This window comes from Saccoglossus kowalevskii, unplaced genomic scaffold, assembly GCF_978046115.1.
Source record: "Saccoglossus kowalevskii unplaced genomic scaffold, keSacKowa6.1 SCAFFOLD_139, whole genome shotgun sequence".
NCBI lineage: Eukaryota > Metazoa > Hemichordata > Enteropneusta > Harrimaniidae > Saccoglossus > Saccoglossus kowalevskii.
In genome coordinates, this window is record NW_028188652.1 from 89,634 (window position 1) to 142,693 (window position 53,060).

The 53,060-nt window shown below is 35.8% G+C and overlaps 2 protein-coding genes across 2 annotated transcripts; one reads left to right on the plus strand and one right to left on the minus strand.

Moving 5' to 3' along the window:
• Positions 1-3,534: 3,534 nt before the first annotated feature.
• LOC102808636 (uncharacterized) lies at positions 3,535-26,992 on the minus strand. The gene is made up of 39 exons (XM_085496324.1): positions 26,978-26,992; positions 21,017-21,096; positions 20,655-20,682; positions 20,074-20,229; positions 18,696-18,818; positions 18,416-18,491; positions 18,226-18,269; positions 17,474-17,635; positions 17,292-17,370; positions 16,456-16,502; positions 15,807-15,971; positions 15,345-15,417; positions 15,129-15,181; positions 14,724-14,900; positions 14,445-14,517; positions 14,188-14,234; positions 13,917-14,090; positions 13,657-13,815; positions 13,403-13,472; positions 13,249-13,298; positions 13,000-13,113; positions 12,479-12,601; positions 12,157-12,324; positions 11,860-12,018; positions 11,584-11,739; positions 10,757-10,826; positions 10,303-10,349; positions 10,042-10,194; positions 9,764-9,830; positions 9,065-9,111; positions 8,668-8,814; positions 8,310-8,582; positions 8,063-8,209; positions 7,667-7,939; positions 7,079-7,348; positions 6,626-6,913; positions 6,071-6,299; positions 4,037-4,092; positions 3,535-3,751 (listed from the first exon to the last, which is right to left on the minus strand). The coding sequence occupies exons 2-39, from the start codon at positions 21,083-21,085 to the stop codon at positions 3,699-3,701; spliced, it is 4,665 nt and encodes a 1,554-aa protein (XP_085352450.1). The 5' UTR covers positions 21,086-21,096; positions 26,978-26,992; the 3' UTR covers positions 3,535-3,698.
• A 9,373-nt stretch (positions 26,993-36,365) lies between these two features.
• On the plus strand, positions 36,366-38,759 carry LOC102808747 (agrin-like). The gene is made up of 6 exons (XM_085496322.1): positions 36,366-36,444; positions 36,714-36,879; positions 37,150-37,269; positions 37,501-37,695; positions 37,991-38,203; positions 38,418-38,759. Exons 1-6 carry the CDS (start codon positions 36,373-36,375, stop codon positions 38,588-38,590), a joined length of 939 nt encoding a protein of 312 aa, XP_085352448.1. The 5' UTR covers positions 36,366-36,372; the 3' UTR covers positions 38,591-38,759.
• Positions 38,760-53,060: the final 14,301 nt, after the last annotated feature.

Genomic DNA, 53,060 nt, shown 5'->3' on the forward strand with positions numbered 1-53,060 from the left:
GCTGACTATGACGTCACTGGGTAATTTATCACGGGTAAATATAATATTTGCAGCAATATAGTTGTCAGGAGTCAAGCTTTAAACGATATTGAGACACATTGTCCCAATTTTATATTGCATATAAATGTAACATAAATACAAAGCTTAAATGGTAGGTTTATGAACTAAGCGACCACATGGCAGACAGAGTTAATACCGAATATTTAAAATTGTGTATAGAAAAATGTGTTACCGTTACTTCTAATAAAATGTTTATGAGAAACGAATAAAAGTAAAATGTGTACTTTCAAAGCAGTCTGGTTAAGTTTTAGTAATTTACAATGAATAAGGTCGTATATTGCTTGTAAACATGTGTCTAATATATTGCGTAGCTGCATGTACATTTACCATGTCTTGATAGAAAGTCTTTTAAATTATTGTGAAAACTGGTTTTAATATCATAGAATCACAAGAAATGGATCACAACGTGGACCTGAAATAAACAGAATTGGTTCACAATGTTTCAGTCTCGACAACCTATAGTAAACGTGCAAGACTGTCAAATAACCGGAAGTGTCAAATTGACAGGTAAAGTAAACGTACGCCAAATTAGCGTATGCAAACCATGGAAATACAGTGACATTTGAATTCATTTGATCGAGGGTCTAGTTATGCTGCATGGGTCAATAAGATGGACATTAGGAATGGAATACAAAACAAATCACTGTCAAGGCGTTAATTAATAAAATATATATTCATTTACAGTCAGCTGTTTTTTTATTTATCTGAATTGAAAAGAATGTTTTGTTGTACATGGATGTGTATGGCAATTCCTGGCAACTGGAAACGTGTTCTAAGTTGAATTTTTCAGATGCGTGAAAGACGGTGGTTATCGCGCTGCTCATGTGCGACATTTGTGTGGTAAACATGTATTTTCCCACAATCCAATGCGTGCTTCTAATGAAAATCACGAGTACCTGGGTACAACGTGCACTAATTACAGCCGGTAACTCCTTCAATACTCTCCAATCACCTTGGAAATACATAGTTAAACTCGGTAAAGTCTCATTTTGTACTCGTTGGTCGGCACAACAGGCAGTCTTGGCTAGGTAGTATTAACATTTCGAAGCTTTGTCAATGTTGGAACGTACTAAAAAATCGATTTTAAAATATAGGAAACCGAGGCACGCGTATGTGATGAAAAGTCCTGAAAGTTTGTTTATGTTGCTTTTGATGTTTTATGCAAGTGAGTTGCTGCCCTCAGTTTGTGACTTCCTGTCCTGGCTCGCTGATTTACCTCAAACGAGATCAACAACAAAACAAGCTGAAAAGACGTAGACGCTTCCAGTATGAAAGCGGAATAAAAAAACATACAGTTGTAAATGATAAGTAAACTTGTTCACCTTTATCTCGCAACATGCTAGCATGTACCGGTAGCAATGTTGCAAAGTAGGTTGTACGGCCGTGCCCGGAGACCTCTGGTACTATGGCACTCTATGAATGAGGTATGGGAAGTACTATAATGAAAACAGGGATGACTGCAATTGCCAAAGTCTTCGGCAGTGCCAATTACGTAATATTGGTCAGAGCACGGCGTAGACTTGCTACAGTCGGGGGTCATTTTTGCCTGTCTCAGGTGCCCCAACTATTTCCGCGACATACCCCTCTCGTCGCGAAATCCCCAATCACCACGAAATCCACCCGACTGGTTGTGTCTGCTGTATTCATATATGCATTTTTAATTAGATTATGCAGTCCACGTGCACATTCTGTCCAATAAGTTCAACAGTCGTGTTAAAGGTCATACACAAAAATGGCGCAACTTCTCGCGATTGTTTCTCATCGCGGCTGGAAATATTTTGCCTCTAGTTATATGCAAGACGTGATAATATTTCGGGAACTATATATTCAACGATCTCTTCGTCTGCTTGTAGTATAGATGGATGGAGGGCTACTTGCTTCTTACGCTACACTACCGCAAATCATACCGCCCTCTGATAGGTTAAAAGAAAACTACTCACTACCGTACTAGCATTAACAGTACACGCTAAAAAACACAGTTTTTTATGATTCTGATAGAGAGCGGACACCATCAGTCACTTCGAGTGGATAAAATATTTTTTTCAATTGAAAATCCCACAATGTTTAAAAAAATCATCCCGACTGGAACCAGTTTAAGTACGGTGTGGCGGGAAACATGTACACATTGAAGAGTACATTTAACACGGCAAGAGATAACAATTATTTGTAAATGTTTCCACAATTCATGATGACCTAAAACAAGAAATAAGGCAGAAGGTACCATATGAGTTATCTAACATAAAAATATTAAAAAATACAAAGTTGGAGGGAGGTTGTTGGTACAATAAATGTCATTCTCGCTCCCAATATAGCGGGCGTCGTTTCAAAGGTGACCTGTACATATTACAGGAAAGTTAATAATAAACCAGCTGTTGTTTTAGTTGGTGTAGTGATGTGATGAAGTCAGAGAGGGGCAGTAGAATGTTCGTAGGATGTAGGCAGAGTATGGATGAATTGATGGATATGTTGGTTGACAGCGGATTATGATAGTACGGTTGCCTTTGAATTTTATGATGGCAATCCAGCGCCAGTATGGACACAGACCTGTTGTATGAAGAGCTTGGACTACGACCAGACACTTCGGTTGGAGCGCTAACGAGCAAGTAACTCCGTTTATTTCTTAACGGGAAAACAGAACCAACATGGCGGGGAAAACACAACGAGAGAACAGAGCATGCGTAGCAAAATGTAAAGCGAACACAAGAGGGCGTTAACATGATCGTAAAATCAATAAACACACATAGTGGCGCAGAATATTGTCACCTATATTGCCTCTCATCAATACAAATGGGTCTAGCTAACTCATACTGAATTCGGTTGTCGAAAAGTGTGTATGCTATATTAACCACATTTTTTTTCATCTAAACAATTAAACCAAGGTTTTACCAGAGAAAGACTAACCTTAACATTGAAAAGTTGTTTTTGCAGATATAATTGGCGTGTAGTCAAATATGAATTTCAGATAACATCAAGTGTCTTCTTAACAAGGCAATTATTACCCAGAATGACACGTGCTCAATGTTTTCGTATCACCTTTTTGTTGTATACTATAATGTTATTGTACCCTGTTGTGTGTTGAATAGTCTACAATTGGGTATGTTTTAACTTTACTTCAATGGTGGTCATATTGTTGTCGTCCGAAAAGTGATATACATAAGCTCAGACAAGTGATTGACTACCAAGCGTGATCACAATCACGTCACAATTAGCATGTATTGTCCATATTATAAATACGTCATCTAATGTATTCTGTTTCCTGTAACACGCGCACGTGCTGAGATCTGGGATGACATGTCGATAAAGATAGATACTAATAGATAAAGGGAAGACAATTTATTGTAGGCGAAGTAGAAATATATACCAATTAAGCTGTCATCGTGGTTAACAAAAGTAAGATGTACAATAGCATCAGTGGCACTATCATCATCAGCAGCAACAACAACAACAACAAGAAGAAGAACAACAACAACAACATTATTTACAGGCCGAGTTTATTTGAATAAATTCAAAGGAACGATTATTGAATATTAATTAGCTGTCGTAACCAGCCATAGTTATTGATCGTATAGTTTATTTGCGAAGAAGGGGTTTGCCGATTAAAGGATGACTTAAATAGATGAATTCAATCAAGTGTTAGCTCAGCCTATTGTCAGTCTTTCAGCGGTAGCCTCGAGCTCGACTGCCTCGATAACTGTAAAAAGAAATGAAATAAATTATTTTAATTTTATAATATTTTATGGATGTAATAATCACCTTTATTGTCAATAACATCCATATACATGGTATATTTTATGTTTCACATGACTTGTTTTTACAGTAGTTTCCAAGTTTAACTTAAGGCAATTCAAATTTCCCATCAGCTTTCTGAGATACGTAGTTGTATTAAATGTAGAAGATTGTAACTCGGGCAATTTTGTCATTTGCTTTGGTCCGAATATCTAGAACATAACAATATACGTTGTTAAATAAAACGTACCTGTATCCCCACACAGAATCTTTGTGCACACCCAGGTTCCATCGCTCGTACAGTAACTGTCAAAGGATATAATCATTGTCATTAGACTGATGTAATTTCAGTAGTTGGTTTACATGTGTTATTATAATAGTTCAACTGGCCACTATAGAATCATTATACACACAGACTGTTGACTGCTTGGATTGGCACTTCAGAAACGTTGATTTGACATAAGGCTGAAACGGATCATTAAGCACGAAGCCGAATTTGGTGGATACGTTTTGGTAACGAAATAGGAAAGACAAGGTAGCATTCATTATTTTGTGTCGACTGCGATTTGACATTATCAATCAAACTAAGAATGTTATAATTATAGCAATCGCTTTAGAACTTTTTGCAAATTTATTATTTCTTCATTTCTTTCTTAATTCCCTTGACATTGCATAGGGTCCTATTATCATCCAGAATGGATTTCTCATAAGATCGTATAGAAACATTGAAATGACCATCTGTCAGCGCCCTCGTGATCCAACCTGGAAAATGTAGCGTTTTAACGTTTATAAGTACTTGGTTGTTAAACGTACTGTAAAACATGTCGAAAAAGCGGCATGCAATTTTAGCAAATTGTGGTAAAATGTTGATTTAGCGAATCTCTCTTGTCATTGTTGATTTCTCTGTTTGGCGGCCATTTTGAATTTATAATAAAGTCATTAGCGACATCTTGAATTAGCGAATGAGTTCTCTCGCTAAATTCGCGAAAAAGACATGCTCGCGAAAAAAGACATGTTTTACAGTATGTATTCAAAAGCTATAATAGTGATGATGCAACAATATGACTCAGAACCTGGTTAATAAGAAATCATGCAGTGTTGTAGTTGCAAAAAACAGTGTCGGCCGGCACAACTGCCACATTACTGTAAATTACTCAATTGTTTGAATTCAACAATATATATATGTAATGCAGCTAAGAATAGAAAATTGAGAGACGTGACACCAAATGCACCAAATATGTGTATAGCAGCGAGATTTAGGTTCCGGTTACGGATTATGAAACTTATAATACGACCGGTGCCAACAGTCACGGCTATTCGATAGCTCTGAGTACAGTCCTGTAGGTTGGCCTTCTTCCAATGATCATTCAGCACAGTCCGTAGAAGTGGCATTTTTCGGCCACAAAAAAGGTATTTGTGATCTCTAGATTTGTCGATAGATGTTTTAGCTGGTTACAATCATGAAAACTGCAGAACGGTTCTCCGCCATAAATTTGTAGGCGGGTGTCGAATCCTCTGTCTATGCGACTTCTCAGTACTGTGGGGGCCGAATGATCAGCGGAAGGAGGCCAACCTACAGGACTGTACTCGGGGCTAGGCTATTCGACTACATGACATCGGAGCATTGCTGGCTTTGTTTTATTTGGAAAATTGTTTATTTTATTTGGAAAATTGTTTTACAAAGGGTAAAATGTGGGAATTACCATGCAACCAATTATTGATCTTTTTCGCAGTTCAATAACATGTTATGAATGTAATGATAGTAACCAAACATTTGAAAATAGTTTAATTGAATAAACTGCCATATTAAGTACAAATATTTGGACAGAAAGATTAAAAATAATAAGCCCTAGACAGGGTGTATCATAACTTGTAGAGCTGTTTGACACTCGCTCATTTCTGTCAATGTCACTAAATATTTTTGTAATACTAACACAGTTTGTTTACTCCTAGTGGCTTCATCCGCTCTTTTGAAGTTGCTTTCGCTTACATGCTTACTGGTTGCATGTACGTTTTTTCAATTTACAGATGCGTTATGAATTGAAATGTCCCAAACGATTGGCATGTCAATATTGGGTTCAACGCCCACACTATAACTGAATCCATCAAGCAATGCAACAAAATTAAACAAGAATATATAATATATGTTTGAAAATAAGCGACTTCGAACCCAGGTGTTAGCATAATGAAATATAGCTTTTTGAATAAGAATTAATAATAAACGTATCTAGTTCATCTTTAGTATTACGTAACGAAATGTCCACTGCATTCACTAATAACCTACCAGGTATTGCAGTCTTCTTTCCTTTCATCGCCCTCCTGGTAAATCACGCCCTCATGGAAACATGGGAACACAGGATCCATACAAATGGTGCCACATATTCCAGAAGCACAGCATTTTTTCTTCCCCTGGCAATCGGTATCATCTTGACATTCATAGTAGCAGTAACCCTTTGGACGGACAGCGTCGATAGATGGTACCATTGGGCATTGTCCGGGTTTATCAGGTTGTTCTGGAAGGAATCATTGTGGCGTTCAGAGAAATTAATTTTGCATATCTAAAATAACAACCTCATGGCAACTCTCAGGTGTTCAGGTACGAGTGCAGCAATCCCAAATGTGTCTGTGTAATTGAATGAAAAGTTTGTAGGTAATAGTCGAAGCGGGGGAGTCGTCACCTGCGCATGCTTCAGATGGCCATAGCGTGTCATTGTTTACAAACAAGCGTCTACCCATGAGTCGTTATTAGCGTGTGTTGTTATCGTTGCCTGGGAATTCCCGCGCGTGCGCAGGTGACGACCCTCCAGCTTTAACATAATTAATGTATATAAATACTTACCATCACAACAGTATCGAACTTTGTAATCATGACATTGGTCACCAGCTGGCTGATCTTTGTCAAGACAAACAAATCCAGGATCGACATCGTGATGTAGGAATACCTGCCCCGTGCTTGATGAAGGTTGTTCAGTGGCGGCGACAACAACTTGGATGAATAACGGATTTATACACATTTCATTTGGATATTCATCTTGGATTACGGCAGTGATTTCACGATCTGCATCTGAACCTTCACATGGTTCATCGGTGTTAAACCATTTTGTCCACTTGTCACAATCTGGCTGTTCTGTATAGTGATATTACATAAATTAACATGGTTAATGAGACGAGACAGTTTTTCGCTTATAATAAGTATTCAATTCAAAGTAATACTCAAATTCAAATATTCAACGAAAATAACGTAAAAACATATAACATATTATTTGTTGTGAATATTTGAATATTGATTTACCAGGACAACAGAATCTGACTTTATAATCTTCACATTTCTCATCGTCCTGTTCTTCATTCAAACAAGCAAATCCATTAATGATATCATTGCTGAGGAGCACATCGCCTGTTAATTCAGCTGGTATGCCATCAATAGTCTGGGCTTGAATTGCGCTGGGTCGTTCACACGTCTTTTCACATAGTGTTGCTAGCGTTTCTAAATCGCCAATCCCTTCTTCTGGACTGTCTTCGTCGAACCATTGTGACCATTCACCATCACATGGGGGATTAGCTGTTTGAACCAAAATTACACATATAATACTGCATATTACACAATCAACGTTATCGGACATACCACAACGAGGAATCAATGTTTTTAAACACGGGACAACATCTCAACAATATTTTTTTAATACGAGAAGAATATTTGTTACATACATATGTGTCACCTCTGCAGAACCTTCCACATGTTGACTTAATCTACGACTATAACCTCACTGTATCCTATAATGTTGTACTTCTGATGTACACATTTGTGAGGAGCTACACTACACACTGTCAATATTCCTGAGATGTTATTAATATTCAGTTAGTGTGTGTGTTATATTACCTGGGCAGCAGAATCTAACTTCATAATCAAGACATGTGTTATCTGGTTGATCTGCCATCTGACAAACAAATCCCACTTCAGGTGAATAGTGCGAAAATATTTCACCAGTATCCGCAGCAGGAATGCCATCTAAGGTCTGCACTTGTATCGCCGATGGATTGGAACACATTAGATCTCCGAATTGCTTTATTAGATCTTGAGTCGTTTCCCAGTCCCCGGTAGTTCCTGGGTTATCTCTATCGAACCAGATAGTCCATTCCCCGTCTTCACATTCTACAAGTGAAATTAAAAATTGTTTTGTTTTTGTTCACAGACTTTTGACTAATACGTGATTAAAATCATCGATCATTGCATAACACCAACTTCATGATGAGACTTGGATAAGGTTGGATTCACCTGTATTTGGGCAACATACAGCAAAAGCATCAGCAGGATGGATAACACAATGGTAACCAAATGGACACTCAACTCCACCGCGACCACAGTACACTTCAGACCCATCCTCACCAATTAATGGAAATCCCGCGGAACACGGTGACACAACTATTTTAAAAGAAATTGTTGATTAACTTGTGACTCAGAAAACATAACATGTGAATGTATACCGGTTTTCCTGTAATATACAATATAATAAATGTGTTACCTGGACAGCAGTATCTCACTTGATAGTCAAAGCAAGTGTTATCTGGCTGATCTGCCATCCGACACACAAAACCAATGTCTGGTGAATAATGCAAGAATATTTCACCAGTATCTTCTGCAGGAATACCGTCAAGGGTCTGCACTTGTATCGCCGATGGATCGGTACACATGTTATCACCATACAACTCGATGGCAAGTGATGTCGTTTCCCAATCTCCGGTAGTCCCTGGGTCATCTCTATCGAACCAGACAGTCCATGCACCATCCACACATTCTGCAAGTATATTGCAGGCATATATTATTCATGAAATTTTAACGATTCGCGAATTTCATGAACTAAATGATTAGTGTGCACTCACCTGTATTTGGACAGCACACTGATGTCAAGTCAGTTGGATGGGTGTAACAATGGTAGCCAAATGGACACTGCTTATCAAAAGAATCACAACTAACGGGACTCCCATCAGCACCAATTAAAGGAATTCCCATAGGGCAAGGTGGTTGAACTGTAAGATCACAAACACCCACGCAGTAATTATTAGTGAGCTGCAGAATATGTATTACACACATATACAGGTGTGATATTAGAACATTAGGTAGCCAAGGTGCAGTTAAATTAAATGTTATATAAACTGTACTGCACCTTACCCGTTTACCTAAGCTTATCTATGCAAATTAAAATTATGGAAATATTTGTACATAGTGACAGCCAATCATGTTTCAGTTTCAGTAGCACTTCTTGAAAAGTTAACTTACCACAATCTGGGTCCGGTTTGCAGTACCACTTGCCGTTTCTACATTCGCTAAATAGATTTAAACAAACGCAGTTTCTATTAACTGTTCCAGGAATAATGTAATACATACTACAAGGTACAAATTGTTATCTGCTATCGTTGATGTAATTTTGATTAGGCAAATGTCTAATCTATGACCACTGATGGCCAATCTAATGGTAATACGGGCACAATACTGAAAGCATATTCGAAATTACTACACAAATGCCCCCGGATAATGTCGCGTCAATGTTTATGTCTTGTCATAAACGGTGGTTACAGTTAGTGTAAAGTAATAATATTATTATTGTTTTTTTTCCCGATAAGCAGTGCCCGATGTTTACAGCAGTGCAAACATGTTGAAATTTGTTTCGTGTGATGTTATACAAAGTCACTGGTGTCATTCACTAGGAGAGAACCAGGTTTGCCAGAACGTTATTTTCAGCCAAGCTGATTCACCATCATGGGTTTTGTTTTCCACTGATTCTGCATGAGATTACAGTGCCAGTTGTAGATAATGTTGGCGCTAATAAATGTTTAGTTCGAACACATGTTTTATACATGAAACATTGTTGCACTTTTTGTAAAACATTGCAATCCGGGAAGCAATTACGATATTGTTACATTACACTCACTGCGGGGAATACATGTGTAGTGTGGAGTAGACGTTTTTGCTGCTTACCATATTTCACAGTTTTCTACATATGTTTCAAATGGTTTGTAGTAAGTACAGTTCTTTTCACAGTAACCTAAGAACAAATATAAAGAGTTTTATAATAGCGTTTGTCGAGTAGTGTCATGTAACATCAAATCAAATCACTACATATGACAAACGTCATAGCACCGGGCATGTAAATATCATCATTATACTAGTATAATGTTAACACACAAATAAAATATCATGTGATATATATTTCTTAATTATACCCATACCATTTCCAAATTTAAACGCTGAAATACCTTCAATATAATGTCCACCCAGGCATGAAGGAGGCGGGCAGTTTTCAATGTCCGAACAGCAAAGGTAATCCTGATCAGAATTTGCAATACACTCGTCGCACGATTCCCAGCACACTTCCGGTACAAAATCGATTGGACAAGGACATGGTCCACCTGTGAAAACAATCATTGTTACACATTGCAACACACGAAAACAATTACAGTCGAGCAATTCGAGTGTGTATGCACGACATTTAAGAACAAAACAAAACATGTACTCACCGCATGCCGGGTCAGGTCGACAAATCCAATCCCCTTCTCTACAAACGCTGATAAAAAAGTATACAAATGTTTTGTTCAAGAATATTTAAATCTAGTCTACGATTGTAAGTTTCGTATTAGTTAAATCTAATAAGTCTAATAGAACTTAAAAGGCGGTAGTCGTCATGCCACGCATGCGCGAGATAAATGGGTCTCATATAAACAAAGATGGCGACGTTGCAGATCAACGAGTACAAACTGAGACGTTACCAAGATTTAATTAGGTATTTTTTGGTGTTTGGAAGGTATCAAAGGAGGTAAGTCGCGCTCAGATTAAACCTCGTACTCATGATTATATTAGAAGAGCGCATCGGATTGAGGGAAAATAAATGTTTATCAACACAAATGTCGCACATGCGCTGTGCTACGACTGCCGCGCTTTAAGCAAAGATAATCAGAAAAACCAATCTCTTACCATATTTCACAATCTTCGTTTACTACATCTCCTGGCGAGTAATACTCGCAGTCCAACTCACAAAATCCTTCTGTGAAAATTAAAAAAAAATTGTGAGTGTCTATAACTATTAACTCTTTGAAGCGCACGAGTCAACATGTGTCACCATTCGCAATTTCTTTATATTTTCAAATATTTTTAAGTCCATTTGACCCAAAATTAGAAAAAAATAAATAAAAAAAATATACATCGGCAAAATATTGTACTAAGGTGTTGGTAAATGTGGTCCAACGATTCTGGCAAGCGAGATGTTTGATTAGATCAAAAACACGATAAACGCTCATGTACAGGTTGTACAGGTCATATACGGGTTCTCTGGGGAATATTAGCATATTTTGTGATAGATCATCACCGAGCACGGCGTTGCAATTCCGTGGATATGGTATATCCATTATATTACGTTGTATGGTGATATTCTCTTGAGTGTGTAGTAGATTTCATATATTACACATATTGCGTACGCGTAGTATGTTATTCGCGGGCATTTTCTCGATCAATTCGCATATAAATTTACCATTTTAGGCAATTATAATTACTACAACGGGGTGATCGGTACTTGTACCTGGATTTCTATGGTCTAGTTAGTTGTTTCCACTTTACACTTTTGTAGTCGTAATTGTATTATTATAGTCAATTCAGTTCCGGGACATAAACTTAAGCCATTTAGTGCCGGGCATATAATACATGATTAAAGCCAATGAAAGGCTAGGTTTCGACTAAGCACAGAAAAACAAAGGTCAGCTGGTATTCTCTCTAAGCTGTCGTATATATACTATAATTTCAATTACCTGGCGTGTATACTCCTCCAAGACATGCTGGTGCCGGGCAGCTACCGTCGTTGCAACATATATAGTTTGGCGTCGTTGATGCATGTTCATCACAAACGTCACAATTCAACCAACAAACTTGACCCAGAAATCCTTCAGGACACGGGCATGGTCCATCTTGTTGTGGGAAAAGATATAATAATGATATTCATGTGATTCTAATCACATGCACTGATGTGTGTTAATATACATGCAATATCTATGTCATTACGAGTACACAGGTGACGTGTTGCTTACCGCAATGTCGTCTACACGCTTCTTCCGTTTCAAAATTATTGTTGTTTCCTTCACATCCTCCGTATACGAACTCTATACACTCATTTGTTTCACAGTCAAAGTACCATCTGGAAATGGAACCTTTACACGGACCAGGATCAACAGGTAAACAACAGTCACCTATAATATTGAATTTAAAATATTATCATATATCTGTTATTAATTATTACTGAAATGAATTATATCATTTTGTTAATAACCCCAGCATTTTAGGAATTCATATTTAAAACAGGGATACTGCATTTGCACATTGCTTACCTCCGCATTCTTTTTCACAATCTGCTCTAGTATGAAAATTGTTATCATTCCCCTGACATCCACCGTAAATAAATTCTTTGCACTTGTTATCCCGGCAATCGTGATACCATCGTGGAAAATATGCTTCACACGGTCCAGATTCAGGTTCAAGACAGCATGGGTATTTATCTGTATAATTAGATACCAAGCTATTACTATTTCTGCAATACCTCGTTAATGACATTGTATACATATTGCGACAGCTCGAATCGTACAATTTGTACAAAAATATGTTAGTTCAGTATATATGGCCATAATACATTTCTTACGATCATGACCCTACCTGGACAACATACACCATATTCAAAATTAAGCACACAGGAATATCCAGTCGGACATTCTGTAAATGCGCAATTGTACGGGTATCCAGTTTCAGCTAACAAGGGCTTTTCGCATGGAACCCAGTCTGTTGGTAAAAAAACCAGTGTGTATATTATACAATAGTTGTCAAATATTACTACGATCTGATCTAAATCAGTATAACGATTTCCTGTCAAATTGATGTCCCAAAATGCTGGGTTTTGCTATTGTCCACGGGTGCAACAAACTGGCAAAAAGAAAAAAATGTAAACTCGAAGCTTTTAACATATAAAGTAAAGCAAGTGAATAACACGGAATACATAGCGGGGTAAATTATAAGTTAATTCAAAGTAAACATATTTTAATACTACTGTTGGACTAATGTTTGTAACATAAATGTAGCACGTGTTCATAACGCGATTCATAGAAATTGCTGGTAAGTTTCAACATCAGAAGATCAAGTGAAATCAACGTTCATATCATAATGTTCGACATAAATCGTACCACTGTTACAGCATATTCCTTTGATGCATGTGAAGCCATATACATTCAGGCAATCTACATCTGACGAACACGTGACTACATTACCCAATTCGTCCGTTTGTGGAGTAACACAAGCTAAAACAAAAATCAAACATGAGAATAATAACGTTATACATTTCCCGGCGCCAGTACTGTTTATGTAAATTACCGTCTGCGCATGCAATGGACACGAAAATAACATTATACTGACGTAAGCAGAATGTTTCTTACTGCAAGATGGGTCTGTGGTACAGGGGTCCCATTTGGCGTTTGTGCATTGACTGCAAAAAAAATCAACAATGTACATTAGACACCACAAATTGCCTACGTAAATATAAATGAATTGCCAATCGATTTATATACAAGGTAATTGAAAAGTATATACCATTCTGTGCATGGTGGCACTGTTATAGTATCTCCTGGCATAAAGTATTCACAATCATATCTACAGTAACCTATAAAAACAATAGAAAACCACAATGATGGGCGCACATGTAGTACATATTGTAATATATTATACATGGATGAACATTTCCGGTCATTTGTTGAATCAAACACAGGTGCTACAGATGGAGCACATTCACACTTGTATGTCACATATACTGCACGATCGAAAAAAATAACGTGAACATAACCCACCAACAGTATTAATGAATCCTACACAGCCTCCTGGACACGCTTTCTCATCAATGCAACAAATGTCGTATGGCGGATGGTTCATACAATTGTCACAGTTGGATAGGCATACTGGAAAGCTATCTATTGGAATGCGGGGACAGGGGCATCCAATCGGATCTCCTATGAACAGAACAAACGGGAATCACGTGAAATTAAATGTACGGTGTGTCAGATTGTACTTCATAGCAGTCGGTTAAAACTAATTAATGTACGGTACTCACTGATAGGACAGCACACCGATAGACCACTCGAATCTAGCGCAGTGCATTCATATCCTCTAGGACAATGCTTTATTCTCGTTGCATAGTATTCTGATGTCAGAAGAGCTCCTGAACAGAACACTGTTCCAACACCATCTTCTACATAAGGATCACCTCCGTTCGGACATATTTCATCTGGAAAGAAAAAAACATGAATATACGTTTTATATACTATACTTTACTGATAATTGTAGGTACAATAACTGTTGTTTTTATTGATGTTGTTACTTACCACATGGTAATTTCTCTATGCATGCCATGGCGCCGTCTATACATTTACTGAGAATACGAACAAAATATTTACTAGTGAGTATGTGATCGCCGATCCATGTGCTACCAATCATAGTTTCGACAACAGGTTTTAAGATGGGTTTGCTAATTATTACTTCACGTTCACTAAATATGAGATTGAATGGAGAACATTGAAGGAGATGCTAAGAAAACACACTGTGTTTTAGCCGACATTTTTATTAAATCTGTGATACCCACCATAACACACAGTCTGGCATCAGAATCACTCCGCCATTCGGAATCAGAACTCCATTAACAACGCAATCCCCAGCTACAGATATAAATAAATACACATACAATCAACGCTTAATGTTACCAATTATCCCGTATGATGGCATGCGACAAGAGTTACGGTTTCACACCAAGGTTTTCATTTTTATCCAGTCCATTGGCATCGTGTCGGTGAACAATAGTTGAAAAGAGAATTGCAATAACAATCACCACTGAAGACGATTTGTATTGAAAGGGAAGACTTACAAATTGCTGGACAGCATATACTGTATCCGAGGTCTAAAGGATGGCAAAAATAATCAGCCGGGCAATCCCCTTGTGTAAGACCCAATGGTGCATCCAGTGGAAGTGTACAGAAATTAACATCTGTTCCCGTACTCGTATAGTAATCATCGCCATTGGGGCAGATGGGTTCTGATGGATCTATAAAAAAAGTGCGCTTGTATTAAAAAGACAGGCAACGACAACTTAGTAATCGTAATAGGTCATACAACAGTGTACTGTATCTACAAACAGTATATATATAAACACTTGCAATCATTAATCAATTGGTTAATTTTCTTCATCGACCAGAACTTATATATGTTGCCATATTTATTACGATAACGTTTGCTTTTGAACTTTTAAGTACCAAATATTACCGGAACTTACCACAGATAAGACCAGGAGGATACAAACATACAAATCCACCATCTCGGCATTGACTGGGGACACAATCAAAAACGTTAGTGTAGTGATATTGCACGATTGTCAATACTACTTGTTCATGTCATTAACACGTACAGGCAGATACCGTATACTAGCGCATGAGCAGTAATGGACAGCATGTCGTTAACTGAACAATAATAACAAATGTGTGAAACCTACCAGAGAGCGCAGCCCCATATCACGGTTCCACCAACTGGGTACGCAACGCCGTTATAATAACACATATCATCAACTGGTAAATAGAGCAAATGAATGCATATAAAATTACGGTCGTGAACACCCAGAAATGATTTTTCTTTACTCTAAATAAGTTACGTTTAACATTCTAGTTAGCAGAGAAAAAACACTTGCGATGATGTGTATATGTTAATTAATCCATAATATAAATGGCGAATAAATTAGTGACTTTTTTATTTATTTGTTAAAAGCTCGCTACTGCTGCGCAGAGTAGATCGTTGTATAGCGTTTCAAAATGTAATTGTGATAAAATGTAATATACGTCCGTTGTATACGTCGCATGGGACAGTATACAACACGGCACGGGACAGAAACTGTGACGCCTTAACGTCTGATTTCGCAATGAAAGACGTTAACATTAAAATAAAATATGTAAATACTTACGTTTCAGCGGGCAGCACACACCATACGTACTCGTTATCATGTTACAGTAGAAACCACGTGGGCAGGTCTGAGTTAATATACTATCGACACCAATTGCAACGGAGCACAATGCATTCATGTTTTGGTCGTCTTTATAAGGTTGTACTCCACTGGGACACATTTTATCTACAGATAATAAATTCAAAATTGAAGTCTAAAATCTAAAACCGACTAGTTCAAAACAAACTGTTTATCTACAACTTTAGTTATTACAATTAATCTCAATTCATCTCAATTCAATGCGATATGAAAATGTCTATCGCATGATCACGTGCACATGGTGCATTCATTCAATTTTATGATGTTTATACCATTATCGAACGGTAAACGTCACACGTCATCAATTTATGCGTATTTGAAAAGGACACCAGAGAGAAAGAGCGTTACGAGAATTGGCAGTCACTGACACGGTTAGACGCCATTCCCAAGTAGCATAGATCATAATATGATGTGTCTTTATGAAAATGGGACTCATGGGGTGTATTATCCACTCGCCCTCGATTTGTGGATCCTACTAGTCCATGACGTCACTAGCGTCAACAAACAAGTGATATCATGTGATAAATCATTTTCACATTTCATATGCAGAGGTTAATGGATATACACTTACCACATAACGGTGTGTCCTCACATGTAATCCTACCGTTTACACATTGACTGAAAAAAAACAAAGTCAATATTATAATGACATCTGGATTATGACAAACATGTGCAACATTATAACTTGATAACGACAATACGAAGTAAAGTGACATAGCAGAAATGCCCGGATGTCAAGACGACCGCAGGAGATCAAACCTTAAACTATGTATGCATAAAATGACATCTTCGTCATCTGTGTGATGTATACAGTATTGGAAGCATTTAAATGACATCAACAATCGAACAACAACAAGTTTGGATCTAAGTGGAGCAAATATATGTTACCAACCAACAATTTAGACCGCTAAATAAATGTACGAGTACGAGGAATTGAGAGCTGTCAGTTTATATTCGACTTGCAGTTTTTGTGTGACTCATCCCCACTATACTCATTAAAGCCGGTGAACTTATAATGAGATGAAATTTAAACATTTAAAGTACCAACATTCACGAGAATTGGCTTATGGGTAAACAAATCATTTGTCTATTTCTGCTGCTGTGGCCACTAAACAACATGATCAAGTCACGATTTTCATTATCTTCAAAGCATCTGATGAAAAGTTAAATAAAAAAATTCATATTCAGAGTAACACTTTCCCTATGGGGTCAATCTAAACTAAATAAAAACTGGTGTGAATATATTTTGAATAGGAACACATAATATCAATATAAACATTACAATAATGAAAGCCGTTTAAGGTCTTGAATCCCTAAAATGTAATTAATTTATATGGAATCCTAATAAAGATATGCTTCCAAAAGTTAATTTTCATTTTAAATAGTTTCTTGCGTATTTTAACTCACCATGCATAACACTCGTCGTCAATATAGTAATCACCATTTGGTATATAAGCATTATTCACATAGCAGCCCAAAGTAGTATCTGTCGGTACAACAAATATAATATATTAATATTCATAATTGAAAGAGTAAATTTATACTGTTCATACAATTGTGGAAACTGAATTATATTAAAAATATTTTACCATCAGGACAGCACAGAGAATATTTATAGTTGGTATCTCCGAGACAGGAATACCCGAATGGACAGTCTTCTATAATAATGGATCCCGTTTGAGGAGTGGTACCACAAAACACAGGATAACCATGTGAGGTCAAATGAACACCACCGGGACATGGATGCACATCTATGAAAGGAAAACTTTATAATATAATTTCATTTCTTTATCACAAGGCAATTTGGCACTGTAATGTACTTGAAACAAGCTTGTTTAGACAACAATAACAATGTTGTACAATGGAATGATACAATATCCATGAAGAAGTACCGACTTCAAGATCATTGGAGCGAGATTGATCGTAAAGAAAATCATAAAACTTTATGAAAATTTCTCTAAAAAAATTCTGTATAATTTGATTCGAAATGCTGATAGTACATTATTAAGTTGCTTAACTAAAAAGGTATTAGTGTAAGACAGTGATGTGTAGAAGTCTATTCTAAATTACATTTCATCATGTGAAGTAAGTTATGTAAGAATTTATATATTTATAATAATTCATAATATTGTGTCTTGGTTACTGTTTGTAAACATGAACAATCAAACTCAGTGTATTGAGTGCGTGTACCATGGTAATTAAATTACTTTGCAATTTAACGTTCACAAATCTCTGAAATATGAGTCATCTTTTATTAACATAGTAATGATTGATTTCCTATGAACTAAAAAAGTATATAATTTAAAGGATTTTGTGGTGGAAACTTTTTAAAGCAACTCACCGCAAATCTGTACAATGCACCTAAACGCCGTGCCTTGACACTGACTGGATAAAGAAAGTAAATTATATATTAAAAATAATAACACATACACAAATAAAACAGAATTCACTGCCGTGTTTGCTTTATATTACAATAAACGTGTATATTAGATGAAGCATGACATTATATACTGCATTGTACCCGTACATACCACAGGACACAGTCTATTATACGATAAGCGCCGTCTGGCCAGACTGAACCATCACTCATCAGACACCCGTACGGCTCTACATAAAATGGGGTTAACAATATACAAACGTTACTCCTATTGATAACCAAGGCGAAACCGAGGTAAAAAATAAGCTATGATTTCATTGACATTGCATGCCCACTGTTTCTGGGATGAACTTTGTTATTATTATATCGAATAAAGCATATATTGGAATGACATTGTATGAGTACTACATTAGACATTAATATCAAATTCTCACTTGTTACAGCAACCTTGCAACAATCATCACAACATTTTTCGGAGGTACCGCAGTTCCTGTCACTTATGCATGGGATACATATTTGGTCATCATCAACAATTGTTGGACATTCGCCAAGGTGATCTGAAATTAACAAAGTACGGTACGACAATATCATCAGAAGTAGCAATATTTGATAAACGCGTTTTTTTTATTAACTTTTTAGCCAAATTGTGAAGTGGTGGATATCTAGCGTAATTACGGTATAGAAAGGTGATAACTAACAATAACTTTGCTAAACTAAGAACATGCTGGACAAAGCAAACATAAACAAATTAAATAGCTGTTACAAATAAATAAACAGATAGCAGATGATTACATATTGAACCATTTAATTTGATTAGGGAAGTACTTGTTGTATTCAAGCCGTTACTTATCCTTAAAAGCAAATTTGTGTTTATTTTTTATTAGAAGGGTTAGAGACGTGATGAATATTGAACAGACAACATTGTCACAGTCAAAATACAACAAAATGGGGGGGGGGGGTTGGAGTATAGCAATTGTCATTCTTTATTTTGTCCTAACAGATGGATAAACATCGTTATTTGTTGTGCCACATTCTAACTCATGTTTTGATATCAAGATCACAGGGTGTATCGGTTAGATTTTCAAACACATGTCAATAATTTGTAAAAAGCTGAATGAAATATTTGATTTGTAATTAAAATATGTCTATACGCAGACGACACTTTTGACGTTCTAAGCTTAGCCGAGATAAAAACAGTTTGACAACATGAGGCGGGCAATTCCCAGCCTGAAGACTCGAATCATGATTGCATCTTTATATTTAAGTTTGTTACAACCTCCTTGGTAAAAAGGTGTAACTTTGAATGTAGTACTATTGAAATCGTAATATTTTACGATATAACAAGAGTGAAAATATACTGGAACATTTACTTGCGTGCAAAAAATTCTTCAGTACGGTTTATTATATCCAAGTCGTATTATAATGAGTTAAAACATCAATGATATTGACTCATAGTTGTATTATTAACTATTTTTGACGTATTACAAAACATACACTTTAATGATTACCACGTCGATCTAGCTTGCGATTAACCCGAATGCATAATTTGAGCTGTGGATTAATGAACAACATTAAACCAGTAAACAAAGGTAAGTCTGCTGAAACATTTCTGTGTTCCAATGTTGCAATAACATATCCAACCATAAATCCTCAAACAAAAGTCTTATAGGGAAATCTACAAGTCCAAGATCACAAAACAATTGATCGACAACCATTGATAAAACGGTCACCAAAAACGAAACAATAAAATGACAATTACTTTACAATATATAGTCAATAAATAAGATGGTATATCAGTTATGGTATAATTACCCGAACAATCCAATACATTGCCGTCAGCATCATAGTATATAGCGTTACAACCACCGCAGTAATCAGCTTCACATCCAGCATAAGGAAGTTCGCATGACGTCACATCACAAGGATCCACTAAGCAGTTAACCAATGATCCATCGGAACATCTCAATTCTAGAATAATATTTTAAATATATGAAATGATTTTCAACAACACAGTCGTCACTACAATCTACACGATGCCTGATATAGCAAATACTTCACGATAAATTTCTATTTTACAAACATTTTATTAAATATGGTCAATGAAGGTAAATTTGATTCAAAGTATGCAACCAAGAGTGAATATGAGTATGTTGGAAGAAAAATCAGCCGAGTCCGAGTCATCATTTATATTATGACAATCAACCCACGAATGCAGATTAGGATATAATTTATATCACTATTAATCAAAGCTCTCCAAATATATTGATATTGATTTGGATAATATCATATCCAGGCTGTCACTTCACACTATCGATATTTGTAACACACAGTGTAGTTTTAAATAATCAGGTATATCGAGTTAATACGTTGAAACAATGAACACAAATACTCACCAGCAGTGGCGCTTATTATTTCAACTTGCTGGTATGTCGAGAAAAAGAAAAGTACGGCGTTAGGTTTCCATTGAGGAAGGCAATAGATGTGATATACAACGTAAATTAGAGATGGCATGCGTAATCTGGACGTAAAATGTATAGAGAGAGTAAAATTGTTATTATACTACATACACTTGTGTTTTTGCACTATCTAATGTTTTTTCACTTAGGTATTGAAATGTTCCCAATATACAGTGTCTTGGTAACGTGCATTCAATTTAAGCTTCTGTCGAAACTAAATTTTCGTTTAAGTGGCCCAAGACAATCAGGGGCAATATATATACAACAACGGAAATGAGTATGTATTTAATTATACTTACCCTTAAACCGCGTGCATTTGCACAGGCAATTACGCATGTGTAAACTACCAATAATAAACTTAACTTCATATTGCAGACAACTGAATGAAAACATGGTGCAAAGTTAAGTGTTAGGAAAAATGTAAATTAATAAAGGCGATAAGATAAAGCGCACCGATTCGCGGAATACTATGAGCAACAGCGAATGTGATTACACTAGTGCTTCGCCTCGTTTTGTTTCATTAATGGATTAAAGGGCATGTTTATATTTGGAGTAATTTTTGATGACATGATTACTATTTTGTGGAGTTCATTTTATTCGTGGTTTTCACACGCTCCAGGACGGGTTGTCGCCTATACTACTGACGAATTGAGATATAGTAAATTGTTGCACTGTCAAGACAAACAACTCAACACAGTCAACAACCAGCTCTAACGGAATTTGCCAACTTAAGAGCACACTAATAGTATACGGATACTTGGTAAATGTTATCAAACCCATAATATTTAAATATGTTGAAGGGTGGTTGTAGTCGCGCCGCGTCCTGTTCGATATGGGACTCATAGCGACATACACAACGCGTGTAAAATCCATTGGTTGCAATACATTTAATTCGAAGACGCGGCGCAGCGCGACGACCACCGAATTTTAAACGTGACTTACCAACCAATGTTAGATAACCAATCATACACTAACAAAGCTATAAGGAGTGCACTCAATAATAAAAAGTAAAATTCAATAAATTAATAAAGATTCGAGATTTGCATGTTTACTGTTAATTCTATTTGTGAATAATAAAATTCACCAGATGTTAATAGTGTATATACCATTTCAGCAACAACCTTGTATCCTGTTTTATGCATAATTACTTTCTACCAGAAGTTAATAAAAAAGGTACACAACCAAGCAAACTGATTAATATTTGTCGAAAGAACATACGTCACCGTGTAATTAATTTCCCCATTAAGGTCAGTGCTGCTGAATGCAATGCATATTAAAATGTATTTATGTTTTGATTTAAAGCGTATCGAATCAGATGATTATTTCTGTGGGTCTGAAGTTATACATACGTTTGGATTTTCGTTAGTATTTCGTTACTCGTTCAAAATTTACATGAGAGAACGTACTCTCGCAGTAGGGTATCGAATAGAACACCTGATTTGTTGGTTGGCTGGCTGGTTTGTTCATTGCAATTCGGATTGAGCGTAAAAAGATTACACAATTTGTTTAACTTCAATGCGAGGCATAGCCGCAAGGGTATGTCCGTCACCATGTTGATTTCAACAACAACATTCACACTGTGCTGAAACAAATACAATTCGGGATTTCACGAAAATAAATGATAGACAGCGAATCAATATTCAGTTAACGCGTTAACGCTGAAGGTTTGCTTGTTCGGTAATACTTTCAGTACTTATTTTCTAAGCTAACAACCTCGATATTATGAGTCTACGAGGCGAAGTACCATATCCACTGAGTGAGGATTGAAACCACATTAGTCACTGTAATGACAGATTGTCGTTATAATAGGGAAACCTTCAAAAAGCACGGGAAAGTCAATTTTTTTAAGTTAATTTAACTCACGTAAAAATTTTAACAAAACTTTTAATGATATGAAGATTCAAATAAATACGTTGTAGTCATTCATGTTTACAAATTTTAGAAGCATTTATCTGGTCAAAAACATAGAAAGGCCGACAAATCCTGAAACGTATGCAATCAGAAATGTTCATGTACAGCGTAATGCTGGTTTATTTTTACCCATGGCAGAAATCGAACAATTTGAAATTTTAACAACAGACCTTGGCAGTCGGTCTGTTTATTGTTAGCTGAGATTTGAAATGTTTTCATTAGTTGTAACGCATTTTAGTACAAAACATATTAAAATACTGTATTGTTTTTTTCCGTAAAAGCCCTGTTTTTTCATGTAATTTAAGCAAATGTGTCGATATCACGGTCTTTTGTTCATGTTGGAAAGCAAAAAGAGAGATCGGCGATTTAGCCAGAGATTACGTCTCAAAATCGCCCAACGTTTATAATCACGAATATTACTACATAACGGTCTTATTTTGAAATAAATAACCTTAGCAATCGATTGTTTATATTCGCATAGTATTATATGAACACAAAATTATTCGAATTTATACGTATCACAGTAAAAATATTAATAGAAGTTCGGTTTTAAATGTGTAATTTCGTTCTCGCAGTACAGTAGGACTGTCATGTGACTTAAGACCGTGACACCTAACTTCATGTCAAGTCTAATGCGTGCTAAGTAAGTAACACATATAAAGTACGCATCTACTTATTAAATATGCTCCAACAACATTTCATAAGACTAACCTTAAAATTGGACCGTCATCTGCCGTGTGTGTACTATGGTAAAAAATCGCTACTTTATACACTAATACTTGCTTTGTCGGTACATAAAATATTGATTAGTCATCAAAATAATAATTCAACTAGTATCGTTATTAATACGGTTTTTCAAGAAAATTCCAACACATGCTTGTAATTTATGTAAACAATATAAGTAATAAAATAACGAAGTGTACGCCATACGGTCCTTGAGAGAACATATTGCACTGCGTCGAATAGAACATCTGGTTAGTGATTAGTTTGCTTGTTTCTCGTTCTTTTTAATTAGATAATTAAATATTATTGAAGTTTCAGACAAGAAAGAAAGTATGTTTGAGGAAAAATAATTTACAACTTTATTATTTGCGTGGGTGTTATTTATTATTCAACATAAATTACAAATACATAGTAAACATGTAAAATTGCACATGCTGTACTGCGAGTGTATCGGTCGCACTATCACGTTTGGTTCAATTATAAAAACAGATCTTTTCAGTTATTAATCATGTTTTTAATAGAATCCCATGTGAAATAGGTAAAAAAGGGTTTTGAATTATGATTGTTGAACAATTCCGGATAATACGCATACTGGGTTTGTGATGTGCGTATTTTTTGCAAATTTTTGTTTTCCAGTGGCGTGTCATGTAATGTTATTGACTGATTCATGGTTGACATTGATTCGAGCAAACAAATAATTAAACAAAACATAGAATAGTTACTTGCGCATTTATAAATATCGCGGCATTTACATATTTTAGAAACGCAATAAACCTAAGACAGCAAAGTAACGCATTTGAGGTTGAAATTATTGACGTTATTGTCTGCGTTTTCCATATTTTTAAAATTCCGCTTCGAGACCATGTGAATCCATGTGACGTAGGCATGATATATTAAATAACTGTTGGAACATTTCTATTCATAAAAAAACGGTTTATCTACAATCTTGACTACAGATGACGAGATAACAGATAAATTGACGACACGGGAATGTACGTGTCTCCCGATACACCTGTGCTACAAATCGCGCCACCTAGCGGCGATGCAACACAATAAAAGAAGAATCCCTTTTCTTTCTGAACACGAGTTTTGTATCGTCGTCGCCTGGTTGTCAACCTAATTTTTTGAGAACTAGTTTATATGATGAGCGTTAGTAATAAAATATCTAGTAAACCTGTTTTGCTTTGTAATTTTTATTACAAACAAATATTTGCCGCTGGCTTTTTCGTTTCCGTTCGGTGTTTGGCTGCATTCCCATGGCGTGGATTATATCTGCTGACAATACGTCTACGCATTCGTTATTCCGTGTGCGCATATTATTATGGTTCAATTTAAATACGACAGGCGGCAAATGAATACGTTGGTCGTTTATGGCGGGCGCTTTTTACATGTATGTTTTATGTGTCAGCCTACATGTGTTGCCACGTCATTACAATTGTTGAAATATTGTGTTTCTAGAATAAAAAATACTAGTCAGTCTTTGAATCCGAATCAATGACTCGTGCCGTACATATAGTCTCGCTTGTCAGACTTTGAATTTGCAATACTCGATGATAATGGATCCCCTAGGGCACCACTCGCGGTGAAGCTGCGTGAAATCGTGCTCTTGTATTACCATTTCAGATATACAGCCAATATTTGTATTAACCAATTGCCCAAAATATATATATAATGTCATCCAAAAATCTACATTCTCTTTAGATAACTGGATCGTTATTTGATGCAGGGAATCTCTTCCAAAATAACTAATTCTTGTTTTCACCAGCTGATTGACATTCACGTACAGCCTCTTTAACGACCAGCATTATATCTATATATTCTGTCCATTTTATGTGCATGATTATTTGGTATTATTGACACAACATCTAGTAAACAATAAGGAAAATAAATTGCTCTACGTTAATGATGTATCTATATGTACGACTGACGAGAAGCTCAAAATAAAATTTACAATAAAATTTTACATCAAAATTAAACAAACTAATATATATGAATATATATATATGAATATATATCGTACATGCCATGGAGTGTGAGCTGTAGCTCAATAAATGAATTGTTCACATGACAGTTTACACGCTGATTTATTTCGGGCTATTTTTTCTAATTATCACTGAATCGGGATTGAACATAGGCGTGATTCTGCCAAATAGTGCGATGTATAATTAACGCACAATCTTAAGTGGTCAAACTTAACCAGACTGTATTGCAGATTCCACGTCTAAACAAAATCTCACGGAATTTCTCAAAAATTTACACATGATTTACTATCGACAGGATAACGTAATTAAATATCCGGCGACAATATCCATAAAAAACAATACTCTGTGACCCCAAACCGTTTATCGTCGGGATACGCTGTATATTACAGGACGGATTCGGTGTACTGTAAAAATTTATTAATAATTAATTAATGGTATTCAAATTGTAATACTGCAAACAATTTTGTTTATAATATATATCCCTGTAACAACACGTGTTAGCCTGCATTATGCTTTCATCTCAAATACAGTGGTGTACAATGTTCCCATGATGGCATCCTCCGAAATATTACATTTCAATATACATATACTCGTATAATCTCTTAAGTATATTCATATACTTACGAGATTCTGTCAGACAAAACATGTTGCGTGAAATTCTCGTGTATTTGTAGTATAGTAACACATTGACACCTATTACGTTATCGTCACCGTTATCATTCATATTGTTTCCGTGACTTTTGTTATACTCTACATTTTCGGGCGTGTCGTCAACTTCCATCGTTTGACTATTGTTATCATTACCACCATTTTCATTAATGTCGTTTGCTTCATCTGTTTTATCAAGAGTAGCAATAATAGACTGATCAACAGGTATTGGTTCAGGGTCTGGCGGGTTTTACTATTTGGAAGAGAATGATCGCGAACTGGGTCGTTTGAAGTTTTCCGTTGACTTACTTGGCAGTTTCTCATAATATGTCCCTTTTTTGACATCTGTGACAAACAATATCATCAGTTGACAATTAGATATTCCGCCGCTCATGAGTGACACCGTGATGTTTATTTATTTCGCACAACATATAAACTTGACGGTGAAAGGATTTGACGTGTTTCAGCTCGCGATCGGGTTGTTTGCACCCGAGTGGAATTAAGCGCAAATTGCTAACAACGCGGCCATACTTTGACAGTTCAGTTTGAATAATGTGATTTAGTATATATGGGAGTACACCTGAGAGAATTATTTTAGTGGCAGGTTTAACAAGGGGTTGCACATGGGTAAAGCAATCTCCCACTGACAGACCAGCTGTACAAACAGTTTCCACAGCGTTCACAGAGTCGAGAAAAACAACAACACTTCCGCTCACTCGGGAAGCGGCAATAATATTCACAGGTTTGAAAATAACAGAAATACTTTTAACATATGCTTCAATTGGTATCCCATCAATTGATTCGCATTTCAGACCATGTTTACGTGTTAGCCCTGCAAAATGGTTAACACCTTGGAAAGGCCCCACGACGAGCAACTAAAAGTGAAAAACAAAATCAACTAAAATACGGTAGATTTTTACCGAGAAAACAAAATGAATAAACGGCAGTAACTAAGAAGTATTTACAAAACGTATTGGAATAAAAGTAGTCACTTACTAAGTATTTGAAGCAAAGAAAACGTGTTTTTTGCACAGCTCTAACAACGCGTGGCAGTCATGCTAGCTATAACAAAGCATTTTTAATTATGCAAATTTATGTCAAACAACACTTGGCATGTGATTCACCTGGTCCAGGAATGTGCTGTTCCACTGAAAAAAAAATTGACTATCCTGCAATATGGCAGCTTATCAAAAACTAGGCATAGTACTTCCAGAACTACCTATTTGAGCTTTTATTGCTAAACCAATCGAAGATGTGATATAATATTACCTTTATTTCACAACAGCAGCTTTCATACTGACATATGGGGTATTGTTGTTTGATTTTAAAGGTCGCCTTAAGTACCCCTCACAGTGCATCAAATATCAATGAAGATGATTTCATACCAGTATGTCATTTAATTATTCTTTTGAGGAAATAAAACTTAACACTCACCATATCACTCTACTAATACCTCCAGATCACCATTTCTCATGTCTTCTTGTAACTGATAGGAATATATGGCTTTTATTTTTTCCTCTTCATATAGAGCATTGAACCAAGTCGGGAAGCCAGGGACCTGAAAAAATGTTTAAAATGTATTTAGTCATTGCTTGTTTGTTTAACTGGCCCAGTTATTCATTGAACATTAACATACTTATCAGTTTATTACTATATTTTATGTTGGCTTGACTTAGTAACATTGTATAGACACAAGGATTGATAACACAAGAATATTGTTCACAGTTATGATTATTTATTCCTGAATCTAATTAAAACACAGCATGGCACAGCAAGGCACAGTTTGGCACAGCATGGCATGGCAGATAAACAACATAAACGAAACTTACTTTAATATGATGGACATGATAACTAGTGCATTTAAATGTTGTAGTCTGTAGTTCAGAGTGTGAACTAATATTTTGTATTATACTTAAAATTATGTTGATGCAAAACATGATTTTTTGTATGTTAAAATTTTGTGGAATGCATAGAATATATAATTTTTCACAAAGAAACATGGTATTACAATTTAATTATCATTTTTTAAGTTACGTACACCCCTCACCCACTAAATAAAATTATCATTACGTTACATCCTATCACACAACATATAAAATTACTGTTAAGTTTATTAATGACATGAGTTGTGCCAAATCGAGCAAGGCTGGTACCTGCGATACAACTAATCCTTTGTATGTAACAATGTTTCCATCCTCTTCAAATTTGTGATTAATTCTTTTGCCAACCAGAAAGGCAGTTTCCGGCGATTGACTAGTTGGCATCTCGCAGGCATGGTCCACTAGAGCTTTGACCTGCTCAGATAACTCTTCCCACGTCAATGCAACTCTGCGAGCACCCTCCCTCCTTGAAAAAACAAATAAATCCCTGTTTCCTGGATTTTGTTTTAACACATTTTTCCGGAATCTTAACTGAGCTTTCAAAGCATCTATTTTTTTCTTTGGTGGTTTTTAATGTACTCAGCATTGTGTCCACTTGCATTTTTGACTGCCAAAGTCCCTAGTGGATCATCTCGTGCGTTTGTTTTTCCAGATCAGCTATTTCTTTTTCTTTTTTGGCCTTCTCTTTTTCTTGGTGGTCTCTCAAACTCTGTTGTTTTCTCTCTCTCTTGAAATATATTTGGAAACTAAGCCTAGAGCCCGACATCCAGTGCATATAATAAGGGACGACGTCAAAAGATCGATGTCGGATAAAAAAAAACTTATTTGCTTTAGTTTGGGGGTGGTGGGGGGGGGGGGTTGACCTCAAAAATTGACGATCCTACGAAAACGATTTTATTTTTTAATGAAGTCAAAAAAATCTTGGATTATTTGTAGTTCGTTTTTTCTCTATCCAATCATGGACAAAAATAACAGAAAATGAAAAAAAACACACATCCAAGACGAGAAAATGGTTTGGTTCGAGTGTAAATATGTGCGTCAAATGAGGTCAATTTCAGGGCATGGACCTAGAGCATGTGCATTTGTAAAGTCTTTTAACACCCACCAGACAACCAACTGCTATGCCATACTACTGTCCGATTATCAATTATCAGTAGTTAATGGTGAATGTAGTCTGACGCCATGATCAATATTTAGCAATTTAGTTTCAGTGGGGGGGGGGGCTAAATGAATTAAGTTTTTTTATTCTACATTGAACTTTTGATGTTGTCCCCAGAGTTAAATTACATCGTTGCGCGTTACCTTAGCTTGACAGCCTGCCACTAGTCTCCCAGCTGATCCGGCAACAATCGTATCATTCAAGATGTATCATATAAGATGTCACAAACGCACTGGTCTCTGTCATTTCATATACTAAAAGATATATAACAAATGAATTCTTGATACGAACAATAATCAAATAATGTCACTAACACGTCATGTTAAGGATTATTCATTAAAGCGCTCAATAACCAATAACGTGGATAAAACATTGGTATTCAAGAACATTCGGTATGTTTTGTTTTCGAACTAGAAGAATTGATCACTTTAAAGCGGGGGAGGGTCGTCACCTGCGCACGCACGAGAACTGAGTCCCAAGCGACGATAACAACACATGCATGCGCAGGTGACGACTCCACCGCTTTAAACAACTGTTTAGTAACGCGCATATTTCTGTCGGTACGCATTATTTAAATTATTTCGGACGTTCCTTAACGTTGTGTAGTTGCATAACGAATCAATACTCACATTCACATTCAATAGAAAATTTATCGTAATATTTTGTCAAAATTGTTAAAAATTGCTAAGAAGTCTTACTTTTCTGGCAAGCTGGCAAATGTTATTGGAAATAAAACATGGCAGGTTATAAACGAACTGCGGAATAATCAGTCATGTAATGATCGTTTTCCACATAAAATTAGAGTGAGTACTAACCCAGATGAATTTGTGACATAGGATAGGGCTATTGCTGAGAAGTTTAATTCGTATTTTATTAATGTTGGTCCAAATTATGCATCTAAAATCGCCTGTAGTGCCAACTTCAATGATTACCTTGATAGTAGACAAACACATTCATTATTTTCCCGCCCAGTTTGTGCTCATAATATTTTAAAAGAGATCGATAAATTATATCCCAATAAAGCAGTTGGCTATGACAATATGTTCCCTAAACTTATCTAGTAGGCTGCAGAACAAATTGCTGAAGCACTGGCTCATATTTTTAACTGTTCTGTGTACACGGGTATATTCCCTGATAAATTAAAAATAGCCCGGGTTTCTTCATTATTTAAAAAAGGTTGTGCATTTGAAGTTGGTAATTACAGGCCGATATCAGTGTTACCCATTATTTGCAAATTGTTTGAATCTTTAGTAAATAAACAGATGTGTGCTTTTCTAGAAAAATTCGAAATTCTTGATGAAAACCAATATGGATTCCATAAGCATCACAGCACCAAATTAGCTTTAGCTGACCTTACTGCTGAGATTTCAAAACAAATAGATGACGGTTTTATCACATTTTGTATTTTTCTAGACCTCAGAAAGGCTTTTGACACCATTAACCATACCATATTATTGTCTAAATTACATTATTATGGTATAAGATGGTCTATATTGAGTTGGTTTGAATCTTATTTAGAGGACCGTCAGCAATATGTTAATTTAAATAATTGTAATTCTGATTATAAAGTAATTTCTTGTGGGGTTCCACAAGGGTCCATCCTTGGACAACTTTTGTTTTTAATTTATATCAATGATATTGTAAAATCATCCAACATTTTCCAGTTTAGGCTTTTTACTGACGACAAAAATCTGTTTCACTCCGTTAACAATGATTCTATTGATATTGGCCTACTTAATTCAGAATTGAATAAGGTTTGCACATGGTGCAAGGCAAATAAATTAACCATAAATATTGATAAAACTAATTTTATGGTTTTCAAAACAGCTCAAAAGAAGACAACTATGCAAAGTTTATTAAATATTGATAACTCTCCTTTGGAACTTGCTTCCTCTGTGCTATATCTTGGTGTCACTCTCGAAAGATCACTTACTTGGAGACCTCACATAAATAATATTGTTTAAACAATTAGTAAAATGATTGGATTCATTTCATATTTGCGTCACTACCTACCCAAATCACTTATAATATTACTATATAATTCACTCATTCTTCCACACATAAGCTATTGTATTGAAATATGGGGCAACACTTTCAGTACCATTATAGATCCGATTTTAAAATTACAGAAATAAATGTATTCGCTTTGCCACTTTTTCAAATCCCCGTGCAAGAAGCTCACAACTCCTTAAAAGATTGGGCATCCTTGATGTGCATAAATTATGCAAGTTCCAAACGTGCATGTTTATTTATGACCTGAAGGGCGATCGTTATGCTCGTTCTCTGGATCATTATGCCTCCTCAATCTCTCACTCTTATTTGACACGTTCAGTTATTTCTGACAAACTTGAAATTCCAAAAGTAAAACTAAGCTCAACTAAAAACAGTTTAACATATTCCTTAGTAAAACACTTGAATGATCTTCCAATTTCCATTAAAACATTAACATCAAGAAATCGCTTCAAGCTTACCCTAAAACAATTTCTTTTAAATAATTGAACATCAATTTTATTTTTATTTCTCTATCATTCAATTTACAGTATTGTTATTTCACTATTATCAGCATATTTCATATAATTTTTCTCCTTATGTATTATGTACTCTTAAACAATATATTAATATGTTTTATGAATTCACTGTCCTTATCAGTTTTTTTTCTGCTATCAGTGAATATACAAGGGCTAGAGACTAGATTAGTTCTACTAGAACTACCTCTCTTGTCCTCGCCAGATAATTATGTATATCTCTATTTTCGGTTTTTACTTTGTATTTTATCTTTTATCTGGTGAAATTGTATTGTATTGTACTAAAGTGCCATGCTGCCATACCTTGGCGTACAGTGAGCTGATCGTTATTTAGCCTTCTCTTCAGTGAGTTCACGTGTTCCACTCCCAGCAGTGCAGCGCCACATATGATATCGTCTACGCTTGAAAGATTATATGTATCAACCATTGGGTGCTTGATCAAAAACACAACAATAGGTGGAGCTACGAACAATTGACTAACCTGGAACGATAATAAATGATTGTATTATAACGTATTTATCACCAAGACAGCGCACCTGGATCATCTACTCACGTGGAATGTACCTCACAAATGTCCGATTCTATTCACTAATAAAATTAGACCCAGGTGAACGTCAAATACACTTGTACTCAATTGCATTAATGACAACTGCCTACGTTGGCATAAAACTCTTCAATATCGACTGTCGCATTCATTTACGTTTTGCGCGCTTTTGCAGTGATTGATTTGCAGGAACCGGTCGTTTACGTCCGAAGATAAAATAGAACGTTGTTTGTTATTGCTGATATTAAATATATATGTATATGTCCTTGTTAATAAAACAACATTCAGATAACGTTGTCACATCATTTCAGATCACGGGCTATCGATATATTTATTATCAGCCGTTCGCATACTGGTTGGCGGAAACGTAAGATGACGTCACGGTGCGATTGCCTATAGCGCTCATCTGCCACATTTTCAAGATGCGAACATTGTAAGAACAATGAAAACCACTCAGGCGTGGACATGTATACCGCAGTCGTGTATGGAATTGTATAGCATATTTCATTTTAAAATGCGCACAATCTCACGTTTCTCGTTCTTTTTAATTAGATAATTAAATATTATTGAAGTTTCAGACAAGAAAGAAAGTATGTTTGAGGAAAAAAATAATTTCCAACTTATTATTTGCGTGGGTGTTATTTATTATTCCACATAAATTACAATACATAGTAAAATTGCACTATCACGTTTGGTTCAATTATAAAAACAGACCTTTTCAGTTATTAATCATGTTTTTAATAGAATCCCATGTGAAATAGCTAAAAAAAGGTTTTGAATTATGATTATTGTAAATTCCGGATAATACGCATACTGGGTTTGTGATGTGCGTATTTTTGCAAATTTTTGTTTTCCAGTGGCGTGTTATGTAATGTGATTGACTGATTCATGGTTAACATTTGATTCGAGCAAACAAATAATTAAACAAAACATAAAATAGATACAGGCGCATTTATAAACATCGCGGCATTTAAATATTTTAGAAACGCAATAAACCTAAGACAGCAAAGTAACGCAGTTGAGGTTGAAATTATTTTCGTTATTGTCTGCGTTCTCCATATTTTTAAAATTCCACTTCGAGACCATGTGAATCCACGTGACGTAGGCATGATATATTAAATAACTTTTGGCACATTTATATTCATAAAAAACGGTTCATCTACAAGCTTGACTACAGATGACAAGATGACAGATGAATTGATGACACAGGAATGTACGTGTCTCTCGATACACCTGTGCTACAAATCGCGCCACCTAGCGGCGATGCAACACAATGAAAGGAATGCCTTTACAGAGTCGGCGGCAGGAAATTTAGCATGAGAGAATCCCTTTTCTTCCGGGCAACGAGTTTTGTATCGTCGTCGCCTGTTTGTCAACCTATTTTTTTGAGAACTAGTTTATATGATGAGGGTTAGTAATAAAATATCTAGTAAACCTGTTTTGCTTTGTTATTTTTATTACAAGCAAATATTTGCCGCTGGCTTTTTCGTTTCCATTTGGTGTTTGCTTGCATTCCCATGGCATGGATTATATCTGCAGACATTACGTATACGTATTCGTTATTACGTGTGCGCATATTATTATGGTTCAATTTAAATACGACAGTCGGCGAATGAATACGATGGTCGTTTCTAGCGGGCGCTTTTTACATGTATGTGGTATGTGTCAGCCTATATGTGTTGCCACGTCATTACAATTGTTGAAATATTGTGTTTCTAGAATAAAAATTACTGCAGTCAGTCTTTGAATCCGAATTTTAATATGTCGTTGTAACATTCCGAATGCAAAGAATCAATGACTCGTGAGGTACATATAGTCTTGCTTCTCAGACTTTGAATTTGCAATGCTCGATGATACTGGATCCCCTAGGGCGCCACTCGCGGTGAAGCTGCGTGACATCGTTGTGAGCGACGCACTTCGTGCTCCTGTATTACTAATCCAGCTATGCAGGCAATATTTATTTTAACCAGTTGCCCAAAATATATATATATATTTGTAGTTGGATGTCATCCAATAATCTGCATTCTCTTTAGATAGCTGAATCGTTATTTGTCGCAGGGGATCTCTTCCAAAATAACTGATTCTTGTTTTCATCAGCCGCTTGACATTCACGTACAGCCTCGTTAAAGACCAGCATTATATCTATATATTCTGTCGTTCAGTTCATTTTATTTGCATGATTATTTGGTATTATTGACAAAACACCTAGTAAAACAATATGGAAAATAAATTGCTCTTAGACTGCATTAATGATGTGTCTATATGTACGACTGACGAGAAGCTCAAAAATGAAATTTACAATAAAATTATACATCAAAATTAAACAAACGAATATATATCCTACATTCCAGTGACTGTGGGCTGTAGCTCAATAAGTGAATTTTTCACATGATAGTTTACACGCTGATTTATTTCGGGCCATTTCTTCCAATTACCACTGGATTGAGATTGAACGGAGGGGTGATTCTCCATGACAGTGCGATGTGTAATTAACACATAATCTTGAGTGATCAGACTTAACCAGACTGTATTGCAGATTTCACGTCTAAACAGAATATCACGGAATTTCTCACAAATTTACACAGGATTTACTATCGTTGGGATAACCTAATTAAATATCTGGTGACAATATCCATAAAAAAACAATACTCGGTGACCCCAAACCAAACTACTTTATTGCCGTGATATGCTGCATATTACAGGATGGATTTGGTGTACTGTATCAATTATTCATAGTTGATGGTTTCAAATTGTAATCCTGCAAAAAATCAGTTTATAATATATATATCCCTGTATTATTTTAACACAATTTGTAAACTCACATTATGCTTTCATCTCAAATACAATGGTGTCTAAACTTTGCAAGGATGACATCCACCAACATATTACAGCATCAATATACATTATAATTACTTAGGAGATTCTTTCAGGCAAAACATGTTGCGAAAAATTCTCGTATATATATTAACTGTCTGCCTGAAACAAACTGGAAATAGAAAAAATAAAAAAATTGCGATAAACAATTATTTATGACGCGACACATTACGATTAGCACTCCAGGATGAGTAGTATAGTTAAGCGTTAATTTTCAAATGAAATAAAACCATTTTATAAAGTTGGTGCTCGTACAGAAAATAGTAAAATAGGAACTTTTGATTATTTTGAAAATAATTACATTTCTGAAAAGATTAAACATTGATGAATATTCTTTTCGAAACTTGTTTCTCGATGTCTTATAAATAATTATTATATTGTCCGACATTTGCCGCGGACCAATAACCTCGGAAGGGATCATCTCAGTGTCTTCGCCGATGACAAAAACTTCTTTCCTATGTCAGTGGCGGATACCAGCGGTTGACTATAACACCGTACCTGCTACTTAGTATTGTAGTAAAAAATACCGATAAAAATATTGCTAGTTAGCTGGTTGGTTAAAAGGTGCAAAAATAGTTCCTCTTCACAAACAATTGTCATAGTCAAATGATATAGTATATTTGATTGCAAAAATATAAAAATAAACAAACTAATAAACACACGTGAAATGATACATTGTTTTATTTATTACAAACCGGCACCATCATGACATCCCTATTTTACACAGACCAAAGACGGAATTGCCAGAGAGGGCGGCAAAACTAGGATTAGCTCCAATTTCATGGTAATTCACAACATTTATGATGATATACCATTTACACTTGCATACAGTCTCTTGTACATTTTTTGGTGTTTTTCAATAAAATAATATATAATGTGAGTATATAAATGGCGAAAGCCGGGGTTACAGCGTTATAAACACGGGACGTGTGTTACTTGCAAGGGATATGTCGCAGTAACCCAACTTTTATACTCTCTCTTAATAATTTATTTCATTGGAAAAAATACACTGAAAAAAAACAAGGGACTGTATGCAAGCCTAATTGATTTACTGTTTAATGTAATTGTCACTGATTCATTTCATGATACTAAATGCCCGCGTAATTATAAAATCTACTGAACAAAAGTTTTAATCTTTAGAGTAAAGGAAATTGAATAACATCGCATGCCCGTATGTGTTTGATCAGGAGGTGACATAACTGTAACTGACATACTCGAATTTACCTTTAATAACATGCCATGTTTACTTTAGCTATTACAACAGGTATATCGTATGGTGTGCTTATACTACCCAACGCCGTTGCTTTACATTCGCGTTTGTACAGTAAGGTGGAGTGTCGGAATTTATTATCATTTTAACGTCAACTATTCTATTAATACACGTTTATGGATAGCTTTGGGTAATCAAGATGCGGACGCTACCAGTTTTAGTGAGAATATCGATTGGGGCAGCATGTTGTTTTATTGTATGCAGGGCTGTGGTGAGTATGCCATATTATCGAACATAAATTAGGTTTCTTAAACGTACTTTACCCAAACAATTACCATTTTGATTATATACATTGTTATCGCACATTTCTTTTATAATACATATTATTGCAAACCGACGTTAATAGAAATGGAAATTACATCTGTGTCATAAAAAAACGACATATAACACTTAAATTACCCTCTCTCTCTCACCCGTGTATTTGTATATTGTTTAATTACTTTCATACTTGTACAGTGCTCATCAAATGTTCATTTCCAGGACACGTTTATCTGCCCCGACGGTACCAAGTCTGTACAATGTCTAACGAACCCATGCGAAGTCACTCAATGCGAGCGATACCCATACGCACGATGTGAAGTTGATTACTGTGGGAGGTGTAAGGCAACATTCATCGACAATGATGGTAGCGTATTGGACTGCTGTGGTAACTATTATGCGCTGGCAGGCTTTAACAGCTGCATTATAATTCCTTATATATATATACTATCCAGAACAAACATAAACAAGTCAAAAAAATAAAGATATACAACTAGTTTCAGATGATCATATGTTTGATATATTATTTTTGCATGGAAAAACGGGGTTTGGAACGAATAGATATTTTTCCCAAATATAACGCCCAGCCATATTATTATGTTTGTAGAAATATACCCCATGACCGATTTCTTAAATTCACCAATTTATTCATTTTCAGAACAAAATGATGATCCATGTGCGTCAATAAGATGCGGATTTTATGCACAGTGCAAACGCGGGAGATGCGTCTGTCCATTCGTGTGTTATAAAGGGTATATACCAGTGTGTGGCTCTGACGGTAATACTTACCGAAACGAATGCTCAATGCGTGTAACCGCTTGCAAAACCCAGCAGGATATACATGTACAACATATGAACAAGTGTCAGCATGGTATGCAAATATATATTTCTTTGAATAATAATTCGGCATATTGCATATAATACGTACGTCCTAAAACCACAGTACTTCGATGTACGTGTTCTCGTTAAATCATATATAAACCTAACTTTGTATTTTTACATATTACAGCAACATACACGAAAGATGCCATTCCACAGGACACGTTCATTTGCCCAGATGGTACTAAGTCTGTACAATGTCCGACGAACCCTTGCGAAGTCACTCAGTGCGAGCGATATCCATACGCACGATGTGAAGTTGATTACTGTGGGGGATGTATAGCAAAATTTATCGACAATGATGGTAGCGTTCTGGATTGTGCCGGTAAATTTAAGTTTGCATATAAGCTGTCAGGCAGGCCATAGCATTTGCATTATGATTGGATATATATAGTAACCGAAAAAAAAAACGAGGCGGTCAGGAAATAATTAAACAAAAATTCCAGATATACAAGTAAGACAACGGGATATGGAGCGGATACACATTTTTCTAACGCCCAGTCACTGTATGTTTGTGGGAATAAATACCTGATAATTATTTATAGTATTTTAGGCAGTGTGGCCAGATTTAAATTTAGTGACTGATTGCGTTAGATTAACTAATTTAAATTTATTTTTAGGACAAAATTCCGATCCATGTGCGTCGATGAGATGCGGATTTTATGCGCAATGCAAATGGGGTAGATGCGTCTGTCCTTCCATGTGTTATAAAGGGTATATACCAGTGTGTGGCTCTGACGGTAATACTTATCGAAACGAATGCTCAATGCGTGTAACCGCCTGTAAAAACAGACAAAATATATATGTACAGCATATGCACAAGTGTCAGCATGGTATGCATATATAAATATATTTACAGTTTCCCTTTGATTAATGAGAAGTATCCGACATATAATACGGAAGTGCACAGCCACAGTATTTCCATCTGCATAATATTGTTCTTAAAGTATATCCTTAATTTTTTTCTTTCATGCCGTACTGTTACACGGCGCACCAAAACTTCACGAGTATAAGATGTAACTTGTATGTTCTTTTTGTATTTCACAGATAAGAATCGATGTACAGGTTCGTCACATTCAGGTCACTGTAGAGCAATGCTATTACGATGGTATTTCGACCAATCAACGGGAACGTGTGAACCTTTTATCTACTCGGGGTGTGGAGGAAATAGAAACAGGTTCTGGAGCAAGTGGAAATGCAAACAAAAATGCTTGGACTGATTTGCAGTATTGTAATATCTCTGCCACGGGGTTTTCCATCTTCTTGGCTGTGAATATTCACTTGCAGAAACTATTGATTGCCCTTTATATAGCAATGCAGTTATTTAGGAGTAGTTTTACGAGTGAATTTTGACAATGCCATTGGATACCACATCTCAACGATCGACCGATCCGGAATATTCATAATGTAATATTTAACACATTAAATAGAACCACTCAATACAAAGATTATGTGAAAATCAAGTTTAAACTCAACACATGTAATAATTTACTGAATCTACAACGCATTCAATTTAATCGAAAAACACATGAATTACAAAATAGCAGTTAACTTTTTAAACTGCTATTACACGTTTATTTCTTTATTTAACTCTACCAGTCAATGTTAGAAACTGGGTGACTATCATTTGTTTTTGACTGAGTGTTATAAGATAAATATCTAACTAATGCGAAAATACTGAATAAATACAAGTTTAGTAATTTGTTAAGCAAATTTATTCTTTGAAAATTACAATTGTAATTTTATGTTTAACGTATCTTCAATAAAGCCGACCAAGGTGAAATTGCGTTTGAAAAAATAATTGATTGATTATTTATTTATTTATTAATCAAATAAGTTATTACTGGCAATTGGATATGTTTCACAAAGCGTACTCTACATGTGCGGGTTGGTAAACATTAGTGTTCACGTTAACAATTTACCAGTACTGTTGCATTTGTTTTGCCAGCTAACAATGTATGGTTATGGACACTGTTTAAGATAAATGCTATTTGGGAATGTGGCGATTGTCACATAACATCAGAAGCAGCCGACAGGGTTGGTTTTCAGCATTCAATATCTTATAATTCATCAAACTAGATGCAGGTTTGTGGGCGCATGGATCCATTACATTTCTGCTTTTGCTTTTTTATATTTAAACGTCGATTTTGGAGCTCCAACAATACAGAACATATTAAATTTGATTGTATATGTTTTAAAATGAAATTATCTACAGTTTAGTTATTCAGTTGGTGAGGGGGTTACATTCTTGAATATTTTCCGGAGCTTGTATCTATTAGAATTGGAATCTGTCACACTATGTAAGTGATGGGTTTTGACGGTAATAAAAAAACATTCAGGTTTTGTTATAGCGTGTTTGTTTTCAAACCATGATGTATAAATATTTGAGTAGTCTTAATCACGTGATTACTAACCTGCTGAATACAAGTGAATAAAACATAGTGTGAAAGTTTTAAAGGGAATAATCCGAACCCAAGGAGCAAATTAACTATGGTAGCGGACAAATGTACAAACCTTCCGCCAAACGTCATATCACTGTATCTGCAGGCCTTCTGCATGTAGCATAATAAGTAGCTAAGATTTCAATCCATAGTATCACAAGCAATGTACAATGTTTATTACAACTCGACGAAGAGTGGAAATCAACAATCCCGAAACAAAATACCTAATTAAAACAAAGTGGTTTTCGTATTTTTATTAACTGACAGTAGTAATACTCCCATTCACACCGTCGCCTACGTGTTTGAACAAAGTAGTTGAACTGATAACAAAAAAAAAAATCAATCAACGAAGCAGACCGCGGCCTTGAAAGTTCCGTTATGACACGTTGCGGTATTTTAGCCAGGCATCCAAATAATAAACAACTGTTCATACCTGTTCCTTGCATAATATTTTCTACAATATGCGGGTATCAGAAAATTCAAAACAGACTTTAATTTGTTTAATATCAGTAATTAGCTCTCTATAAGTATTCGTGACAAGTAACGAATCTTACATGCACGTATACAATATCGGTTAAACTATTTGGACTTAATTAATACAGTTCTGATGACCAATGTAAAACTGCCAGATATATTGCTTTCTTCGATAAAAGCTTCTTGTTGCAGATAGGGTAGCTTATTATAACTTGAATAGAAACACGATAACATATGTCCATGACTACTTAATTCTCAAGAAATAGACAATGAACGGAAAACGGTATATAACACGCGTTGGTGACTATAACATGCGTTACAGACTGATTTGCGATAATTTGTCAGAATGGGCAAGAAGGAATTCAGCTGGATTTTGCATTTATTTTTGGTTATTTCAGGTGTATTTCAGGTAAGTTGAGTACTTAGAAGTACTTTCTATTTTGTCATAATCCACAGACGAATGCGTAATTTTATTTAGAATGAAGAATTATTTTTTTTAGTTCCACATTAACCATTCGTTCCAATTTTGATAAGTAATTTATGTTTGATATTATATTTTATTATCTTCATTGGGTGAATGCTGAAAATGGTGAGATATGTATTTGTTCTCGAATTTTAATTACATATTCTTTATATATTTGTGTACTTATGCCGATTTCACAAAAGTGCCAGAATCAGTTTTTTTTTATTTTGACCGACTGCAAAGCAAATGTATTATACTATTATAATTATTGACTGCTGCCAAGATTGACCGGAGTACGTGTCTGCACTGAATTAACATATTCATCAATTAATAATCATGTTCATGCTATTGTAAGTCTGCGGAAATTGGATTCAATGGATCGACGATGAAAATGGTGGCGTGATCGTCGATGAAGTTGGCGAATTCGAATTCCTCCCGGACCTTCGTATCCTACACGACATATGTGAGGTCCCGACCGCCATTGAGTGTCGCACAGTAGTTGAACCTTTTACGCTATCCTATGAAACCGGGCAGACTGTATACTGCGATTTACCCGATGGGCTAATCTGTTTCCATGGCGATAACGTGTCTCCATGTATGAACTACAAGATTAGGCTTTGTTGTGAAACGGAAGAACCTACAGTCACGGAGGAGGGAGCCACCGAAGAGGGTATGTATTATACATAATATTGCATTTATTCAAGTGGCCGTGGATACGATAAGATTCACTTAGGAATACAATAAGGACGAGTTCTCGCAAACTAAACCGTTCTAGTGTGGTCTGATAAATACATGGATAATAAAGACTGTATATATTTGCATTCGCTCCATAGATGAGATATGTATTGGGGATAATTTGTATAAGATCGTTTTAGGCGACTCTTTTGACTGGCATGTTGCAGACACATATTGCAAAACGATCTTAGCTCCGAGAGGACATGTCGCTGGCTTAGCAAATCTAGGTGCCCGTAAAGTGCGTAACACAATTCGGGAGATTATACAGCAGTCGCCGGGTTTGTCGAATCCCAAAGGAAAAGGTTACTGGATAGGATGTCACGACGAAGAGGAGGAAGGCTCATTTGTGTGGTTGAATGGAAATAAAGTGGATGTACCAGAAAATGCATGGCACCCCCGGCCAAACAATAAACAGGCTAAAGCGTGCACAGCAAAGGGAAACGATCAAGACTGCTGCCAACTTTGGTATATCATTTTTATTTTGTTTTGTTTTAATGAAACGGAATGGTGAACAATTTTTCTTTGAATGAATTAATGAGTGAGTGAGTGAATGAATGAATGAATGAATGAATGAATGAATGAATGAATGAATGGATGAATGAATGAATGAATGAATGTCGTTTGTTGGAATAGTTAGAATCAGTATTGTATTGTGGCTATATTAACAAACAGTAAATCTTGAAAATAGATATATTTATGAAGTGAAAAAATTATATTTTCAAAAATGTCAGATTCATGAGGATTTCAGAGTCATAGTAATATCAATATATCAATCATATTTACAGGGAAAGACCAAAAACTAATCCTAGTTTCAAAATGGATGATTCCTGTTGCACTGATACAAAGTATTTCATTTGTGAAATTCGTAAGTAATCTATCAGTATCTGAATAACTGTTTTAATATATATTCATATGATATATGGGTTATAATAATTCATAAATAGCTGTTTTAAGCAAGGCGAGGTGCACGAACTAAGTGGCAGTACTCAGGATTCACTCCAATGAAACAGGCACCGTGACGGTTTAAATGTCGTAATGTATGCCGCCGTTTTGAGTCAGAGAGTCTAAAAAGCCGTCTACTGTGTGCCGGTACTGCCATATAGAACGTAGGGCAATAACATGCAGTTACTCCAATAAATACATGTCTAGGCATTTTAATATTCAACGTGGATGTATCCCAACAAGAATGTTAGGGCATACAAAGTGGGGGTACCCCATTAACAACGCCCAGGTTTACAAACCCTGGTAGTCCATGTTTACAAAGTTGGGTGCCCCATTAACAGCGCCCAGGTATACACTTCTTTAACCACAAGACAATTTCTATATACAACATAGCGGTATTCCCATAAACAACATGAGGTTCTCTCATATACAATGTCCGGGATTACTTAAATATAGTTGTTGATTTATTTAACAAATAATGATGGAAGATGTTTTTGGTTTTACTTACAGCTGGATACTGCGCAAGGAAATAAACTCTGGATGGCTCTCGTACAAGAGTGTAATATATGGTGTCTGATCAGCTGCTTGATGTGTTAATATCATCGTTCATTATCATCATTGTACCACTTTACTGTAAATCAATAGTATAATTATACTCAATTAAATACATATTACCGAAAAATATGTACCTATTACATTGACTGAACTATTACATTATTACACTAATGAACTATTCTTATCATAGTTCTAAAAATCGACAATTGTCAATAGAGGGTGTTGTTTAAAAGACAGCCATTTAAAAAAAATGAAAGAACACAAACGAAATGCAGAGGGTTAACACATGGCGTACAGAAATGTCGAGAACCCAAAACTGATGTAATATTGACGACGGTACTTTTTAGTCGATTAATTAAGTTATACATTGCAAGTACAATACAGTTTTCTGTAGTATGGGATATCAAATTAAGAATTAACAATGTTTATATTTACCAAACTCCCGGTGAAACAGCATTATGTCTGAGCTTAGCGGTACAGACCGGACTAGATACTATCGTACTATTTTGTAATTGGATGCTATTACTAGTAACATTACTCTTGTCTAAAACTGAACTGGTGTGAGTTTCAAATGATTTGGTTCGGCGAATTAGAGTGGATGGCCTTGATCGATCGGTGGTAGTTTTGCATTTTAACCATGGATTAGCCCAAAGTCTTTGACGAAGAACAGGCGGTTAAGATCTATTTGATAAATATTGAATGAACGAGTATGCGAGAAAGACTATCTCTTAGTTACCAGCAGCAACAGGTGTGTGATTGCCAATCCAATAAGATAACCATTGTACCATGTTACCTCAAAATTTGAACAAAACCGATTGCATCTAATAAATTACTTAAAGTGTAACTGAATTGGGACAATTGACTTTTTTTGTGTGCAAAACTTATTTATAAACAACATTATGAAAAAAATCAAGTGAAAAATGTACATAAATTAAATAAACGATCAATAATAATGTTCTGGATAAGGACACATCCACGTCAAATTTCTTGGCCGACTCAGAACGAGGCTTCAGCTAGAGTACCTAATTAGCATACAAGGGTGATTTGTGACGTCACGGAGAACTTGTCATCGTTTCACAATGACCGCTATACGCATGCAGTGCTCGGAAAGCGACACGGAATCTATCTTATCATCGTCTGATGAGAGTGAGATCGAGGAATATGATGACAAGGAGAGATGTCACGATTTTGTTTTAGAGTGCCAGGGACAAAGTGGCCCATACAGGTTTGAACCTGCGAGAAAAGTATGCGATGTGGTTGACCGTGTACCTCCCCAAAATGACCATGACGATTCAGGCACCCGGTTCAGGCTCAGGCACATGTTTGTACATCGTGACCGAAAATCTTAACGTTGTTATTTTTATTAAACTCCACCTAAACAATGTATCGGTAATGTTAGAAAATTTGCACTCTAAAATGTAAATTTGTTTGCATCCGATAGATCGCGTGTTCTATTTCCGGTAGGACGAATACCTACAACTGCAAGATCGAAACAAATGAAATTGTACTGATAAATGATTCGGGTGTAAAATTGGCACTGCAGATAACGTTATAAGGAGAAGGTCCATCCCAATATTTCCTGGTGTTCTTGACAGATTTGGTCCACTGATGTCGTAAATTCGAATTATTGTTGTTTTCCCCAAAGGAAAAGACAAGCCGAAGGACAATGAAGCTAAATAGAACTCCCACGCATGGACTGAGTGAAATAAAATATTAAATAAAGGCTAAAATAAAACCTAATATTACACCTCTTTGTGTATTTGTCAATTTTGCATATATTTGGTATATATTTGTTCGTAAATATCTAGACAAATCTCGTCTTTCGTTGATAATTTCATTTGTTTGAAAGGTCCACCGACTGTGTTCCAATAATTTGTTTGGAATATCGATCCCCGTTGGTTTCTCCAAACGGTCCCGACGTCCGTCATTCAACACAATCAGCATTTATTTATAGCAATTCACCGGGATCATGTCCCGTAATTTGCGGGCTGTAAAACCAAATAATGAACAAATACTATTTATTATATATTTTTTTTTACCTCGCGAAACTACAACAGTGCGTAGAGTTATCGAGGTGGAACAGTCGCCTTGAAGTCGATGGAATTTCAACTATCCATTTCTCACCTTGAAATAAAAAAAAATCGAATAGCATCGGGGGATATATTATTTACCAGTCTTACCAATCGCTAGCTTTATTTTATTCGAATCTATAAAATTCACGAGTTTTTCGACATTTGTTGGCAACTTCCGCGCTAAAAATGGATGAACATGTGGGTGTGGTTCTCTCGCAAAGGAACTTTGGTTCTGTAACCCAGGTCGTGCCCCGATCAGGTGACTCTCAGCCAATCAATGATGTTGTAACAAAGCATAGTTGATGCAAATTGAAGGGTCGTCGTACCATCCAATCTCCGGCGTCGATTAACTTAGTTTTTTGTGCTGTGACAGGCTTCACAATTATTCACTGAAAAACATCGGCATATTTTAACAAACGAATGGGATTTGACCTCAGTTCAAAAAAAAAAAAAGAAAAAAAAACAGGGCTGAGATACAAATCAGTTTTACAAGTTAGTAAATAAGGTAAACCAGACTGAGGTCAACGATTTTCAGTATCGAAGGACTTCCGTGTGAATCATGATTTTAAAATTGTTCATCGGCTGGTCACCAAATATTTACGGCTACAACTAAAGGGACACGTTTTTTTCTGAAGACCAATAAATTATTTCTGCATGTAAAGCGCTATTCGATTTTTTACAGGGCATGTGGTTTTATTTGAAAATATTGTTTGTGAGAATACTTTTAAAGTACGTATAGATCGAGCTCAGGTCACTGATCGTGACTTAATTTTGAAAATTGGATGTCAAATTTTACCAGACCGAAGCCATCACAACCATCCAATCATAGTTGGAAATGTACGCACTTGTTTTAGAACTTTGTATCAAGATGACTGGCGACAACGCCGACGCACCAGGCGGCGTACGTGTGTTGTGTATTAGTAGTCCGGCCATGGGATCGGTTCTCTTACCAGAAAATAAAATGAGCGAAAAAAGGTAATTTTATAACAAGAACAGTTTCATTTCGTATATGGCAAATTTTGTTGTATATGAACGACGATTTCATCGTGTAATTTAAATTTATCACAATTTGCCTTGCAGTCATTACGACACTCGTCACCTTGCCGATTGTAATGTAATTCACAAAGTTTTTGGTGCCCAATACTCGCAACACTAAAATAATTCAACAAGATATCTTTTTAGTAAAATGTCATTTTACTCATGTCACAATACTTTGAAGCTGATACCATGTTGATACCATGAGACTGCGAATCTGAGGCCACGATGATGCCACAAAATAAGCGAGGCGAGCACAGCTTCAATTTTCAATGACGCGGAGCTGATGCCACAATGACCACAGCACAGAGTACTTAATTCACCTCAACTTATCCGAATGGGTGAAGATGGTATTATTTCGGTGGGTATCTTCACAGTGATTCACCAACTTTGACAATGAAGTAGCATGTCATCCTTCAACTACCAAATGACTTTACGGGGAATATCTCAATACAGCCTAGTTTTCCAATCAATCGATGTTGGTCAATTATCCTATTTGTCCGACGGACATGAGGAGGGTGAAGGACAACTTTTGGAACACATTCATCTTATTGATAATCTTGATGGAGATAGTGTTTATGTCTAACATATAATGTGATACTTAAGTCACATATACTCTTGCGTTGAAACAACCAGAATTCTAATGTTAAACCAAATACACCAACCAGTTCAAACTGTATATACAACTCAATTTACTGCGCGGTGAATGTGACAAAACTTAGTACATTCACCCGACTTCATCCTTGTGGTTTAATAAGTTTCTAAAACCACATAATCCAACCCGTGAATGGGAGTTTATTTGTGAATTCGCCGGCAATGTGAATTCTATAGCAAATAAGACTTCATCCAAATACACCTCGTGTCGTAGTAAGCATAATTACGATTTAAAAATAAATATACCAACCAGTTCAAACTGTATATACAACTCAATTTACTGCACGGAAAATGTGACAAAACTTAGTACATTCACCCGACTTCATTCTTGTGGTTTAATAAGTTTATAAAACCATATAATCCGACCCGTGAATGGGAGTTTATTTGTGAATTCGCCGGCAATGTGAATTATATAGCAAATAAGACTTCATCCAAATACACCTCGTGTCGTAGTAAGCATAATTACGATTTAAAAATAAATATACCAACCAGTTCAAACTGTATATACAACTCAATTTACTGCACGGTGAATGTGACAAAACTTAGTACATTCACCCGACTTCATCCTTGTGGTTTAATAAGTTTATAAAACCATATAATCCAACCCGTGAATGGGAGTTTATTTGTGAATTCGCCGGCAATATGAATTCTATAGCAAATAAGACTTCATCCAAATACACCTCATGTCGTAGTAAGCATAATTACGATTTAAAAATAAATATACTAACCAGTTCAAACTGTATATGCAACTCAATTTACTGTATGGTGAATGAGACAAAACTTAGTACATTCACCTGACTTCATCCTTGTGGTTTAATAAGTTTATAAAACCACATAATCCAACCCGTGAATGGGAGTTTATTTGTGAATTTGCCGGCAATGTGGATTCTTTAGCAAATAAGACTTCATCCAAATACACCTCATGTCGTAGTAAGCATAATTACGATTTAAAAATAAATATACCAACCAGTTCAAACTGTATATACAACTCAATTTACTGCGCGGTGAATGTGACAAAACTTAGTACATTCACCTGTCTTCATCCTTGTGGTTTAATAAGTTTAGAAAACCACATAATCCGACCCGTGAATGGGGGTTTATTTGTGAATTCGCCGGCAATGTGAATTATATAGCAAGTAAGACTTCACCCAAATACACCTCGTGTCGTAGTAAGCATAATTACGATTTAAAAATAAATATACCAACCAGTTCAAACTGTATATATAACTCAATTTAATGCACGGAGAATGTGACAAAACTTAGTACATTCACCCGACTTCATCCTTGTGGTTTAATAAGTTTATAAAACCACATAATCCAACCCGTGAATGGGAGTTTATTTGTGAACTCGCCGGCAATGTGAGTTGTGTAGCAATTAAGACTTCATCCAAATCTCAGACTAGTTAATAGTCTGAAAGTAAAACTTATAAATCTACATTGTGGCCATCCTGTTCACTTGTAAATGTGCTAATTGCGCTGACCACCCTACAAAGGAGCGAGTAGACCATGTTAAAATCTATAAAGTATATTTTTCAGTCCACAAATGTTACTACACTCGCACCGCCACATTAGAATGAAAACCATGACTCTTCAGCAGTATAATTTGCAAAGAAGGAATTTTCCTGCCAGTGGTCGGATGCGGTTTCAGACCCCTGTCCTTCTCCAGACAGCCAAAATGCTAAGTAGATTTTCAGACATTATTCGTTTTCGACATCATGAATTACACAAGCCCGTTTTCATTACGAATTAATTATAGTTATAGCTTGAACGCTTTTTGTGCTTTATAATGTCAGTAATAAAATAGTTATTCGTAAACCCTTACCGCCCACTTTTTCTCATAAAAAATAAAGTGACCAATCGAAAAAACAAATTACGTATACATCAGAATTTGGTTGACGGTATCTACTACGTGAGCAAAATGTCAGTATTTTGCATCGGTATTCGGCTAAAATGCTAAAATTTAGAAAGTGGCGTAATGAAAATTCTACCCTGAACAAAAATGCAGAACACTGCTTCTCCATTTCGTTCTCAGTTACATTATTTTTTTATTATAGCTCAACAAATTAATGTGAATAGTCGATTGGGCCAATTTAACCAAATTTGTAATTTTTATATGTCAAGTGCAAATGGATAAATACGATTATTCCTTATTATTATACATCTGTCACCGTAACGCCATAAGTTGTAGCGTGCAGTACTTTTGCGGTATTTTACGAGGTATTTTCATCATATCATATATATATATATATATATGAAATATAAATTCCAAACATGGAATGATTATGCGCATAAGTGTCCTCTAATAATAAAAACAAACATGGCTGCCAAACCAAAAGAGTTTGACCGGACTCAACACAAACAAGTTGCTGATTTTGTTCTATTTTGAATTTTGGCATTCCCACGGAAGGAAAACATGTATAATAATAAGGTTAATACGAGAAAACTCCAAAGTATGCACTCAGACAGTACACTGCGCATTGGCCGATACTCCAGTTGTACTGTCTTCGTTCATACTTTGAGGTATTCCAGAGGTTGATACAGGATTTGTGTCATTTTAAATTACGTCGTGTATTGAAGGTCATATCATGGTGACATTGTAATTACACATATAAGGCATACGAATAAACCTTTGTGGACCAGATACAAGTTTTACTACCCTCGGCCGTGCGGCTTGCACATCCTTGCAAACTCGGGCGCATCTGCTGCACGACTTCGGTAGCAAAAGATGCATCCAGTCTATAAATATTATAAACGTACAGCTTGGAGATAGATTCTGGCTTACAAAATGTTAAACTGTTCTGATAAGCAGGGCTTTTCATATCAATTCAAAGGCTAAATTTATTAATAAGTGGCTAAATGCTTCATTGCACAACTGTTACATGATACGACCTGACCAGCTTGACAAAAGTTTATTTAAGCTTTTTATACGAACAATAGATTGAATAACAGATTTTGTAATCAGTAATCATATTGTTCGATCAGTTTATTTTTAAAAACAAGGGGCCATCACGAAACAGAATTAACAATATTCACATAACATAACATTATGTGGTACACCCCCCCCCCCCCCACACAAATGAACTACATAAACATACATTATTTGTAAATTGTTATTACACTTTTTATTTAAAGTGCTGGTACAAGCTGAACAGACCAGACTTATATACAGGCTATACTAACTTGTGAGTTGTTAAGAGGTATCAACACAATCCAGCAATTAAGTTAAAAAAAAATATATAAAAAGACAAATAAACAAATAAATATTGAACCAGTCAGGCTGGTGATTTTTCAAAAAACCGAAAATAAAAAAAAGTTGATTGATGATTTACACTTATTTAAGTCACAGGCTGCCATAAATATTACAATAACTTGTAAGAGCTATTCAAAATTGCCCCTTATATTTTGGAATGTGCACTTCAACTCGTTACGCCAAAATGACAGACTATAAAATTTCTGAAATAATGCCGCAAAATCTAGTGTTTGAACGGTATTATTTGTGGGGGGTGAATAAAGTGTAATTAAGTGTTTTGACCAAATAAATTTTCTGAAATAATGCCCCATAATCTAGTGTTTGAACGGTATTATCTGTGGGGATGAATACAGTTTAATTTAGTGTTTTGACCAAATAAATTACCTGGAATAATGCCCCATAATCTAGTGTTTGAACGGTATTATCTGTGGGGAAGAATACAGTTTAATTTAGAGTTTTGACCAAATAAATTACCTGGAATAATGCTCCATAATCTAATGTTTAAACGATATTATCTGTGGGGATGAATACGGTTTAATTTAGTGTTTTGACCAAATAAATTACCTGGAATAATGCTCCATAATCTAATATTTAAACGATATTATCTGTGGGGGTGAATAAAGTGTAATTTAGTGTTTTGACAAGATAAATTACCTGGAATAATGCTCCATAATCTAATGTTTGAACGGTATTATCCATGGGGCTGAATACAGTGTAATTTAGTGTTTTGACCAAATAAATTTCTTGGAATAATGCTCCATAATCTAGTGTTTAAAGGGTATTATCTGTGGGGATGAATACAGCGTAATTTACTGTTTTAACCGAAAATTTTTCCTAACACCTGTGCATCTATTTTGGGTTTTGTGCATTTTCTATTTTCTTAATTCTCGTGACATATTCTTACAGTTGTCCACTTTTTTAAGCGAAATATACATATTGTTCTATAATGATTTTGCTACTAGTATGGATATGTAAAGAAATAGAAAACACTGATTGATTTTAATAGAATTGTCAGAAAGAAAGTTTAGGTTTATTGCTTTTTTTCTGTAATAATACACGTTTGCCCATTATACTGTGTTTTCGCCATATTATTCTTATTGTGCTCTACCACAAAAAAGTGAAAATATGACTTGAAATATACAATCTAGTACTATACATTAATTGATTTCTTCATGAGCACAAAACATTCTTGAAAATAGGCGGCTTTTTATCAGTCTTTGCCAAATTCCATTGAGAGCATACTTATAATGTGAAAATATAACCTAACTATTATTGATCGACAAAGGATAATATTAATTAGACTGCCAGTACTAAAAAATATTGACCCTAAAATTGAGATTACAATGCACCCAGCATATTTTGAAATTATCTCTTGCTCATTTTTTATATACATTCATTTTTACTTATACATGTCTAGTCAGAGTTATAGCTAGACAGAAAAGCCTCTGTGTAGAGAAAGAAATGGTTTTCGATCTATAGGGCCAGTAGAGAATGAAATGTTTTTCGACAGAAAACCCTCTGCTATAGGGCCATTAGAGAATGAAATGTTTTTCGACCGAAAACCCTCTGCTATAGGGCCATTAGAGAATGAAATGTTTTTCGACCGAAAACCCTCTGCTATAGGGCCAGTAGAGAATGAAATGTTTTTCGATCGAAAACCCTCTGCTATAGGGCCATGAGAGAATGAAATTTGTTTCGATCGAAAACCCTCTGCTATAGGGCCAGTAGAGAATGAAATGTTTTGATCGAAAACCCTCTGCTACAGGGCCAGTAGAGAATGAAATGTTTTTCGCTCGAAAACCCTCTGCTATAGGGCCAGTAGAGAATGAAATGTTTTTTTATCGAAAACCCTCTGCTATAGGGCCAGTAGAAAATGAAATGTTTTTCGATCGAAATCCCTCTGCTATAGGGCCATTAGAGAATGAAATGTTTTTCAACCAAAAACCCTCTGCTATAGGGCCAGTAGAAAAAGAAATGTTTTTCGACCGAAAATCCTCTGCTATAGGGCCATGAGAGCATGAAATGGTTTTCGCTCGAAAACCTTTTGCTATAGGGCCATGAGAGAATGAAATGTTTTTCGATCGAAACCCCTCTGCTACAGGGCCATGAGAGAAAGAAATGGTTTTCGATCGAAACCCCTCTGCTATAGGGCCGGTAGAGAATGAATTGTTTTTCGACCAAAAAACCCTCTGCTATAGGGCCAGTAGAAAATGAAATGGTTTTCGACCGAAAATCCTCTGCTATAGGGCCATGAGAGCATGAAATGGTTTTCGCTCGAAAACCTTTTGCTATAGGGCCATGAGAGAATGAAATGTTTTTCGACCGAAAACCCTCTGCTATAGGGCCAGTAGAGAACGAAATGGTTTTCGATCGAAACCCCTCTGCTACAGGGCCATGAGAGAAAGAAATGGTTTTCGATCGAAACCCCTCTGCTATAGGGCCGGTAGAGAATGAATTGTTTTTCGACCAAAAACCCTCTGCTATAGGGCCAGTAGAGAATGAAATGTTTTTCACTCGAAAACTCTCTGCTATAGAGCCATTGAAGAATGAAAAGTTTTTGGTCAAAAACCCACTGGCATTAGACATGGTTTTTAACAAAACACTCCAGGTATGGGGGCGTGAGACTATTATCATTCTTAATGGACTGAATGCAGCTTTTGTGGCCCATGGTTGTTGGCAGAAGCGCCCAAGCTTGCGAGGGCACGTAACAGAGCAGCAAAAGCAGTATCTAGTCTATAAAGGTTTTACACTATATAACTTTTATGTGCATTTACAATTTTACCACGACATGACCTTCAAACACACAACGTAATTTAGAATGACAAGTTTTGTTTTGAATGATGAAAGCTGGGCATGCTGGGCCAGGCACGACACAGGAAAATATTGTCTAGATGTGAGAGCCCACTTCCTTTAGCGTTACAAGGTCTAGCAATACAAGGTATATGATAAGGAATGTTTTTCATTTCTCTGGTATAAAGCTCAACTAAAGGCCACATAAAACAAGTAAATAATTGCAAGACTGTATATTAAAATAGCAAAATAGTTTATTGTAACAGATTACAATTCGTA

Excerpts from the sequence above, each read along its gene's own strand:
- LOC102808636 (XM_085496324.1), bottom strand. The coding sequence starts at position 21,085 with ATGAAGTTAAGTTTATTATTGGTAGTTTACACATGCGTAATTGCCTGT. Across the intron at positions 15,418-15,806 it reads TGTGTGCTGCCCGCTGAAAC|TTGATGATATGTGTTATTAT; the intron begins GTAAGTATTTAC and ends TCTATTTACCAG. Across the intron at positions 10,350-10,756 it reads AACGAAGATTGTGAAATATG|CGTTTGTAGAGAAGGGGATT; the intron begins GTAAGAGATTGG and ends CTTTTTTATCAG.
- LOC102808747 (XM_085496322.1), top strand. The coding sequence starts at position 36,373 with ATGCGGACGCTACCAGTTTTAGTGAGAATATCGATTGGGGCAGCATGT. Across the intron at positions 36,445-36,713 it reads TTATTGTATGCAGGGCTGTG|GACACGTTTATCTGCCCCGA; the intron begins GTGAGTATGCCA and ends GTTCATTTCCAG. Across the intron at positions 36,880-37,149 it reads TAGCGTATTGGACTGCTGTG|AACAAAATGATGATCCATGT; the intron begins GTAACTATTATG and ends ATTCATTTTCAG.